Below are 72,089 nucleotides of genomic sequence, written 5' to 3'. Positions count from 1 at the left end.
TGAATTACAAATCACAGCTTTGGCATGAGACTTATGAGAAAGTATGAGTCACAAACTTGAGATACAGAGTTATATTATTATAAATATTTGTGGCTTTCACCAGGCAGATGTGGTCTAATAGGGTTGTGCTGTGAGCACTCTGGGAAGTGCAGGATCCAGCATTTAGTTTTTTGGGAGGTTTTTTTTTTTTTTTTTTGGACACTTTGATAATTAAGCTATTTTCAGATCGAGTTTGGTTGGGGTTCACAGTCCCGACCTATAAATGTTATTATTTTGAGCTTTTAAAAAAATAATTCAATAAAAGAAATGTGGCCAGTGTCCATTAACTGTAATGTGCTGTTTCTGTGTTGTGTATACATGTTGTGTGCACACTCTCTGAAGCCCACAGGGTTGTTCTCTGCTTTTGCTCTGAAAGACAAAATATCCTTCTTTTTTTTCTTTCTATTTCAGTCTCGGGTCATGGCACCATCTGCCTTCCTGAACACATTCAGACAGTGTGTTTTTAAAACAAAGTGCATGTGCACTTTCAAGCCATCTTTCCATCATCATCATCTTGTGGATCCTGTTTAATTCTCCCTTCACTTCCTACTTCAATGAACAGCCTGGAAGTGCCAGATATACACACTCTGTGAAATACTGTAATAACAATGATAAAATCTGAATATAAAAAGCTGTGTCACCGAGGCTGTGGGTGGAAAGCGGACAATTATCACAGTATTAATTTTAAGAAAATGAGGTGCAGAGGGAGGAGGAGGAGGAGGAACAGAGAGCAATTATTTGTGGTGAAGAGCCTCAGCTGCAAGGTGACACAAACATGACTGGAATATGAACAAGCTAACCCTCCTGCACTTACCCACATATGGATCCACAGGATCTGTTAGAGACAGTGACACTCTGTATCTGTCACACACCAGGACAAGTACAAATTGCAGGCCTGTCTTCGAACAACAGCACATTTCTTAAGTAACTCTAACTCTTTAGGTAAAGATATGTCTGCAATACAACGATTAGAGCCTGACGGATGGTGGAAGTTCTGGATTATGTACTTACCAAACCCTCCAGCAGTTAGACACTAAGTGCGAAAGATCAGCTTTGGCTAAAGAAATACTGGCATGCATTTTTGTTGCAGATATAATAGAACAAACCGATTTTCTTAAATTAATAAATATAAATACCTCATGGTATCCTGTGCTACTCTCTTTCTTTTGCTATTTAATCGATCTTCTATTTAATCTTCAACACAATGCATAAAATTATAAAATGCTTTGGTAGTGATGATTATTATTTTCTATGAGCCATTATGAGGCACTTTAAGTCATTGTCAGACAATCAGAATATGGGGAGGAAAACATCTTTTTTAATAATTTAAATAAAAAGGGTAAACAAGTCTGAATTGATTGCACATAAATGAAATATTTCAACCCTCTTTTGGTTTAATGCTGATGATTAGCGCTTACCTCAAGCACCTCAAATTATTAAAGTATTTCCTAAAAGCAATCAAAAATGAGTTCAAAATACAGAAACATGTTTAGTTATATATTCAACACATTTTTGGTGGTCCTTTTGAATGAAGTACTGCTTCAGTACAGTGTGGTGTGGAGGCAATCAGCTCGTGGCCCTGCTGTGTTATTGAAGCCGGAATTGCTTTGATAGCCTTCAGCTCGTCTGTATTTTCTTCCTTGTAACAATACTCTGTAGATTCTCTGTGGGATTCAGGTCATATGAGGTGGCTGGCCAGTCAAGCACAGTAATAACATGGTCAACAAATCATTTGGTAGTAATTTTGGCACTGTCCTCCTGGTAAAGGAAGTCAGCATCTCTATAAAGCTTTTCAGCAGATGGAAGCATGAAACGCTCTAAAATCTCCTGGTAGACGGATGCGTTGACTTTGGACTTAATAAAACATGCCGCCCCAAATCATCACAGACTGCAGAAACTTTACACTGGATAAACACCGTGGATTCCTCCAGACTCCAGGATTTTCAAATGAAATACAAAATATACTTTGATCTGAAAAGAGGACTTTGAACCACTAAGCAACAGCTTTGTTCTCGTTTTCCTTAGCTCAGGTAAGACACCTCTGACACTGTCTGTGGTTCCGGAGTGGTTCGATATTATGTGTGACAGGAATGTGACAGTTGTAGCCCCCAGAAACTTCTCGTGGTGAAGCTTTCAAAGTTCTTGAATTTACTTTTCTTGTCAATCCTCTCAAGGTTTTGGTCATTCCTGTTATATTTGCATCTTTTCATACCACACTTTTTTCTTCCAGCCAACTTTCCATTGATCTGCTTCGATACAGCTCTCTGCGCACAGCCAGCCTTTTAAGTAATGATTCTCTGTGGCTTACTCTCCATCTGGAGGGTGTTGATTGACAACTATCAAGCCAGCAGTCTTCCACATGATTGTGGCTGCATCTACTGAACTAGACTGAAAGATAAAATGTATTGCTATAAAGCAACAAAATGCAAAATCATTATATTGTGGGTAGTGAGTGGTTTTAGAAATAGCCTGTCACTCTACATATGAGTAGTAAATATTCATTAAAAATGGAAATATAAGTAAACTGAAAAAGATTTTACCTTCTTTTGATTCTCTAGCCCATTTTCTCTGTCTATATATAGAATTTCCTAAAGTAAAGCAATGTTGGGCAATAAAAGAAGCTAAGCTAGAAGTGGCCAAGGGTAAGCAGAAACACTCACGAGTCTGTCGAGGACTTAAGCAAAAATTCACAGGGGGCCCCACCACCCAAAGTTCAGCATCATTATATTATAAATAATAAATTGTATAACTTTACCCTTTTCTGAAGAACCAATAACAGCACAAGAAGGAGTAGCCTGCAGACCGGTTTGTACACTGCCTCCATCAACCACAGGTGCTTTCTGCAGGTAGACATGCTGTCTGCAGACTGTCCCCGCACTAACATGCTGAACCCCAATTTCAGCAAAAACACCCCGCCTACTTCGACAAAGTAAAACAGCGAATGTGACGAGCTGTTCCAACATGTTTCTTTGATTTACAACAGCTGTGTTTCCTTATATTAAGGGTAAGCTGTCTAAATGTGTAAATGTTAAACTCATTTGTGTTAGGACAGCTCAGGTTACGCATCATTCATTCTGCAGATAGTTGTGTTATTACATTTTCATAATGTAAACTAAAAGGCTTTTTTTATTTCTCATTTTGCAATAGTACAGCATTATTGTGATACTACAACATTGTGGAACAGGTATTTGTAACACTGTGAAACTGTTCACCCGCAAATGGCAGCTGTCATGAACTACTCTGTCAACCTTTATGCTGCACAGCTTTGGAAACAATGGACTGTGCTTGTCAAACTGTAAAAACTCTTTCTACATTGCCTCAAAAGCCATTTTCTGTTAATTTGTCGTGATAAACACCTGCTGTCAGGTGGGTCAAATGCAAACACGTTTCCCAGATTGCAGTTGTGCCTTAAATTTTAGCAACAAAACAAACAGTAATTCACCCGTTAGCCTCTGCGATGGTTTTTATATTCAGCTCAGTTGTGACTCACCTTCAGTCATGTTTTTCATATGTAGCCATATTTCATATCTGTGTTCTCAGCTCTGTTTGATTTATACTTTCTGGTTTTCCCGTCACAGCAGAGATGTGACTATAACTCATCACACGGGTGCGTGTAAACTTTAATCCTGAGGTCATCTTCTCAGATAATCGTGTCATTTCCTCTGTTTCTCCCTGACCAGGTTTCACTCAGGTTTAGCGATGACACAGTCACAGCTGGTGTGATGTTTTTGTTTTTTCTTTTCTTTTTTTCATCAAAGCATCTGAGCGATGGGCTCATCATTCACCACAGATGGAGTGAATCAACACAAACACATGATGGCTATCTGCAGTACATCATACGTAGACACACGAGGATAAAAAAGCACACCGCTGGGTCAGAGCGAACAAACAACATTCATTTTAATGAACTGAATTTTTTCATACAGCAGCAGGGAAAAGGCTTTTTGAGGCCTGTCATATGAATTTAGCGGTTAATAGAAAAAGGACTGTGCATACTGACAGGGTCAAAATGGCGGTGTGATTTTTAATAAGCCTGAGAATCATTTTTTAAAAGATGTTAAAGGTGGTAAGAGCCACTTCAGACAATTACATTTTATGTGTACCAAGACATGCCAGTGATGGTTATTTGCTTTCTGTGGATTAATTTTAAAAAATCTGTGATTTTAATTGGTTTCTGATTACATGCACAGGACACCTTTAAAGCCGTTACATATATGGTCAGTCAGTTATTTATATTAATATTACAGACAGATTTTATCTATGCGCATCTACTGAAATGATTCTGTCTCTCTGATGAAATTAATCCCAGTATTTACTCTTTTATAATCTCATATAGCGTGCTGTAAGCATACGTTTGACATTTCTGGTTATGTCAGGGACACTTAAATTAAATTAAATTAAATTTTATTTACAGCATCAATTCACAACAACATACTTTTCACTGTAAAGTAAAGACTCTACAATAATATTGAGAAAGTTCCAACAATTAGATGACCCCCTCTGATTGAACACTTAATGACAGTGGCAAGAAAGAACTGTTTTAATAGGAAGAAACTAGGCTTAGGGAAGGGTAACCATCTTCCACTAATATGTGGTGGGGTGAGGGCAGACATAGACAGCACAGAGCAAAGAGAGATTTGGACAAAACATTAATTAGTCACTGATTCAGCCTGGCCTTTTTGGAAGTGCACGTTTGGGTAAATTATATCAGTTATAGTCTTTTCTAAATAAATTAATCAAAATAAAGTTCCCATAAAGATATCTGTTAGAGTCTGGGTAATTACATCTGCCATAGGAACACACTAAAAGTCAACGATAAAAATTTCTACTTAATTTAATTTACTTGATTTTTATTTTTAAGGCAGCAGTTTGTTGAAGCTAAACACACAGACTTCTTATTGAATCAGATACAATCCACAAAAATAAAATAATACATTTGATTACGTTGGTGTGTGACCATGTCTACAAAGTAAGTAAGTTTTATAGACGTTCATAAATTTTTGCTGCCATCGAGTAAACATCTGATGGCATGGTCTGACACTTATATGAGGTTTTGAAAAAAATGTATAGGTGATGACAACCATGAAAGTCCTGGCCTCAAAAAATAAAACACAAGAAAATGTTGTGAAACAGATCATGTTGCATGAATCCAGTGGAAAAGTTCCTGCAGCCAGTGAAGGCAGCAGTATTGTATTGTCTCATTTGGACCTTACAGAGTTAAAAATGCGCGTGTGTGTGCATTTGGTCTTTGCATCTTTGTGTGAGGTGATTAGAAAGAGGAAGGTGACAGAAAGCAGAGGATTTATTGACGGTTCACTTTCACATAGAGTATCTGGCAGCCTTGTTTATGTCCCTCTGGCCTCAAGTAAAGATTGTTTTGACTCTGCGCTAATGACGACTCTAATTTACACCACAGAGAAATGTCACCAGCAAATTAATTTGTGAACACTGTGTGCTTGTTTGTGACTGACCAGGCATGACTGTGAGTGACCTGGCGTGAGGCGATGTGAGAATCAGCAGCAAATCTTACAAGACAAAGCAATATATGTGATATAACTCGTGGTTTTTGATTATATTTTGAATTTAATTCGGTTTATTTCATGCAGGCATAACAGATTAGAGCAGAAATATTAATCTTTCCTTCCTCTGCTCTCCCTCAAAAGTCGCTGACTTACAAAAGCAGCTTTTATAAGCTCAGATGAGATCAAGACAGACAAATTTGCCCAAACACACAAATAATCCAATCAACTGACAAACTTCTGGAGCCACAGAGGGCCAGAGTGTTTCCCAGTGTCCACGCTGTTACAAATGACATTCACTGACATTCTTAAGTCTTGACCTTAAATTTCATATAAAAGATGAATGTAGTCTTTGTTATAATAATTAGTGCTGTCAGCGTTAATCTCGTTTAAATGACGTTAATGCCATAACCGCATTAAATCTCCGTTAGCAAGCTAACGCGGATCGCCCCATGCGAAGGGCTGCATGGCGCTAACGCGTTAACGAGCTAACCGTGCTGACGCATTGGTGCCATGCAGCTCCACGCACGGGGCGATCCGCGTTAAATCACTATTGGAGATTTGCCACGTTAATGCGGTTATGGCGTTAACCGCATGGCGTCATTTTAACAAGATTAACAGTGACAGCACTAATAACAATTGATTTTTACATCAGATAATGACATTAAAAGTGCTCCAGGAATACCATAAAAACAGTCGAGACGTCCAATTCAGTTAAAAAAGCATCCTCAAATAAGAGGAGGTAAAGCCTAATAGACTGCAAATGGCTACAGCCGCTTGTACTGGCTAAAACGTTAGTAGAGGAAATATTCCACTAAATTTAACCCCTAAAAATATAAACAGTCCAGTTAAAACATCTTCAGCTCAAATAAAAGTAAGAACAGAGACTCCAGCTGTTTTCTGTTCACTGTAAAGTTCAGCATTTTAGCATGAGAGTCTGAAGGTACTAACTTGCTTTTGGATTGTGCCTCAAGTGGACATCTGAGGAAGTGCAGGTCCATGTTAGCTCAAAGGCTGCCACTTGGCCATAACCCTCAAAAGGCCTTTAAAAGGATATTTAAAAAAAAAAAAAAGACGTGGACAAAAAGAGCCACACTTCTCAAATGTTTGTTAGCCTTTATTGTGAGAGCACAGTGAGAAGAGAAGACAGGAAAGCTGGGAGAAACACCATGCAGTAAATACCATCAAGGCCCATTCAAACTTCGGTCTTTGCATTTGCATTTCATCCAGTGAGCTAAAATGGCACGCCATGGTGCATTTTAATACTAATTTTCAGGCGATTCAGTCTTTCCAATTATCACCATTTCTTCAGCACAATGTTGCTGCTTCCTATTGTCCAAAATGTTCAGTTTGTCCTTGGAAAGCTTTCACCTAGCAACAGTAGAAAAATGAGGAGGATAAAAGTGTTTGTCTGTTTCTTTAATCAGGAATGATGAAGATGAGAATACTGTCCACTCGCTTTACGCTTACACCGATTACCATCTGGTGTCCTCCGCAAATACACATGCTGCTGAGCAAGTGGGACTCCATCAAAGTGAATTTAAATGGTTTACAGTCACCGAAATTCGTCACTGGTACTTTTTATTTTTTTCAAAGTGAGCCCCCACTAAGTATTTAGCATTTGAAATACACTTTCTTTTTCTGCTCAGCAGTGAGTGCCCAGAAATGTGAAGTGTGATGATTAAGGCACCGGTCATTGCGTCAGTCCAGTATAAAAATAAGCCTTAACAATGTTAGTGATTATCTGGTCTTCAATATTCATTCCTCAGATTTATAACAGTTAAAAGGGCAGGGTTTTTTTTCAGGGGCCGTCTGTGCAAATGTTGGAAAACAGTACCTCTAATTATCTGGTGACACACTAGTGGCAATCAGCAATCAGCCGAGCAGTTTCAGCTTGCATATAGCTGGGAAGGTTTATGTCTCTGCTTTTTCTATATTCATTGTTTATCTGTTCAAGACCAATAAAATCGAACAGGTGAGGTTTTTTTTAAAGGCAAACAAAAATTAATGACCCCTAATAAGTATTTACTGTAAGTAATACAGCCCTGCAATTATAAAGTTATCTCGCTAAAGTCGAAACTGAGGCTCCACGCCTATTTTTCATAATCGCCCGCCCAAAAATGACGTGTTTTGCGAGCAGTTCAACAATAACTGATTTTTCATTGAACCGGATGCTTCTCCTCGTCCATCTGTCATTGTCCTCCACGATAATCCTAATTACTGTGCGGTCAGGAATAATTGCTTCCTCTCTGGCATCATTACTCTCCGTACTGTGGGTACTCTAACCACACACTTCTCTTTTTCATTTTAAGATAAACAGCACATTGATTTCTACTCCGATCTGAGTCCTTCTCGTGTAACAGGTGCGATTTCTGACATTGTGCCAAAAAACAACAATCAACACCTTTCACTGCTGCTTCTGTCAGTCTACCACTCCTCTCTGTTCTTCTCACCCCTCGGCTCCTGTCTCCTCCTCTCCCCGAACTCTTTGCTCCTTGTCAAAAAAAATACAATTTTCAGAGGAGATTCACGGCGATTGGGTTAAGAGATCATCACCCACTCGTGTGCGCAATTCAGGTCAGAGAGGCAAGTAAGCGCCGAGCATACTCGCTTCCCCAGATACATCCGGTTACCATGGCAACTGTACGTGAGCGACTGGAGTGCTCTGCGTTTGTGTGTTTAGCTCAGAGCTTCCCATTAAAGAGTAATTGAACGCAAAGACTTGACAATACAAGGCCGCGCGGACGGTAGTGTTTTCATGTTTCTGACTGAAGGGCAGGGAAACAAAAACAAGACTGTGATGAAACTTCTTTGTACAGGGAAATCTTTCATAACTACGGTGGCCCTTAAGAGTCAAACCAAGTAGGTCCATTAGAAACAACAACCGAAACTTTTTAGCAAATGATGGCGCTAAAAAGGAAGGGTGAACTTCTTACAAGACAAAACTAGCTCCCATGCTCATTATAAATGTGACAAATATATCAACGTTTGGGAGGAGTGTGGACGCATTTTGCAATTTGGTTCGGGAACAATAAGATACTTTGTGAAGTGTGTAAAAACTTTTTAGTCAACTTAGTCAAACTGATTCCCAAAGTATGGGCAAAAGTATTGCAGGTGGGCTGCAGAAATAACAGAAATTCAACTTGAAATTAATTACATGTACAGTTACATATTTATATAAATGCATTTAATAATTAAATCCATTATGCATTTAATTAAGTGAATTAAAACTGGTAATAGCAGCTGGTTAGTTTGTGATAATACTCATCACTCTGACCTACCTTTGCTGCTCTTGTCTTGAAGTTTGTGTCCCAGGAGCTGGTCGGGGTCACACTTTGGCCTTAACACTTTGCATATAACTGGGTAGCATTAGCATTTTATAGCCGATAGCCTGTGTTGTGTATGTTTTTTGAATAAACATTTGATTAGACTGAAGAGTTAAGTTTGCATGGGCCTCATAGGATTTGTTTGATTGTTGGGGTTTCTCTCTAATACAGGCAACTGTTGTTGTGATTTTGCACTATATAAATAAACATTTAATGAACTCAAATTGAATTATATTTAAAAAGATACAGCACAATAATGTAGGAAGCAAATTTTGATGTTCACCTAGACCAGTGACTCTCAAACAACAGTATTTAAGTATCTCCAGTGGAATTCACAATTTCACATAAACTAACATTAACTTAATAATAAGAATGTTGTGGCTGACATTTCAATGAAAGAAATGGATAAACTGTAGAAATGGAAAGGATAACTGATAAAACCACATTCATAAATGTCAAAATAGCTAGCTAAAGCATAGCTAGCACTAAGAAATAAATAATTTATTTCATAAATAAATAAAAAAAATGCCAAAATAAAATTAGGAATAAAATGTTTGTCAATTTGATAAATGTGTGTTTGAATGATTAACTAAGAGTACAAAAAGGTTAGTTAAACACAGTGGAGAAATGGGTGAAATTAATAGATAACTGGTGTTAAATGGAGGAGTAGCTAAAAGTAGATGATAAAGTGTTTCAGTGGTAATTTAACAGTGAATGCCAGGTGAAACAGTAACTAACCATAATTGAGAAATGGTAGACTAAAAGCTGTTCTGATCCAGTTTAAAAAGAACATTTAGAAATAAAAGATGTTTTTGAGGTAAGCGTTTGTGTCAGACCACACTGTGAGTGTACGTTACATCCTTTAACACAGGATGTCTCTAACCAGTGGGTGATGTGATGGTGGCTACATCCAGCATTATATACACTCTCTTACTATGTTCATTATTTTATTTTGTAGTGCTGATCAGTGCTAAACACAAATAAGTAGGCTGCAGCAAAGTCTATAGTATAATAGCTAGACAAATGTACATTTTTACCTGATAATGACACAAAATAAATTCACCCGTTGTTACAATTATCCCATGAGGGAACATGAATGTGTGTACTAAATATCAGTTCATTCAATACTACTGTGTCATGAGATGCAAACTGAGAGGGCCGCTAAGATCATTTGGCTTAATTTTCTGGGAAACACTGATTCCATCGTAATTCACCCAGTGGTGAGATAGAGCTGACAAATCCGAGTCCTTATTTTGATTTTCATGTCATTTTATTTATTAATAACAATAATAATAAACTTCTAGGATGAGAAGATTCATGAACGGTTAAAGTAATCAAACCGAGGCAATACGTGGATTCGGAATCGATACAGGATGACACATAAAGCTGTAGACTGGCCCAGCTCATAGGCGTTATATGCTGCCATGCTATATTTAAACCTTGGCTTCCCACATAACACTACAAGAGCTGAGACACATATGTAATGACAGCTTTACTTGACTACACTGTGATATCACCCCCCCCCCCCCCAAAAGTACATCTACAGGCCTGTGTGTTGCCACATTGTGTTTAGGGCCAGAGTTTAATGGGTAAGCCACGGGCCCAGCAGCACATACGCTGACCTACATCTCAGCAAGGGCCTTATAGGGAGAGCACGGGATGACTCATACATACAGAAAGGAGAGTGGGATTAAACACCCGGAGTGCATGGCACCAATGGTGATGTGATTAGGTCACGGCTGACCTGGTACACACGAAACTTTCATAAAGAGGAACAATGACATCAAGCCACATGTCTCCAAAAGCCAAATCAGTGTTGCTCAACACAAAGACATTCTTCTCTAAAGCCACAAGGAGGATGAATAAGACTTTGCGCTGTCACCACAATGGAAATCACAAGAGATGCTCAAGTCTCTAATGTAATTAACAAAGAGCTTGCACAATCTCCATGTAATTTAGTTACAGCTGACCTAGTGACAATGTAATGTAATTGTGAGTGGATAATCAGGAGTGATTGATTATCGATCTGTGTAAACACTGTTTTTTTTAAAATCAGGATTCAAATACTCTACGTGCGGGCAAAAGGACAGCCTTCAAAGTGAGCACAAAGGGCTCAGGGTGAGACTGCAGCCTGTGTCAAGACTTTCTAAGGTAAACACTGGTGAGGAAGTGAATCAGCAAAGTGTGAGAGAAAACTGACCAGACTGACCTTTGTGCAGTTACTGGCTCCTACCTGCTGACAACATCTTTATGATTGATGGCGTTCAAGGTTAAAGTGCAACTTTACACCAGCGTTCATCTTTGGTGTGTGTGTGCTGACTATAAATACCACTTTTACAGTGACAGCAAGGTCAAGAATTTCATGGTGGGGGTAATGTGATGTAACAGATGCTGAACATTTAAAATCCATACGTATTTCACACAGAAGTGATGAGAGGGCGATCAGCTCCATCCTAAAATAAGGGCTTGGGTTCACAGAGGCTGAAAAACTCTTGCACTTCCACCTGTGTTTAGCAGTATCACTGGCCTCATGCAAGTGATCATTCTCCAGCTAGCATCAATTAAAAACTTCCTCACGGTTCACCCTGGCACAAAGGACACTCACACACCTCTTCCTGATCAGTATATCCACAGATACTTTTAACATGTGGAACATTAGTGCCCCTCATGAGGTAATATATCTCCTAAGACTCCGAGTTCGAAGATACATTTGGATTTGGATCGTACATCCAGATGAAGGTAAAGCTCTGACTTATTATGAGCTGCCTTCAAGGAGTTTAGCATTAATGTTAAGGAGCAGTTTTACATTAATATGATTGCTGCAGAAATAAATTTGACTCCAGCTGCATGAATGAACATATTATGCATGAACATATTAAAATATTATGTGTACTGGGACATGTTAGGCTTAATGCATATTCTTGGGAGTTGTGTGTAAAGGGATCTCTTTGTTGCAAAACTGACATATTTCTTATTTATGGTTTCATAATGAATTTGCTCACCTGCGTGTGTACTTCATGAGCAGAGGTTTAATTATTGTTGTGCTGTTCAAATATTATGCTGATTTTGGTATGATTTTTCTCAGCTGTGCAGACCTGTTCGGCTCTTCCCACATCTCTGGAAACCTGCTAATTAGCACTAAGTTACATACAAAAACAACACTACACTTCTTGGATGAGCTGCTTGTTTATTTGTACTGCCATAGTGATTATTAAAGAGCTGCATTAAAATGCTCCAAAAGGCACCAACGGCATAAACACAGTCGAGAAATCCAGTTCAGTGACTTGATTTAGTGGATGTAGTGATGAGAGGTCTGGTTCTTTTCAAAGAGCCAGCCCAAATGGCTCTTCAGTTCTAGGCCTTCTACTGTAGCCTAATGGTTTGTATGTTGATAAGCAACTTTTAAATCAGTGTTTTCATAAACATTTACCACCACTGTGGAGAACTTACATGGAGTTTAAAGCCTGGATGATAGTTTGAAACCTTTTGTCCTCTACAATGGAAAATGGCACTGGCTACCATTCTACCCAGCTCGTCATCGACACTTATCTGTTGATAAGTGAGGTCATTATAGTTTGAGGTGGTATACCTGCAGTTTTTGGCAAGACAGTGGATGCTACAGCAGAAGTACTCAAAACAAGACACTTTTCCAGGGTTAGTGGGTGGCAGCTGGAGGAGAGAGGGTCAGCTTTCCTCCAGCTGCACGGACGGGTGAGCGGTTCTTAGACATCTTTGTAGGCTCACAATGTTGTTGTGTACCTTTGCCTGTGCACTATACTCGCTGTTTTCAGAGTGTCTCTCCCCTTCCTTCTTTCATACAATTGTATGATCCTTGTCTGTCTTTGCATATGATTGGCTGTATGGGGCGACCATCAAAATAAAGTCCGGCCTCTGCTAGCTGAGCAGGACCGTCTGAAGATTCAGCTCTTCTTGTTCGCTACAAAGAATCCGCTTTTAGAGTCGGCTTGTTCGCAAACGACACATAACTAACGTGAAGCCTTGCAGACAGCCTATAAAAGTCATTTGTTGGGTTGTTTTGAAGCCAACCTCAAGTGGCCATTTGAGGAACTGCATTTGGTCCAAGTGTGCTTTTTTTGCTGCTGATGACCACGATTGACATCCTTCCAGATTGTGGGTCAAAAAGCATTATGACTTTCAACACACAAGTGCAGTAAAACACTCCTTTAAGGTGCTTTTGTAATATGTTACACTTTAAAGCACCAGTGTGACTTTTTTATTTTAGTATATTACATTTGTTCTTGAGTGGAAAGATGTTTACAGTTTGTCCACATGCCATTTAACATGAAATTTGGGATAATAATCAGGGATGAACACTGACATTAGAGACTCCATTTTGCAGTGGGATACATTTCCATGATGATTTACATAAACAAATACTAAAACTACAATGTGACATAAAAGGAAATATCATTTGTTGGTAGTTTTCTGTGATATTTTGAATAAATAATGTAAACTAATGTTTAACTACTTCCTCTAAGCAGCTTTAGGAACCTAAACTACATGTTTCCATTGATCAGCTTCGCTGTAGTTCAGCTTCTCCAGTGGGAAGTAAAAATAGTTGGTAAAACTATGTAGTTACCCTCGCCACTGCCCAACATCCAAAGGCACCAATTTAATTATAATTTGATTTACTGACCCAACAATATACCCCAAGGATTTGGAATGAAGTCTATGTCTAACCATTAGCTTTACTGCCAACTGTCAAATGGCAAAATTCCCAGATCCAGCTCTCTGCCAGAATACTAAGTGTTACTGGCTCAGTGTGCGACTTTCTACCAAACTTAATGGATACCTGTTTATGTGCTTTTTTCATATCCTCTGGCATAGAGAAAGGGAACCAATCAAAAGGGGCAAGGTAAGGTAAGGTTCCTAATGTATGACTCCCTCCATCCTTCATTAATTCCATCTGTGAGGAAAGTGACTGATGTCAGCTGTAAATACTGGGCTCCCCCTGCTGGTTGTTACTATATTGCATCAGACAGAACCTGTATTGAGTGCTTTGGGTTGTCCCACCAGTAACATAGTGGATCCATGTGTAGGTGAAGTGGTTGACACATGAACACATGAAAGCTCACTGGTTTGAGACCATGAGGATACAGTCTAAATAAAGAAATACACAGTTTTGTTACAAAGATCCATTACTTAAAAAAAACTTGCCTCCGTTTTTAATGAAGTAATAATGTACAACATAAAAAATGTTTACAAAAAAATACGATAAAATTACGCCACAAAAAATCTTCTGTTTTCCTGTGACCCATTTTGTCTGTTATGTTAAGGCTTAAATATTTTGTCAAACTCAGTCTATGGAGTTTCCTGGACAGAAAAACATAAGAAGAAAAAAATTTCTTTGTTTTAACTTTGTCATAAGTTGAGATTTTGAAAATAATTTGCACAAAATTCTTGCAGGAGGCCTTCTTTATAAAGACACGAGATACAAAACATCCAAGTTAGAAGAAAATGAACAAAATGTAAGTTCATAGTTATGATCGCTACTGTGCATTTGTGTTTGGCAAGGCCACCTACATAGGTGTGTGTGTGTGCTGTGAGGAGGAGGGGGAGGGGGAGGCGGCAGCGGTGGAGGATGAGAGTGTGGACGGAGGGGGCTGAGGAGTGGCGGAGGAGGAAGAGGTGGAGGAAGCGGAGGCAGCGCTGGCAGCTGAGGATGAAGTCTCTATCTTGCTGCTGTGCGTGATGAAGCGCAGACGCAGCTTCATGGCGGGACGCAGAGTCATGATGATTTTCTCCACCTAGACAAAGCACAAAAAAGGTGGATGGATAAAGGATGAGAAGTGAATACACTGATCTAGACAGAGCTAAAAGCAGGAACTAAACAAAGGCAATTAGTGTGTGTCAGAGAGGTGCTTTGCAATTACCAGTTAAGCATCACATCAGTATTTATCACATTTGCTTCTTTAGAATTACTGCACCAAAAACACAGCATATTGTGTCCTGTGGTGGCTTGGAACAAATCTGCTCTTACAAAGTTGGGCACGCCTCTGGGATTGCACCTAAGATCAAACTAAAACTGCAAAAAAGTGATGAAAACCAGCCAAGTGATGAAGTCTCTTTGCTTTGCTGGGCTCAGGATCGCCTCTCTACTTTTTGAAGATGATGAATTTCTTTAAGCGGTAACCTCCAGGTCACGCTGGTGAGGTTTGCAGCTGAGTGTGAACACTTGAAAATGAAAATTAGTACCTCTGAGCCTGAGGCCGGGATTCTCAATTGGTCAAGAGTGGAGTGGCCACTCCTGATCAGGTGTAAGCTGTTGCTCCAAATGGAGGCGTTTAACCCTTGTATGGTGTTCGGGTCTGTGAGACCCGTTTTCAGTTTTTTTCAAAAGAAAAATTAGACAATTAATTATTTTTTTAACCTGAAATTCATTGGCTTTGGCTTATTTTCTGTGAAGAACATAAATCCGAACAAATTTTCAATGACCTCATACTGTACCTCCCCCCACGCATTTACATTACATACAAGGTGTTCGGGTCCACTGGACCCAGGTCTAATAAAAGTGTTGAAAGTGTAGGTCCTGTGTTCCCATACTCTGTCTTCCTCCTTTCTGGTGCTGCTGATAGTGTTTTCTTCCTCTCCTGCTCCCGCACAAAGTTGCAACATTGTTGAAAATTCAACTATCAACACCGTCTACTCTTAGATTCCCGCACATTTTACCCGCTCTCTTGCGGGATCCAAATTTTATTTTCTCATACCCTGTACCACCTGCAGATTAGGCGCATAATAATATAAATAAGACTTTGCCAGTGTGGTTCTTTATCACAACTGATCAAGATGGCAAACGATTATCTTGATCGTTTGACGAATTTCCCCCTTGTGGGTCTAATAAAGGTATATCAATCAATCAATCAATCAATCTGCTGCGAGGGCCTTCCAATTGATTTTGGAAGAGAGAGGAGCTTCGGATGATGATGTTGAGGAAGAGGTTTCAGAATATTTCACATTTCTGAAAATTCAGAGTCTGACAGTGACTTTGAAGAAGAGGATGAGGTTGAGCACCATTTAGTAACAAAACGAAGACGAGTACCCCATCAGCAGCCAGCTCCAGGACCAGTACAAGCCCACCAGACAGCAAGTGAAGAAATGTGGATGTCAATAAATGGTGAAATTGAATGGTCTTCTTGCCCAAGAAATGAGCCAGCCTGCAGAGCTGCTACTGTGATAAGCCAGGGCCAACATGGCTGACAGTTACTCATGTGCAGGACATCAAGTCTTCATTTGAGCTTTTCATCCCAGATTCCATCCAGAAAATTATTCTGGATTGCAGTAATCTAGACGGAAGGTGTGTTTTTCGAGAGAGTTGGAAGAAGATGGACCAAATTGATCTAAGAACCCCAAAGGCCTACTTTAGGGTTTTTATCCTTGTATCCGTTTTGATAACTGAGACGACAGACCAGCTCGACGGCAGAGAGACAAGCTAGCTGCCATCAGGACAGTGTGGGATAAGTGGGTGCATCGCCTCCCCGTTTTACAACCCTGGGCCTAATGTCACCATTTATGAGCAGCTGATCCCATTTAGTTGTGAAACATATTGCTTCACGTGTAAATATGTTGTGTCTTTCCACTCACTCCACTTGATTATAACTGATTTAATTTTTTTATAACATTTTACAAAAAAAAAACGAGAAGCACATTAATTCATAAATGTGATCTAACAAAGGTAAAGGGAAAAAATTAACCATGTTTGCTGGTCATATGGCTTGTAATTGGGATGAAGTAAACATCTGTGTAGTAATTTAACATAAAATTGTTTGATAGTGTTAATTTGGAAAGCCAAAACTTTAGCGGGTCCACCAGACCCATGAACACTGGCTGAGTAACAAAAATACGAACACCACACAAGGGTTAAGTATCTCTGGGATCTTGGTGTTTATAGAGAGAAGGTGCTGTGTTCGAATCCATGACAGCCTTTCTGCATGGAATCTGCAAGGTTTCTCTCGAGGTAGCCTGGCTTAAACGGTGTTTCTAAATTACCCACAGGTGAACGTGAGTTCAAATGGTTGTCTGTCTGTTAGTCTGGTGACAGACTGATGACCTGTCCAGAGTGTATCCTCTCTTTCACACTGACACAGGATAGGCTCCAGGTCCCTTGCAACCCCTGGATGGATGGGTCTTGTTCACGAGAGAGGGGAACAGACTCGTGCAGTGTTGACATCCATGCAGAGGCTACCTGCTGTTGTGAAGCTGTACATCTACGGTCCTACCCTCACCTATGTCTGTGAGAACTGACCAAAAGAATAAGATTGCAGATATAAGCACCAGAAATAAACTCCATCCAAACGGTGTCTGAGCTCAGCCTTGGAGATTGCGAGGGACTCAAAGTAGAGCCGCTACTCTTCCACATCAAGAGGAGGAAGACTGAGGTTCGGGCATCTGATCAGGTGAGAAATTTCTGGCATGTCCCACCAGAGGGAGGTTCCAAAGAAGGCCCAGGACATGATGGAGAGATTACATCTGACAGGTGGCTTGGAAACATTGCAAAAAGAGGGAGGTCTGGGCATCTGTGCTGAGATGGCTGCCCATGTGACTCAGATCCAAATAAACAACAAAAAAATGAATGAGTGGATAAATGGAGATAAAAAAAAAAACAGCAACTGTGTTTTGAGGAGCAGCACACACTCAGAATGTGTGTAAAAGTCACAAATTTCTTGTCAGTTGGTTTTCCCTGTTTTACATGATGATGGTTTCATCATCTTCTTACAGCAGATTTTAGGGTATATATTATTCAAAGGGTAGCACACTTTTTAACCTCTGTGCACATAATTACACAGTTCTACTGGCATATTATCATTTCTCCAAACAAAATTAATATTTAGAGACTTTCTGTTTGGATTCATTTGAATTTCTGCAGTAGTTCCGTCATCTGGAAGCTTCATCTGCAACATAATAGGTCAATTTTGTGCACAATCTAAGCTGCAGTAGTATCCGGTGGATAAAAAAAGCAGAAAACAGGGTAACCCTTGCCTGAGTAAGGCCTCTTATTCAAACCTGCAGGGAAATTTCCGTTAGCAAGCGTGATATTTACAGACAAACAACGCTGTATGCACGCCTCTGCAGTGCAATTAAGCACGGCAATGCTGATAACTGCACTGTATTTAGAGGGTAATATTTAGGGCTCATAAATAATATTATTATGGTTCTAGTGCAGTGGTGTGAAACATAAGGCCTCGGGGCCAGAATCCCCTGATGATGACGCTAATCCGGCTCACTGGACAACTTCAGAAAATGTGAAGGAGTGCAAAGATTTTTAACTTTCAACTGTATTTTCATAATTTTTACAGCGTTTCCTATTGATAAAGACTGTTTCCTCACACTGGCAATAACAGATAAACAATTAAATGACAGGAACTTTCCTGTTCCTGTATCCAATATTAGTGAGTTCACAATAAATCAAAGCTTCCGTTGCTCGCATGCAGTTGGTCCAAAATGCCACAGCTTGTATAACCAGTGCTCGCCCATCCTGGCCTCCTTCCACTGGCTCTTTCCTGGATGACCACTCGTGTACGTCTGAGCTGCTGACCGCATATGTTCGCTCAAGATTGCTGAGGTACATGGACCATTTTTTCAGTTATCATCTCTTAACTATGGAATGATCTCCCTGCCCATATTTTAGGATGATCTCTTCAATTTAAAAAAAACTCATCTGGCTTTTAACTCACAATGACAGTGGTGTGTTCTTACCTTCAATATATTATTATTTTTATTGTTGTTGTTTTTTTATTGTTTCACTGATTGTGTGTGGTGTTTTGTACAGCACTTTGTCAAATTTGCATGTATAAAAAATGCCCTATAAATAAAACTGGATTGGATTTTTGTTGTGACACTGGTATGCTCCAAGGAGACGTCAAAAGCTCACCTGCTCCTTCACACTGTCTCCAGTGTACATGTATTTAATGTGATACAGGAAATCGCAGATCGGGTCCATGTAGCTGAGATGGTGACAGTGTTTGTCAACTGCCTGCAGCATCTCATAGAAGGCAACACCAATCTGAAATAGCAACACAGAACAAAATGTACAAAAATCCACCAGGAGAAAGACAAAACTAAATTATATCTTTGATGTAAGATAAAGAGAACGTCTGAAGTGTACCTCCAACATGCAACGCGTCCTCTCTTGCTGGAAGCGCTGAAGGAACGGCCCCACCAGGTGATACACGTACAGCAGCTGGAACTCTGTCTTGACGATTGGCTTCAGAGTCTCTGACAGGAATCTACGCACAGACACATAAAGACATGAGGAGAGCAAAAAGAAACAGTCTTACAGGATAGAAACAAGGAGAGCGCCTCACTTGGGGATCAGAGACAGCTGTCCGATGGATGAGTGATGCCACACGGCGTGTGCTAATGCTAGCACGTAGCTGCAGTTCATTTCACTGTAGCTCTGGTGGCAGGCGGTGAAGTCAAGCAAGGCAAAGGGATAGCCTGTCCACTCTGTCTCCGATGTCAGTGCCGGAGAGCTGATCACAGAAACGATGCGGTCGTGGAGAACGATCCAGTATGGTTCCTGAAGAGGAGATCACAGGTCGTCACGGCGGAAAAATCTGAACATCAGTTTATCGTGAAAGCTGAAAGTCAGAGTATTTTTCTTACTGGAAGTGCAGTGATCACAAGTCCAATGGCATTCATCCAGGCAGTGATGTTCTCTCTGGGGACCAGAGGCTGACTAAAAGGTGAAAGGAGAAGATGATAGGTAATTTTAGGGATCATTAAAATATTCTGCATACACTACAGAACACTATTAATTCCAAAAGGATGGCATTTAAGCCTAATGAGACCCATAAACTTTACAATGATTGCACATGGCTTGCTTACTGCACCTTTTCAACACAACATTAAGCAAAGCGTTTCCCACATCTTTTCCTGGCACGGCCAAAGCCATCAGCTCCACACAGGTGACGTGCAGGGCGTGGGCCGCAGGGTTGGGGAACTCGTTGAACCTCCAGTCACAGTTGGGAAAAGGACCCGGTGACTTTCCCGCCATGGGTGAGGTAAAAGCTAAGGAGGATAAACAATCACCAGAGGAGAAAACAGCCTTCATGGAAGCACGGATGTTTTACTTGAACCACTTTTAATTAACCGCATATTGTTTTCGTGCAGCACACGAACCCCATCCAACCGATTTTATCTTGTTTTTAATAACTCTTTTCTACTTTAACAACCCCCGAGGCTGCAATAAAATGAGCTTAGATGGATTAATAAATACAATCCGTCTTTAAAGCTATTAAGGGAGACTAGAACTCACAGCGGTAAGGTAAATATACTTTCCAGCAGCCCAAAAGACCAATGACTTTACATGACCAGACATCGGTCTTTTGTTGTTAAGAGTGATAAATTAATGAAGGATATTGTCGACCAGGCGTCCAATCAGCTTGCAGTAGTAGGTGTCATCAGGGATCCACACGTTTTCTTCACGGGCGTTCATGCCAAACCTCAGATAGGTTTCGCTAAGACACCAGCCTGGAGTACGGTTGTCCTGCAAAATAAAACGTTATACTGATATCAACAATTGCGCATTAGCTATTCAGATACATGAATTAATGAATGTGTCTTCTCTGTTTACCTTCAGTGAAGACATGATGGCATGAACTAGTTTTCTCTTGAGGTTGGTTCTGTCTCTCAGGTGTCTCTCATAGTAGTGAAGGGTGTTGTACAGGTAGGTCACAGGGCGATCTGCAAAAAACGCAGCGGTAATACAAAATCCCCAAATAATGGCAAAGTTCACCTTCCCTTTTTTTTATCTCAAAAAGCTGATTCTGATAAGTGGATGACTGGAGAAGTTACTTAGATGAGTGATGAAACATTTCTCCCACTGAATGAGCTGCCTGGGATTTCCTGTTTCAGAATGCGTTAAGACATCCTAGTGAATCCAACTCCCCTCATCTTGGACCCACACAGTCCTCCTCTTAGCCCTACTCACCGTGGAACTTGTACAGCCCTCCCAGATGATCCAGCAGCGTCTCCAGAGACTTGGAGACAGGAAGGAGCTCCAGGAAGCGGTGGATGACAATGTCAAAAACAGGCAGGAAGCGCAGACACACATTCCCAAAGTAGATTGGCAGGTACTGAGGCTGGAGCTGCATGGGAGGGTTGACTTGGTCTGCGAGACCCTCAAAGTACAACTTCTCTGGGTATTTCTGGAAGAAAAACAATAATTTTAAAACAGATTTAATTTAATTTCTACATTTAACTTGACTTTTTGAGATGTCGTCACAGTTGTGGAACTAACTTTTAACGGAACATGTTCTGTCGAACGTATACCTTGTGGTAGTTCATGTGTTTGCTGTGCCAGTCGTTCTGCAGCCAGTGCTCGGGAGCATTCTCCTTGACAAAATCGTTGACTCGATTTCTGAAGTCATTGGGCTTCAGCAGCAGCAGCTGGATTATGAAGTAGCAAACCTGAGCCTCGTTTCCCTCGTGGCTACGCATCGCCTGGAGGCAGAGACATGGACCCTTATCGTATTGCAGCATGGGCAAAGGAAAAGTGTAGAATCTATGATGTCATTGTTACAGTATATAATCCTGTAGTTCTCTGTCTGTCCTCACCAGGCACAGAATAAGTCTATCCAGCGTGACTATGTTGTATTTCCAGACCATGTCATTGAGTATTTCAATGCACTTGTTAAGCTGCTGCCCGCCAGCTGACGTTGAGAACTCATAGACGAGGAAGTCGGCAAATGTGCGCACGTGAGCCACCAGTGCACGAGCTCCAATACGTTCCAAGACCCTGAGGGACCAAAAAAGAAATGGAAAACCCCCCACAAAAAACAGCAGTTAGCTCATCATCCCACAATAAGGCAGCTTTCTCCCTCGGGGTCAATTAGTCACAGATGCTGTGTAGGACCCACCCCCGCAACCCCTTCCTGATTAATTGATGTAAAATGTTAAATTTAAACTGCCTCAACAACAGTGATGAGATCATCATTAACACAGGGTTCATTAAAATACACTCAGCAGTGTCTTTAATAGTGAGTGTAACCTGGAAACATAAACAAGTAATATTCTCGCTGATCACAGCTTTGGATTATTTAATTAAGTATTTCTTTTTTCCCCCGCTGCGGTCTACTTTTTATATACATGTGGAAGCTTAACTCATGTATAACAAACCTAAAGCCTATTTGGTTTATATGGTCCATCTCCAGCAGCATCTTCCACAGCAGACAGAGGAACAGTGGAGGTGAGCCCTGCATGGAGAAGTGGGTGATGATGTCATTCTCATTGGCCATCGACTTCCACTTCCTGTACTCCTCCTCGACGTTCTTCTTCAGATTGAAGCGCGACTCCTGAGGAACGTTGTTCTGCTTGAAAAACGCCTGAAGCAAAAACAGAGGTCCAGGAGTCACTACAGCAAGATTCAGACGTTTTATTTGACAGAGAAAAACAACAATAAACCACAATTATTACTTGAATATTTTGCATAACATAATATCTGCACCTGTAGTGGTGCAGGGAAGCAGGATAGCGTGTGTGAGGCCCAGTTATGAGGCGTAAAACTCATGATTGTCTGCAGGATGTCCTTACACCAAGTGCCCTGGATGGAGTCAGACCCTGTGAAGAAATCTGCACATACAGAAAGCAGGTGACAAATAACACAAGACAGATTTCAGTCAAACACAATGATTAGAAGTGAAGCAAAAAGCGAAACAATGACTGGAATGAAGCGGGCAGCAAAAAAACCCCAACACTGCAAATGAGGCTTCAAAAACTGAGTGGGTACCGGTGACATGTGTGGCTCTGGCCAGAGTGAGGATCAGGGCGCGATTCAGCTCCTCGGATTCGGCTGACAGAACTGTCTTTGGGTCATTGAGGAAGCGGGTGAACTGCGGCTGCACCTCCGAGCTCCCCAAAGCTGTGATCAGGCGCAGAGCTGTGCTCTCAACACTTCAGGACAAAGAACCAGAAAGAGGAATAATGACTCTTTTTCACTCCATCATAATCCTGATGAACATTTTTTTGTGCTTAATTGTTTCTGCGTTGAGTTGGACAACATGAGAACATGTTGTGTGGGACTTTTCTGCCTTCCACAGTTAGTTTACCTGAGTAAATAATTAGAATTAAGCAAATAACTATTTCAAACAGAAGGACTTAAAAGAATGACTTTCAAGTTTCAGATAATTTTCACTTCATGGTAGGAATATCACACATTTCAAGTTCAAAGGCAATGAAGTGCATTAAAAGAGCACACAACACTCAAGCTGCATTTTAATATCTGTTTTGATTTAATCTTTCGACTCCAAAAAGCAACAAAATGTGTAATTTTGCTTTAAATTTCTAATATTAGCAGGTGCTAGTTATATGCGACACATGCTTCTACATTACCACAGATGTAGCTGGTTCTGGTTGGTCTGTGGCACAGCAGCCAAGCTGTGCAGGTGACTCAGCAGCTGGACTCTGTAGTGTGGCTGGATGTGATGCATCCTGTAACTGAACATCTCCAGTAATGTGTGAAGGATTCCCCACGCGTGAGACTTGAACACGTTGGGCAACAACTGACCTGGACAGACAGAGTGTTTCTCATTATTTAAAACGTTTCTGCTGCCCCAAAGAGAATAAATAATAATGTTGTTCAAACTGTGTCCCAGTAAACTGTAACACTTGCAAATTTTACTAGCTCAATATATCGATAGTACTGCAAAACCCCATAATGAAACAGTATGGGCAGGGATAGCTCTGTAGGTAGAGTGGTCGCCCCATGATCGGAAGGTCGGGGGTTCGAATCCACTAAACGGCTACCCTGAGGTACCCCCAAGCAAGGTACCGTCCCTACACACTGCTCCCCGGGCGCCTGCTTAGTGGCTGCCCACTGCTTCACTGAGTGAATGGGTCAAATGCAGAGAAAACAAGTAATTTCCCCACGGGGATCAATAAAGTATACATTATTATTATTATTATCATGTAAATAAACCTGCTTCCTCAGTAAATGTCATTAAAATGTTCATGATACTATAAATATAGAGATTAATAACACTATTCTGAAGCCTGACACATTCAGACGGCTTTATGTCAGCTATTTGCAGAGCTGGGAAGTAATGAAGTACAAATACTTCATACTTTACTTAAGTAGAATTTTCATGTATCTGTACTTTACCTGAGCATTTATTTTTCAGGCAACTTTTTACTTTTACAAATATCTGTATATTCTTCCCTTTACATTTTTTACAATGGTTCAACTTGGGAGTGCCGGTGTCCATATGCTATGTTTGCAGGACTTTAGAATCTAGCATCTAGCTAGCTCTACAGAAGTATGACATGACAATCCCAAACAACTATTAGTCATTAAGAAGCAAAATGATCTCCTCCTCAAATAAGATAATATTTCATACATCTATAATTCAACATGGTGCAAACTTTAAGTGAGTTTTAAAAATAGACTCACTGATGAATCCTTTGATGCCCAGGGACTCAATTTCCATGTAGACCAACAATCTGCTGTACGTCTCTACCAATGCAGGGGCAAGAGCAATGCTGGACTTGGCATGGGCCAATTTGATGACACGCGTGGCAATACTGTGGATCAGACTGGAGACCGGAGGGCAGGCGATCAGGGTTTTGAAGTAGAAGAAATTAATTAAAACATTCTCTGTGTTTTACTTATTTACCTCATCTTTGCATGCACAGTGAGCGAATCCAGCAGATTCATGGGCAGCGGAGTGACCGATCCCGAAGCCATACAGTTGGTGCCGGGAAGGTTGATCCTCATGGATCCATTTCCATAGATGGTCTCAACCAGGACGCCCATTGGCAGAGTGAAGCACTCCGAGTTGGTGCTGTAGGCGTTACACAGCAGGGCGATCTTATAGTCGGACATGCCCAGGGTCTTGTTACGCAGCGACTGCTGAAGAAATCTAAAGAAAGAAGGGGAAAGGTGGTGGACAGAGAGCCGCAGAGGATGTTTATAATTTAATGAATTCTGGTAGACATTAGCAATTAACCAGGTATGCCATGTTTATGGAAAATGATGACTTTTGAGGTATTTATTATCGCTAAATGCATATCTTTGTGAAAGACCTACTCATGGTGCAGCTTCAGAGAGTGCGGTATGGGTATCTGCAGTTTGGAGTTGTCGTTCTGAGCTTTGCGGTTCAAATGGATCCAGATGCAGGTCATAGCGAACGAATGGGTCGACTGGGGTTTGTTAATGTCAGGAACTGGAATGCACTGAAGAGAAACAGAAAGCAATGGTGACACTCATACCACAAGCAATATTAGTTTATTGCCAAAGTCAAATACTAGACTGATGAATATTTAAAAAGTAGATCTAATAAAAAAAGAAGACAAAAAGAAGATAAAAATGGGACAGTACAAGTTGCAATAACTTGTACCTCTTTTTCTGGGTAAAGCAGGTCAAAAAGCTTCATGACAGGCAGGAAGTCAGCTAAGGCGTTCTTCTGAATGCTTCCTGATATGAACTGAAGCAGGACCCACATAAGATGATCTCTCCCTTTAATGAGACCTCTACCTGCAAGCTGATGAGAACAAATAAGGGAAAAGAGAAAATAAATCATTAAAACACATATACACAGAATTTAATCTGCTTCATTTAATTTTTTCCTTGTTAGTAACATGTTGTTAAACATGCTCTGTATTTAATAAATGTTATGACACGTGCTACAACTAAATGTATAATTCTTTATTTGGGATCCACTGCATACATTTAAACACGTCTCAAAAGCTTGAAAAAGGCAACTGAGCTTCTTAAAGTTCGTGAAGATGTTTCACCTCTCATCCAAGAGGCTTCCCCAGTTCACTGTAAACACATGTATTACACTCATGCCCTAACTGACTGTAAACATACTGTAAATGTTTTTCTTTTTCTATCAGCGTGCCTGCAGTCAACTCCTCATACCTTTTGGTGTAGCGACAGCACCATGTGAGGGAAACTTGCAAACTGAAACAACACAAAGAAGATGAGCTGGGAGGAGAGGTGCTGCCACAGCAGCTGACTAGTTCCTCCGATATCGGCGTCAAAGTGTTCCTCAGTCTCAGAGCGCTCCATGGCGTACACCACCAGGTCCACCAGCTGCTCTTCCAGCACTGGGCAACGCTGCTTATGCTGGGAGGGGAGGAGGGGAAGTGTGTTACAGGATAAAGAAAACAGTGAGAAGAAGGGAGAAGAGGTTAAACAAAGAAAGGAGGAAAAATGCCAAAGGAGACAAAAAGAAGAGGGGTTAAGAAGAGAGGAAAGGAAGGTCGGAATGAAGGAAGAAAGACAGAAAGATAGACATAGGAGAGAATAAAAATAACATCTTTAATCAATTACTTCACATTCAAACATTTTTGTTGATAGTTATTCCAGATATTGTTAAAAAGATCACTGCATGCAGGACAGCATCTCCTTCTTGTGTTGTCACAATGGACTGTAGCCATATTCCAGTATTTACCCATATCCCTTAATATTCTGGTAATTCTCAGCTTGTGTTACTATACAGAAAAGAAGATGTGTTTTGGTCTTCTGTGAAATCTTTTATAGCTCTAATACATACAAAAGATTTAAAATAAGGGTTTTCATTCCATATATGAAACAGTCACAAGGTTCACAAGCTCAGAAGTAGCTGTTATATCAGAAGATTCAAAAACGGATAGAAGCTAAAGCTAACTAGTTTGACAAATAAACCCATAATTTTCCTTTTTAATATAATTATATTATAGTCTGAGCAAACATATAAAAAGAATATTGGCCAGGATATCCATACTAGAATTTTTAACACTTCAAAATCTGTACTGGCTCCAGTATATGCAGTATAACCCATGCTCTATCATGAAGAATTAAAAAAATGCATCTATATAAAAGACGGGTGGGGTAAAAAGAAAAAAAGGAAAAGAAATGGAGGATTAGTGGTAATGAGAGGGTTTTTTTTTTTAATTTATTTTTCCATCTAATAAGGGTTAATAATAACAATAATAATAATAACAATAATAATAATAATAATAATATTACAGGCTTCACTTACAATCCACACAGCCCCTGTTCTACTGTATGAGGTAGCTGATATTTCATGTCGCTGGGTCTGTTATTTAATTTAAAAAGAACTATGATTTCATAAAAAATGCTGCACACTTTCCTGACATATGGCCTTCACATTTGTTCCATCTTCTACATGTAAAAAGGCAAAATTAGAGCAGAAGGAGTGAGGATCTCTGCACTGCAGGCTTTGACATTCATGTCAGGCCTCTTAACAGAGCCCTTCTTACACTGAGACACGAGGGACTGAACAGCACAGCACGAACAAGTCAGGTACAGCACTAAAAGGCACAGCATAAAACAGCAAACCAGCCACTGCAACACATTCCCACATGCAGACTAACAGGTCTGGGAAGGGACAAAGGTGTGAGTGGGAGGAAGAAGAGTAGCTGTGAAAATGACCATCCGATTTTTCTTTGCTTTGGCCTTCGGCACAGCTTCTCTTCCACCGCAGCCAAACACACACATGCTCACAGAATGAGAGAGAAAAAAGGGCAACAAACAGATAGAAGAAAAAGGGTAAGAGAGAGATCCACAGGCATATCTGTTGTCTACAAATAAATCATATACACAGATCACCCAGTGATATATTTAAAAACCAGCAATATAACCAGCAGCTAATTTATACTGTAACTGATCAACAGCCTGACTAATGGGAACCTTTTTTTTTTCTTCTTTTTTTAAAAATTCTAACCCATCATGCACCAGCACAATGTAATGAAATTGCAATCTATCTGCCACTGGCAGACAGATTTGACTCTTCTTTGAATTGCACAGTGCCACAGTGTACGCATTTTCAGGAAGATAAACTCAGGTAGCATCTTATTTATTAACATAACGCCTGGGTACCCGGAATTAAAATGTTCCACTGCCCTGCTGACAATAACCACAAACTATGCAAATGCAATAAAGCACTGCGGTCCTCAAAGGCCACCCCCTTATTTAATTATTTTGACCTGTAACAAAAATCCAATCCATCTCAAACCTGAAAAGAACTTTTTGGTTTATGAGCCAGCTTTACGGTGGCTTAAAGAGGTCAAACGCATTGCAACTTAAGAAAACACGCCGCAGAAGCACACAAATCATAATGGAAACAGAAAAAACTAAACAAACAAACATAAAAGAAATCACACACACAAATGTATACAACACAACAGAAGTGTTTTTTGGGGAGACAAAAACCAAAACATGCAAACGACTGCACTGAGACCTACTTACAAGAAGCTGAGGAGAAAAAGTTGCAGGTAACGTGTGTTTTAATAACGTGGTTTGTATAATACTGTAGATACATGCTTGCTATTAGCCATTTACTGTTAGCTTGTCATTTCCACGGCTCTTCCGTCACATTATCGTGTCCCCCAAAGACACTTTCATTGTGTTTCTTTTTTTTTTGTGCAAAGTGTTGTGAGATTTTGTTCTATTTCAGTTGTTTTTTGTGTGCTTTTACAGTATTTTTCTCTATCACTTATCCAACTCAGGGTCATGGGGTGAGAGACCCTACACCCAGGACAGGTCACAAACCATTCACATGTATGGACACATTATATTCAGTAATTGACCTAACCACACTAAGTCTGTGGGAGGAACCCAGACATAACCCACACAAACACGGGGAGAACAAGCAAGGTCTACATAGAACAGCCCCGGCATGATGGGGGTTCAAACCCAGGACCTTCTTGCTTTGAGGCAACTGTGCTAGCCATCGCACTAACCTGTTTTTTTCCCTATTTTCACTGTGTTTTATTTAACCTAGCTTGTGTTTTGTGTGCTAAACCTGGTGTTTTCCAAAAGTTGCAGTTTATTTGACCTTTCAGAGTCACCTTACAGCTTTTACTGGAAAGGATTAAGGCGAATGTAAGCAATACAAATTAGAGCCACTTTATCATTTTTGACTAATGCAACTGAATGAGTGGAGTTTGCTATCACAGTGCACTAACATTATTTAAGAGCTACCAACTCAAAATGCAGACTGGACTATAATTAAACAAAACATAGCCAGCCTGCCTTTTATTTATGTAAAAAGTAATAATGTTGGAATGCCAAATTAACCTGTGAGGTGCCTAATATTTTGCTAGTCTACTTGTAGGTACAGCACAATGTTTCTGCGCTTGCTGTGGCACACACTACCCTTTCTGTCTGGGTCTGTAGTCTGCTGTAGTCACTGTCTGCCACATGGCTAGCTGTTGCTTGATTTGCAAGCTTGCTCTTGGCTAACAAATATAACAATAACAAATTGCATTAATCACCAAAGACAAGAGCACCGCTTAGTCAAAATAGTTCAGTGTTGCCCCCGGTCAGCACAACAGAAAGCAGCAGCAGGTCCGACACGGGAGGACCTTGCTAACAACAGGCAAGCACCAGACTACATCCATACATGCAGTGCAGCAGGACTTGAAATGTCAACAGCAGGGTTTAAAGTCAGAAATAATTAAGGTCGACTTGTTAGCTGGGACTAAATTTGCTCTTTTGTGGCTCAGAGGAGCTGCAGCTCTCTTAGTCTGGACTGTATCCGTATGATCAGTGTCAGTTAGCTCAGCTGACATTAGGATTGCTAACTAAAAATCTTAATCAACAGCGTCTGTTGGGCCACAGTGAGGCAAAATTGAGGAGTACTAATTAATAAGTAAATAGAATTATGCAGAAACATGCTAAGCACAAATCCAAGTACTAAGCATTACTGAGCAACTTGGAGCTTGAAAGCTTTCAGCTGACTGACAACCCCCGATGTAAGAGGCTTAGTGGTAATCATGGCTAATCACAGACCTATTTTTCATCTATTTATCATATGCATTAATTTAACTAAGCCTAAATAATTATAATCAAGGGGAAGTGCTTCTTTCTTTTTTTTTTTGCCAAGATCATATATACTGAATATTAACAGAAAATATCAAGGAGGATACAAAAAACAAACAAATCATTAATATATTTTATGGCTACTGTTCTTATTCTGTAACACTGAACGCAGAGATAAGGTGTGATGCAAAGCAAACAGGCATTATTAAAAAATGTACACAGCGACCTGTTAATTGAACAAGTCATGTGCAGTTAATGATTCAAAGTCTCCCTGGCTTCCCATTAAACTAACTGCTTTTTCTGGTAATCTTTAATATCTCCCTAACAGTGCACCTGTCAAATATTTATTTAACCACACCAGTCTACCATTTATGGAGCCCTGCTGTGTCCATCTCAAGCTCTGTCGTGTTTCTCTTTTGTTCCACTTCAAGTTTTCTTCATTTCTCCAGTTTCCCAGTTTTAGGTCGTCAGTGTGCCTAAAAAAAAGCTAAGCGTTCAATGAGCTGGTTAGTTGGGTCGGTCAGGCAACCAGGAAGAGGACATACCTGGGCAATGTTCAGAGTCTAGAGAGCGCATGGCAGAGAGACAGACAAATACAACACACAGCCAGAGGACAAAAGAGAGAGAAAAGGAAGAGAAACAAAGAAAGAGGATGAAACGGAGAGAGGAGGGGGGGGCGGGGGAAGGAGAGACAGAAAAGAAAGTGGTGACTAAGGTAGCTAGGTTGTTTACTGTCTGTTCAGCACAGTTAGTTTCAACTCAGCCAATTCAGATATATAAACCAGATTCTGGGTTATTTACTCCAAGTCAAAATATAAAGAAAAATCCATATACAGCGTTGATTATAGCTTTGTGTTAACGATCCAAGGAGCCCGGAAGAAAAGCGACTGGACTTCCTAAAGTTTCTTGAAGAAGCTTCGTCTTCAAGAAACTTAAAGAAGTCCAGTTGCTTTTCTTTTTAAGCTCCTTATATTGCCATGACCGGGATAACTGAGAACCTACACAGAAATATTTGTGATAATGCCAAACTGTCTGGATTCAATGACAGCTTGACACACTGTGTGGATGTTTGTGCTAAGTGAACTGGGCTGAGCTGAAACTGCATGAACCCAACAGGGCAAACTGACACCAGTGCATTATGGGCCAAGCTCACAGCGTTGCTTTACATTTGTTCTTATATAGGTGTGTTATAAGGACTACAAGGGAAACAAGGTAAAAGAGAGGTGTGAGGGGAGAAGGATATAAGGAGGGTGGCAAAGAAAAGTGAAGAACCCGTGCCGAATTACAACGCAAAGAAAAGATCATGGAGGATAAGGGAAACAGCAAGAGCAGGAGCAGATAAAAGATGGTAAGATGAAAATAACGGGGGTAGGAAATGTGGGGGCATTTGGAGGGCCTGGTATGGAGGCAAAGGGACAAATACAAAAGAAGATGAGGTTGTTTTACCTGCTTGTTGAGCCCCAACATGTTGCACACCATCTCTCTTGAATAAGGCTGTTCTAGTACATAGCGTAGCAACCCTGTCTGTGGCTCAAAAAGGTCCTATATGATAACACACAAATCATGATCAAACTTCTGTACGTCTAAAGGTGTGTGTGATGTGTAAGTCCAGCGCGTTTGTTACCTTGTCAAATGGCAGCATGCCTCTCAGAGGGAAGCGAAGAGTGCTGGGGTCTAATTTCCAGGAATTACAGATAGCACCGCTGTTATTCACCACTGGCAACAGACTGCATCGTCCTGTGAGGACACACGGACGCAACAAGTGATTGTACATACCAGACTGACTACATGAGATAAATAACTACAAACTGTCTTTTTAGTTTTCATTCACTTTCTAGTGACTGTCCTATTAATAATAATAACACTTCAAATGATAAGCAGCTTATTTAAATCTCCAGGAATCCATAAAAGGGGAAGCAACCAGTTCCTCTTACCACAGATAGAGTTGATCCGGGCTGTGGGTCTAAAACTGTCCACAAAGTCTGATATCAAACTGCCCAAAAGCTGAAAATGAGATGCACAGACATGATAAGGAATTCACAAATAAAAATTCAGACTATATAGTGTTACATATAATGTTACAGGTAGCTACACAAACACTCACCCAGTGTGAGAGCTGCCCCTCTGGATACAGTTTTCTAATTTCTGTGATAGCAAAGTATGCTGGAAGGAGACAGGCGTTTCTGTCCAGGATATATTCTACCACCTGCAACATGCGTAAATATAAGTAAACCTAAAAAGTATTCAAATAAACCATCAAAAATGACATATGATTCATTTTAAAGGCATAAAGATGGGTACCTCTCTGGCAGCCAAAAGCTGCTGGACTATAGCTGAGCTGACAGTGGTAGGAATAGTTTGAATTTTATCCAGCACAGCTTTCAACAGGTCCCGAACACCCTGACACAACAAGTATAAAAGAATTCATGAGCAAGTGTCTCACGTGGAAAGCTTAAAACGACTTTAAAATGTATGACACATTGTAGGATATTCTTCTAAAAGCCAGAGATCCCTGTTTAGAAGCAGTCAACAAAAATAAAACCACTGAAAATCAAAACAAAAAAGCTCAAGCAATCGAAGAATTGAAGAAACGAATTGGAAGAATCGATCCAGATGTGCCTTTGTGCTAGAAGTTTCGTGTCAGAGACCTTGTAGTCCACTCCCCCGATAATCTTGCGGATCAGCTTGAAAGTTAATGCCCATAACTGTGTCCTCTCCCACTCCAAACTGTCTGAGCTTATTAAGGCCACGCACACCATCCTAAAGACACAAAGATTAATGAGATAGACAAATAACAGATTATATGTTACAACTTCAAACATAATAAATACAGTTAAAAACAACTCATTATTGGGATGTCATAAAACAGATAAATTAAATATAATAAATTAATATATGGAAATATTATAAATCATTCTTTGAACCCATTTTACTCCTTTAGGCGTCAAATAATCTCACACTATATGTATGTGTGTACCTGGGTGGTAAAAGACTGGTCTCCACAGCCATTGCCAGACAGTCGTAGAGGAAGGAGATCCTCTTGGGGCTGTGCTGACTGTGTATAAAGCGCACAATCCATTGCACACACTGTTCATGAGACTCCTGCAGAAAGACATTGGAGCAACTGAGAAATCTCAGCCATGTAGGTGTGAGCAAGTGGGAGTGTGTGTGTGTGTGTGTAAAAACCTGTGGCAGGGTTCCCCAGTACTGTCTGAAGGCTCCAAGACAACTGATCAGCTTAGTCCTCTCATCCTCTGGAGTGTCCATAAACATCCTAAAAACACACTTCTTAATTTTAGCATTTAATTTTGCTCCATACATTTTAATATACACACACCGGCCACTCTGTTAGCCACATCTTTTCAATACAGTTATCTAATCAATCGATCACACGACATCACCTAACTGCCTTTAGGCATGTGGAAATGGTCAAGAAGACCTAGTTAAGTTCAAACTGAGCATCAGAATGGGGAAGAAAGGTGATTTAAGTGACTTTGAACATGGCATGGTTGTAGGTGCTAAACAGGTTGGTCTGATTATTTCAGAAACTGATGATCTGCTGGGAATTTTCCCACATATACATCTCTAGGGTTTTCAGAGAATGGTCCAGAAAAGAGAGAAAAGGCAGCAAGCAGCAGTTCTCTGGGGGAAAATGCTTTGTTGAGGTCATAGGACAATGGCCAGATTGCTTTGAGGTGCTGGGAGCAAAAAAGCAACTCCAATAAACACAACCCCCCTATTCATAAGACCCTCTCTGAACACAACATGTCAAACCCCGAGGCAGATGGACTACAGCGGCTGAGGAACATAATGGATGCCGGTAAAGTAAGCTAAGAACAGGCAACTGAAGCAAAGCAGGATAACACAGGATGCCTTAAAATTCAAATTACATCAAACTAGTTTCTCGAACATGACAATGAGTTCAATGTATTCAAATGATCTCCACAGTCACCAGATCTCAATCCAGCAGAACACTTTTGGGGTGTGGTGAAACAGGAGATTCCCCTCAATGGATGGAGCAGCCGACAAATCTGCAGCAACTGTGTGATGCTGTCATGTCAATGTGGACCGAAATCTCTGAGAACTGTTTCCAGCACCTAACAAAGTGGTCTGTGAGTGTATGTATGGTCTTACTGCTGAAACATCCAGCAGCACTACCAGTGTGCAGTAACTTAACATTACACCTTTTAAAGCTAATAACAATGCAATTGCAAATATCGGGCGTTATTAACATGAATTCAGAGCAGCCTTACCCAGCAAAGGCCTCTTCTATTATCTCAGTTTTCTAAGAAAAGAAGGAGAAAATAAAAATGCATTAACGTAAGTGAAGACTTGTGATATTAACGGTGCACCCATAGCTGTTCATTCTCATATGTTAGCGAGCTGGGGACATAAAGTAAAAACACCATCTGGTTATATTTAGGACTGCTCATTTGCAATCCAAAGTAAGTTCAGTAAATAGAAAATACTACTACAGTTATCTGACATGCTAACTAATGTTAGCTCGGCTGCCACTCAGTAAACAAAGGTGCAAGTTACCACAACATCTTCAAAGATGCTCTGAAGCTGTGTTTCCATCGAAAGCGCCATGTTTGCAACCAAAAGACAATTATTCAACGAACCATCCCAGAATTCAAACCCGTTACTCCTCTACGGGAGCACAGACGATAACCCCAACAAGCTAAATGCTAAAAGGAAGCAGAATGAAAGCCGCCGCATGAGAAGCGCGATGGCAAAAACACTCCGGGCATGCAACGGAAACACAAGCGGAACAGTTCCGCTCCATTGTTTCTTTGCTTAATTATTATTATTAGAAATTGTAATTCTCATACCTCAGTGATTTGCAAATAATAAAGTTACACATTAATAATATTTTTTTCCAAATATTTATCACAACGCTTGCATTTTTGAGTGTTTAAAATCTGTATTCAAAAGTCTGTCCCCAAGACAGGTCTGTGGCCACGAGATGTCACAATGGACGATGTTTGAGCACCTGCTGTTCTTCTCGATATTTGCTAATTGATTTTTTCCATGTTTTGTTTATAGCTTTCGTGAGGTTCGTGGTGGAATAATTGTGGTGTGATGAAGAAGAGTAAGAGTAAATGTTTACACTTTAAACAAAACAGCTTTCTCTTTGCAAATGGGTTACCCAGGTTTAGCTCAGTAGGGTCAATATTAATTTTTAATATCTAATCTCATTTGACAGTGTATTTAGAGAGAGGGAGGATATTAGCTGGGGGGAAACGGACTAAGGAAATAACATGGAGCACCTTATTACCCAGGCTGCTATCCGGATAAACACCACAGGAACATCTTAAGGAAACTGTAATTCCCACATAACAGCCTCCACACGCCACACCACCGCAAAACTAAACACAGTTCACGGATTTATTTGGAAATGGGTCACGTATAATGTATTTTTTCTTTCCACATATTGGAGTGGATCTAATTGTTTACTAAGTACTTGTACTTAAGCTTAGATTTTTGTAGCCTATTATCTCAATAGACGTCGACACGCCCACGCCCGCGCGCGGCTCACAGGTGAACTGTTCACAAACGAGTAAGGTCACATTCCTTCCCCCATAAGGAACAAGGAAACCTGTCAGGTCGCAGGGATTCCTTTAACTGAATCCACGGGGTTTCATTGGTTGGCAGTTTCATGTAACCCTTCCGACTTCAGCTACATTCTTTCACTTTAAACCTTGAGTGCGTGGTTTTAATTTCGTTTAATCGAGAGAACTGCGGGCAGGTGTACTATGAGGAGGAACTGGGGGGAACCTGCCGAGGGGATTGGAAGTATTTGCTTTCTTGTTTTTGTGAAAACATGACGACTCCGTACAAAGATGTTGGCTATATTCACATTATTCATTTTTTATATCCTGCACTCCACAGGTAGGTCTGCATTTAAATGCTAATATCTATTTTCTTTGTTGTTACTTTGTGGCTGCTGGGTTTCTTTGTTTCCATTTTGTCCAGTTAGTTTTATGGCGTTTATTCAGTTTAAGCGGACTGACTTTTAAACTACAACAATGCAGCCAACGATGAGATCATTAAAGAAATTAACACATTGTAATTTAGTTCTTCCACATTAAGTACAGAAAGCGGCTGTTAGAGCTACAAACACGTGTGGTTTTGTTAACACAAAAAGTGTAAACTCACTTTACAGACTCAGGTTTTTCATCCTGAGATCAAAGCATAAAACACATTATTTGATCTGTGTGCAAACAAAAAATGTACTCTGGATAATCTTCCCATAGAGAATCTTTAATCAAACACTTTTATTGTGTTTGCATACTTGAAATGATTTATAAGGAGCTAAGTGTACTGTGTGAGGTGGAACAAAGTCTGAAAGGCAGTGAATCATAGTGACAGCTCACACCTTACGGTCATATGTGGACAACTAGTTTAATAGTACCATTAAACACAGGGGAAGTTTAAAGGTCAGTCAGGACAACTAGAAGCTAGTATATATTCTGATGACAGGCACCTCACCTCTTGTCTCGTTCCCCTCAGTCTCCCAGTCTGTTCCCAGCCCCATCAATGTCACCTTCTCTTCTGTAAATCTGAGGAACGTGCTGCAGTGGTTTCCAGGAGAAGGCAATTACACAGATGAAACGCTCTACACAGTGCAATATGCCATGTGAGTAAATGTTTTAGAGTTTACATAAAAATTCATAGTTACTAAATAGTTCCCAAGACCTAGCCTGGATGCACTCCCAAAGGGATTTATTGGCAAAAAAAAAAAAGTTCCAGCAAAGCTAAAAGAAAGAAAATGCAACAAGATCTCAAAATTAGTCTGCTTTGTTTAAGTTAATTTTCTTTATTGACTGTGACTTCAAGCAAACTCTGCTCTTAGTGTCCCAACCTGTGCAAAAGTTCACCTCTGAGTGTGTGGGTCTTTGTCTTTGCCAGCTATGGAGACAGAATTCAAGGTAAGAAGGGGAAACGGGTGAACTGGAAGGCAGTGCAGCACTGTACAGAAATAGTCCGGACGTGGTGTGATCTGACCAGTGAGATGTGGGAGGAGAAACAGGGTTACTATGCCAAAGTTCGTGCTGTGGAGAGGGGAGCGTCTTCCAAATGGGCTTTCACACCCAGGAGATTCGAACCAAAGATAGACAGTAAGTTCAAGAAACAAAAGCATTACATCATATTTGACATGTTTACACTTTAAACAATAAAAGTTTGTCCAACTTTGTAGCTACTTTGGGGCCCCCACTGCTTTCTGTGGAAATTGAAAACAACAGTGCCATCATCACTATGAAGGGACCGATGAGGTATCCATCAAACAACCACACCCCAGCGCTTTCCATGGTGACACTCTACCCCGAGATGACTTACAACCTCTCTGTTCGCAACACCCGTCAGAACCACACGGTAGGTATAAATCAAGTAGAAATATATCAGACTACTATAGATTGACTCCCCATACTAAGAAAAGTTTTAGAATTCTAGGAAGAGGTGATACAATCTCTATCTGGTGTTGCCTCCCTGGGCTGCCCTGAATTGCTTTCATTTAAAAACGAGGATTGTTGGGCACAAATAAAAAGATTCATGCTAGACATTACATTGAAAACTTCCTTGTAGAGCACTGAGTCACCTACTACACCTTCATTTTTTTGTAGTTTTTCTAACTGCTTAGCTATGACGACAGACTAACCTACACCCACAAAGCAATTCTTTACAAAATTCTTTCCCACTCTCTAGCACTGCCTAATCTGTGCACTTGTTGGTTTTTAGCACCATTTCCCAGTTGTTGGCAGCGTGTACAAATACCGCCTGATGAAGTACAACATGGAATACTGCTTTTCTGCACAGTCGAAATTCCACTCGATGGTAATGCACTGCCAGTCCTCTGCATGGCTCTGCATAACCACACCTCAAGGTACAACTCCATTGCGTGACCATGTCTGTAAATGAGAATATTCGGCTCCCTGTTTAAAATGTAGAAAGAAATGTCAATAAACATGATATCAAAGCTGGAGAGCGATTAGTGTTTGTGCGGCAGGCGTATTGTACTTCCTTGTGTGAGCCAAATATGTCGGTCAAGGAAATGGTTCAGATTTTAGATTATTTTCTTTTCACATCACAAGCCCTGGATGAATAAATATTTTCACTGACTTCACCCTCTTTTTTTTTTTTTTTTTCTTTTTTTTTTTTTTTTCTTCTGTAGACCCCGTGATTGAGCAGCTGCAAAGTGTGATTGTGGGTATTGTTGTTCCAGCTTTGTGTATTGGTATGATCATTGCAGCTGGCTACCTTTTCCATCGCTACCTGTCTGGGAAAGACCAACACAGTCCAAATATACTGGTAATAGAAATGAATATAAACATACTGGCAATTCAATACCTAACCAGCACTTAACTTTAATTAATGTAGGTTCACTAGACTGGGCAATGCATGTTTTTTTTTTGTTGTTGTTTGTTTTGTTTTGTTTTGTTTGCTTTTTTTTAATACGAATTTAACAATTCACCTTAGGGAACCACTGACATAATTGCACTTGCAAACTGAAACTACTGCTTTGCATTTCACCTAAATGATATATCTTTGAGTAGTGTTTCAAAGGTAAATTATCAAACATTTCATACCTTTTTCCTTCCCCTCCAATTTCCAGAACCCACCTTCTTTTCACAAGTCTCCTATTGTGTTCCCTCCTGAGAGTTCCAACCCTATCCAAATCAGCCTCATCAGCCCTGAGCCACCAGGAAACTTATTCACAATGTCAGGCCTTGAACACCCCATCTACTCTCTACAAGTTGTGGATCCCCCACCCAGCTACTCGCCCCAGAGGCATGAGGCTCCCTTGGATGATTTGTCCGTTGACTACGGGGGTATCAGCATGGCTCCTCAAATCACTGTTGAAGGAGAGGAGGAAACAAGAGGAGGGAATCAAGATGATGGAGACCGGAGAGTTGAGAGCGTTAACTCTGGTGGAGCTTACGCTCCTCAGGCTAACACTTCTTGGACATGCAAACAAACCCCCATGCAGACACATGGCCAGTCATCTGCAGGTTTACAGTCTTTTCCAAGATCAGCTACATGTGGGCTCAATAAAAAGAAGGATGGACAGATTGGAAGTTTCCAAGTAAGCATTCGGTTAAATCTGCAAACAATGGAGGAAGTAAAAAGGGGAGAAGAGCTGCGTGGAGAGGTGATCTGGAGCACAGATAGGGAGGGAGTGGCAAACAGAGGTGTGGAGGAAGGAAACAACTGTGAAAATGTGCCTTTAATCTCTGCTTATGCCCCACAGAACATTCCAAACATGTCTGCCTCCCACTCCAACCAATCTGACATCACGCTAGATGACTTTAGTGTCAATCATGAAAGAGGACTGCATGTACCTCTACTTTCAGAGAGAGGTAGAAGACGGAGTGAAGAGGAGTATGTGACGAGAGCTAGGTTGAGGCTAGATAATGTTTCTGTCAGCCAAGCAAGTGATGAAGAGAAATAGAAAGAGTTAGAAAACGACAGGTAGAAACAGGGAGTGAGGTGGAGAAGGTTTTCATCAAATGGGACTTTGTTGGGATCCCCATGGATCAGTAGATGATATTCATCAGTAAAAAGCACTAACCCTGTTGTTGAAAGATAATCCAGGAAACATGGCCAGTATGCAGTTTCTCAGCTCTATTCAAATGCATACAGTGTGTGATAAAAGCAGAGTTTTGGGAGCACTTAGTACTCACTTAATAATGTTACCTTTATAGCTGAAAATCTACTGATATACACATGAAGAAATCATACTATGGTGAACTTTGAAGGAAATATGTATTTATCTTAATTACAAGATACACTGTATATTTTTAATGTAATTTCTTTTGTTTTTAATCTGTGTTTATCCTAATGTAGCTGTCTGATAGTGACAGAGGATAATACAACATATGATCATAACCTAACATAACGAAGAAACTACACTTCATTCTGGACTGGTGTCTGACATATCTCTCTAAGATAATCAGATGTATTGTTTGTTTGGTTTTTTGTTTGTTTTTTTTAATAGAAAGTACAGCAAAATCCTATATAGGAAACTCTACCCGTGTGTTTTCTTTCAAGGGTGTGATCGCAGTAGATGTTGCATGACCGTACGTGTCCGTGTTTACTTACAAAGGTTGAATTACAGTGGGTAGTTGTTTTTTTTTTTTTTTTGTTTTTTTTTTATCAGCTTGTCCATCATGAAGTTCCGGGTAAAGCATTCAACCTGCTTTTATTTAAATACTGTGGACTATACACCTTTTGCTGTTGTGTTTGTGAAACGAATCCCTCGTTTTCACTGCCAGTAACAGCAGTATCTGTTCTGTAACTGGAAATGATGATGTTAGGTGGAATGAGAAGTGTAACTGTACATGATCATGACAAGAGTATGGCACTTTACTCTTTATTGCTTTATTTAATGTACAGCATCTTTGATTAATAATGAGTTGTATGATCTGCAGTATGTGCCCACTTACTTTGTGCCTTTGTACTAAAAAACTGGTTCAATCTGTTAAATCTGATTATGCCATCATATCATCTTTTGTCGCTTCTCTGAACCTTGCAAATGTATTCCCATCTGCAGTATTAACAACATTATGGTTTTACCTTGTTCTTCTCCATTTCTGCTGTTTCTGTTCTGAGCTGAGTTGAGACGTCCATAAACATATTTTACACTTTGTCATTTAGAACTTGTCAGACTTGTTTGCTACAGTGAGTCCTGCATTCCAACACCAACGACACGCTTAAAATAGCAGTTAAAATATGTGATCATTACAAAGTACACAAAAGGCTTTCACTGGCACTTCTGAACATTTGTGCATAAATTATACTTTGTTTTGACTTTTTTGAAGGAAATCAGTGAAGGTCTGTGTTAACGCCGTTCCTCTTTCTGTGCCCGTGCTGTTCCTGCATGAAGTTGTAACTGCCCAAAATATGTTAATTTGTAACGTCTGACTCATACCATCTCTTTGTATCTCGATGGGACTTTCTGAGAATAAATTATTTCTTCCTGTAGAAACGTAACCTTTGTCTTACTAAAACAACACAGAGGGGAAACGGGTACATTTAGTTTCTGACACCCACTTCTGACGTCCATTCAGCGGCCTGATAACATCTAAAACAGGTTGTTTCAGGTTAATGCAGTTACAGAACTCAGGTTGGTGCAACCGTTTATTTAAAATCATGATATCCATGTTGTTTTATAGCTTTATACAGTTTGTTGTCCAGTTAAACTCTTGAATATTAAGAAGGCATTAGGACACTGTGTACAATGCAAATGTCATAAACCCATATTTTACTCACAATCGAACACAGCGACCATATCAAATATTTAAACTGAGGCATTTTACTGTTTCATGAAATCAATTAGCTTGTTTTAAATTAGATAGCAGCAACACATCACAACGTTTGGATGGGGGTATGAGGGGCAGCAAAAAGCTAGAAAGGTGAGTGGTACTAAAAAGAAATATTTGGAAGAGCATTTCGTAACTAATTATGTTAATTGACAACAAGTCAGTAACATGATAAAGCGTGAAAAGAGCATCTTACAGAGGCTGAGATTCTCAAAAGGTGAGCATGGGTTCGCCCAAAAAACTACATCTAGAAACAGTGGAATACTTTTAGGATGATGTTTCTCAGTGTGCAATTATGAAGACTTTATCTATAGTCCATAATACAGTACAATATTATCAAAAATTTTCTGAGAATCTGGAGAAGTCTCTGTGCACAAGGGAGAAGAACAAAAATCAATATTGGATGACTCTGATCTCTGGGCCCTGTTGTAGCACCACGTTTTTAAAAAAAAGGCATGATACTGTCAAAGACTCAGGAACACTTCCAGAAATCAAAGGATGCTGAGATCAGGCACGCTGTTCTTCTGTTCTAAGCTGTTGTTCTTAGCTTGTAATCCTCCTGTTAACAGTTTGTTTATACGCAGGAAACAGGTTTGTGCGAGCTTTTATTTCAGCCTGCATCTATGCAAATAGACAGAATTGGCACCAAAGTATCTGTTCTTAAATGCACATAATATAACACAATTTTAATGTATGGTTAGACAAATGTTTCTATCTGGCCCACTCAAAGTTTGTGTACGTATGGATGTCTGTTCCCTAAATCCTCCTTGATACGTTAAACAGTCTGCAAGAAACTTATTAAATGTCTATAGAGTGTTTGGGAACTATTTTTAAACACTCATATTCTTACAGATTATATTCATTATGTAGTAGCTGTTCTCAGAATAAACTGCCATTTACGTGTAACTTATATGTACATTGTTGTCAGTAAATTTTGCAAAAACAGTTTTCAGTGCAGTGGCACTTTGGGGTCACGGGAATATGTGAAGAACTGTTCCCCAAAAAGTAATGCTAATAGTAGCTGTAATTCATTACTTTGTCCTATGCAATGAATATGTAGCTTGCAAAGAAGGAGACATGTATGGATTTATTGTTCATTACTTATTATTCTTGGTGTTTATGAAAGCCATTTTTGCCATCTGATTATATATAATTATTATATCATATAAAATGTAGATAAAAAGATTGATTTCATAAATTAACATAGATGTCTCTGTTTTAATACATGAGCCAAGCGAACAAGCACTGCAGGCCTTGCAAAAACAGCCTGGGATAAGTTTTAGTGTCATTAAAGCGCTTTTGCAAAATTATATTTATAAAGTTTGAATAAAGTACAGCAATTAGTTTTTTTTTTATTTAGCACTGCCATTGTGCTATTACACAGCATGACTTTCATTGTTTTTAGGAATAAAATAAAATAGAAATAAAAACACAAAATCCGATATGTAATGTATTATTTTGATGTATAGTGTCATTATATAATTGTTTATTCAGTCACTCTGATTACCCAGGTATAATTTCATGACAGTATGCTTTTCTTTAGATCTTTGAATATCTGTTTACCTTCCCTTGTGTGTTCTGTCACTGGATACTTGCTTTGTTCAACAGACGTTGGCACCCAGCCTAAATTAAAGGGTAGTCATTTGATTACTAAGTTTGTTTGTTAAGTTCTTTGGAGTCCTCGTATTCAAGTCATCTTCCTCCACCCACTGTGACAGTTTTTACATGGTTTTAATTTTTGTTTTGTTTTTTACAATTCATTTTATCTTTTTGAGATTGCAGAGGTTTTAAGCTCTGTATACTTCACAAAAGACATAAATACAACCTGGCTTATTGTGTATCTCAGTGTTTAGGTTTTGCTGACACCTGTGTGTGCTTTATTTGCAGAAAGAAAAGAAATATTCGATTGATGGAAAATGACAAGAATACTGAGGAACAATAACTCAGCAATTTGGACCATTACCATTGACAAAGTAAGACTGAACTTATGCAATTACAAGTTTACCCTGAAGTCACATTTTTTTTTTATTTATGGTAATGTGGTTTAGATTTAGGATGCTTATAACTTTGAATTTTGTTCCAGGTGTCACAATATGTGATGAATGTTCAAAATATTTAGCATTGAAGAAGATCGAAGGATAATTGTTAAAAGAGTAAAGGATAAAGGAAGCAAGTGGCGATTGTACCTAGTGCCTTGTCTTTACACTTACCGCCCCTGATCATTCAAAACATTTATCACTCTTTGGACCGTTTGTCCTGATTTGAGAAGTTGGTGAAACACAATTAAGTTATTTCATTCCCTTGTGCACTTTGTTGTTGTTCCTGTATATAAGTGATAGAAACATCAGGAAGAAGGAACATGAGACGGTGAAGACAACTGGCAAGGCAAGGGAACTGGACGAGTAGCTTCAGTAGATCCCACAACATCCAATATCTCTGACATCCAAGATCTCTCTGTCCAGAAGAGCGCCTACTTTTCCTAGGAAAAGTAAAGATACTGCGCAGGACCCTCAAACTCCCAGGCCCGTGCTAAACCTATATAAAAAAAACAACAACAACATATGAATATCGCATTTTTTTGACACGACATCAAATAGTTTTGTTTTACTTTTGTTTCTATTCCTGACACATGCCTAGAGCCTCTCCGAAGTGAAAGTAGAGACAATAGCGACATCTGCTGGTTAAACTGTAGATGACAAAAGGTTGAAAACAAAACTGGGATATATGTAGAGAAGGACCCTTGTGAGACAGATAAATGATGTTTTATTTTATTAATACTGTAATTATTACTACATTATAATTATATAGATTATTTTAAACCACACAAGCGGGTGAAAGTCTTGCTTAAATATTATATAATGCATACAGACGCTATCATTCAAGATCCAAATTTCCAACTTTGCTTTGGGATATCAAATATCCTCATCTCAGCTGATACTTTTATCTACCTTTCATTTACCAGTCAGGTGTGTTCCCACATGTTAATAAAATCCGGTATGGTGAAATATTACCTTTGCTACCCGCCGTGATTTGAAAACCTTTATCGTGCTAATTCTTCTTCTCTGTCTAATTTATAGACTGTGAAAGTTCATTTTTTACACGTTTAATTACTTTAAGAATGGGCCGTGATTAAATATCTGATTCTGGATTGGAAGAATAAAGGCACGTATTTGAATATATTCAGGTTAAATACAAAGCAAGTCAAGGTTATTATAGTTCAAAAGTTGATACCCCCCCCCCCCCCCCCCCCCCCCCCAAAAAAAAAAAAAAACCCTACAGGTTTACTTTTCGTGAGTTTAGAAACCCAAATAAAATAAAATAAAAATATAGATGAAATGTCCTCGACTTTGGCTGTCTCCAAGAGTTTGTGTCCTTACTGGCATACTGATTTTCCTATATCTTGCCTCTGACATGTCCTCCATGCAATAGTAACTAAAAAGACTAAAGCTTACACTGAATAAAATAACTAAACTAAAACAAAACATTTTCAAACAATGAAAACTAAACTGAAACGGGGAAATCCAATATGGAAACTATCGGAAATTAAATTGAACTGAATTAACAACAAAATGTCAAAATAATAATAACAATAAAATACCAACTAATTAGAAAATACAAAACTATAATTACTCTGATACAAGTTGCTCTGGTACAATAATTGAAAGAAGTAAGAAAGAAAGAAAGAAAGAAAGAAAGAAAAGGTAAACGTGTTCAAATATTTCAAGTTATTTTTTAACCATTAGGTGGCGCGATGTGTTTGAACTGTAGCTCCCCTGTCTCGTCTCATCCAACATGGCGTCGTCCGGGCCGGCTTCACCTCCAGCTCTCTCATCCCTGGGCGGGTCCACGGTGGGTCGGGCTGCCAGCCGTTGGGCACTTCCGGCGGGCTCGGGTTTCCTCCGACTCGGCATTTAAATAGAGCTGCAGGACATCAGCTGCTGCTACTTTCAGCCCGTGCTGTTATAGAAGATAACCGGTAGTGCTAGCAAGACAGTCTGCTTTTATTTTTAACTCGAAAACGACAAAAAATAATCTTTGTCCCTGAGGATTGTTTGCTCTGGTTGTTGTGTTGTTTTTTCCTTTTTGTTTTTGAGCAGAAGAGCGGGAGCGGCGGAACAATAACGGGGCTTGCTCTCCTGACAGCCTGTCGGTGCATCATTTTTGGGATTCCTTTGCTAGCCCTCGGACGAAATTGAATAGCGGTAATGTGATGTTGAGTCAGAGCAGAATGATTTAGGCTTTTGTCGGCAGCGTTTGTTTACTGAGGTAGACTGGGGGTAAACATAAACAGGCTCTGCAGCAGAGGTGGCCTGGACTGGACTGGGAGGACCGATGGACTCGAGATGATGAGAGTGCATTTGAATGATCAGGTTTAAATTCTGATTAATTTACGGAGCGATTTGTTTTTAGGATTGTTTTTGTTTTGTTTGTTTTTACGTTGTACATATCACCACAGTGTAAAGCCTATAAATAATCAAAATTGACTTAATATATCATCAAAAACCATAAGTGTCACCACCCATTTAGTGCAGTAGGATAGCGACTAACGTTAACCATTGGACACTAATAGTCCTGTATTGTGTGTGTTAAAATACATTTACAGGACAAACAAAATATCTATATATTTATGCAGGTCTTATTAAAACATTTTCTTTAGTGTAAATTTGGTTTTGATAACTTAGATCTTTTTTCGTTATAGATCATTTAATAGTTTTGGAATATTTCACTTAAACTACATTGAGAACACATTTAGTAGCCTTTCAGGTCAGTGTCAAACAGAGTAAGCTGGCATAGATTTCTAGCTGATTAATAATTAGCATTTTTGATTATCATTACCTATCTGGAGCATAACTAAGTCTAACTATAAGTAACCAGCAGCGATGTTCAGCTGGCTTGGAACCGATGATAGGAGGAAGAAGGAGCCGGAAGTCTTTCAGACAGTCAGTGAAGGATTGAAGAAACTCTATAAAACCAAGCTCCTACCACTGGAGGAGAGCTACAAGTTTCATGAGTTCCACTCTCCGGCACTGGAGGATGCTGACTTTGACAACAAGCCCATGGTCTTACTGGTGGGACAGTATTCTACTGGCAAGACCAGCTTCATACGGTATGTTTGCTCACACACATGCAAAGAAACCCTTAGAAACAAGCACAAACAAATGAGGGAGAGGCTACCAAAAAAGAAGGAACGATAGAAAGAGGGAGAGCATGACACACCCAAGCTGACTTTTCCAGCAGTTTGACAGCAAGCGTGAGGAAGAGGTGGTCATAGTTATGCACACAAAGCAACCAAAAAAAAAAAAAACACAGAACAATGAGAAAAAATATTGTGAGGAGGCACACCTCCTCAAGCTTTATTGGATCCATAAAGGGTTTATTTGGCATGACTCCTACACAGGCAGACTTGTTGCATTTGCAGGCATTACTGCATCGTTCTGGAGCTCTCCCTGATGAAGTCAGACTGAAAGATGAGCATTACTTCATGAGTATTGGTCAAATAAATGTGTTCACTTGAGGCAAAGTTCAGGACATGTAGGTGTAAATTGTTTATTACTGATTTTAATTATTGTGTAAAAACAATAAGCAGCTATTTGTTGCTGATATAGTTTGTGAACTGATAGAGGTGGGCAGCGAGGCTTCCATGTAGGAACCCACTGTTAGGACTCATGCAGAGCTGTTTTGCCCTGGGGTGCAGGAAGTCTTGACTCGCTCCTAACTTCTGCTTTTTACAGCATGGAGAAAATAAGTATACAAACATGTGCTTTGAGTGTTTTTTTCCCCCTTTTATTAAACCTTTTGAACTCTCTAATTGACCACATTTTCATGTCTTAGTAGACATTTTGTGTTATTATATTATGTAACACACAGTGTCCTAATATGGTTTTGACATTGTTGTTGTTGCAACTACACATAGGGAGATTGATACACCGATTTATCAGCCACGTATTGGTATTGGCTCAGTTTTTAACCTTTTTCTCCCATCAGTTTTATGCTGGTTTAATGTTTAAAGAGATAAAAGTCTTTAAAAATCAGGAGTTATTTGATTCTCTGGAACCAAAGTGGGGAAACAAACACAAAAAACAAAACTGAGAAACAATTGGCCAAATTGTTGTTTAAACATCAGTATCGACCCAGAATTTCCTAGTCAGTGCAACGAGCACATATGTTGCTATTTGACTGGTATTACTGAACTGGATCATTGCTTTTGTGCTTCACCTCATAATGATGTGTTGCTGTTCTGTCAGAGCACATGACCTGGAGTATCAGTGAAATTAGTGTGTGACGGTGAGAAGTGTTAGCAGCTGGGTGTCGAGCCTCTTTTGAGCTGCAGTCCTACTGCTAACATCTCACCCCTTTGACATAAACGCACAATTGTGCACACGCACACACTTGTGGAGAGTAGTAGGCAATTAGTGGGTTAAGCCTATGAAAGCCAGAGAGTGGATGCTGTTAGTGACTTCCTTCTGTAAGATGGGACCATCTCTGCTCCAATCTCTGCCTTCTCTCTCTTCTTCCTCCTCTGTGTCTGATTCCTGCTCTCCTCTCTCCTTCCTCTGTCACTCACGACACCGTCCCGGTCAGCAGCCTGACCCCCACGCCACTGGCATTGTAGCAGTAGGATGCAGAATGTACAAACTGCTGAGTAACACTTGGATGGAGCTGCTGCTTCTCTTTCATTTCATGCCCCATGGTCTCCCTCTGGGTTTGATGTGCTTGCGTGGTCTGCCAAGCTACAAACTGCCAGCAGTGTTATTCTCTACTTTGCTAGACGTTTATTTTCAGACTTGTATAGCCAGTGGATTTAATCGAGGCGTTACAGTAAATATGTTTACTAAAATAATATTTGTCTTGGCATGAATTAGAAAAGTCGTAAAAGGATATCTGCCTGGCAGAGACAGGAAATGGATTAAAGACAGGAGAAGCTGATGGAGGGTAATACAGTCTGACTGCCTTTGAAGTTATTCAGAGTTAAGCAGTCTCAACTTTCCCTCCGTTTGGGGCTGAATTTATTGATTTTTCCTTCTAGGTCTCACATTTTCTGTTTGGGGACTTTTCAGAGAGCAAGCCAATGCCAGGATATACAATTTCCTTCAATATAGAAGATAATAAACTGTAAATCTGGGCCCTCCTCATGTGCCTAAATCTGTTCATTCACAGGTAAATTTCAATATACTTTGGTCTTTAAAACTCAAGAGATGCATCATTGAGGTGAAGGATTTTCTTAACTCCATCTCACAGTCAAATGAAAACTGATATGATAGGAGCAGATGTATATATCTGGAGTGCACGTACATGGATTATATGTATGATATGACACATATACTAGTGCATATGTATGTAGTTGTGCACATGCATTACACAACCTCTTTATAGACAGAAGAGCTCACTGTACAGACATGTGTGCACAGAGATGGCTCCACCAGGCACTACTGGCTCCTTCGACAAGCTCTGACAAGGTGGATGTATGTCTGTGGATATCAGGGCACCATCCTTACACCTTGTAGCAGTTAAAATGTGCACGCATCCCACACCCTTATAGCTATAAATCTCTTTGCCTAAATCTCCTTTTGTGGTCTCACATTGCATTTTTGGGAGTGTGAAACTCAACAGAAACACACCAGCTTTCATTTGAAACATGTGTGTTGTCACTGAATCCACAGCTGAGGATTTAACCTTTCACATCTGAAACATATCAAATGGAAGTCAGTTGCAATGCCAACTAGGCCAGTTTAGTTGTGCTGTGAGTTAGTTGTGATACTTTTTTGCAGCAGAACACATTCCCAAATTTGAATTCCCTGTTCCCAAGCCGTTTTCACTTCAGCAGTCTGTGATAATCATTGATTAAACAAGCCGGTGGCAAGGCTGTATATTAACTGTTTGACCTCTACAAAGAGGAAGCTCTTAACCAAATTCTTACCCACTGGCAAGAATTAGACCATGGGAATGTCAATACCACTATATTCAGTGGTTAAAAAGAGTGGCTGATTGTGCAGCAGAAGATTGATTCAATGTTAATTTCTGGTTTTGTCCACTTTCTTCTTTTCATTTCCAGTGAACCAGTTCTAAAAAATAATAGCACTGGAGTAGAGATTCAGATTGAAATTGAAAGCTTGGCTTAAATTTTTAATGGAATCGGTTGACACTTTTGAGAAATATACGCGCTCTAACTGCAGTACCACTAATCTAAACAGTGTGAGGATATGCTGTTCAAAAACATGGAAAAAAGGGAACTCTTTGAAAAGAGATCAGATCTCAATGGGGGAAAAATCATGCTGGATTTCTATAATGATATAGACTGGGTAATGTGTTTGAAAAACAATGTCACATTGTTTCATGAAAATTAAAATGATCATCTTATGGATGTCTGAATTCATAGACACCCCAATAAAGTGTAAAAATGATTTGTCAGTCTCATTCATTTTGCCAAAATTTCATTGCAGCAACTTAAAATGGCACTCAGTAGTTTGTTTGGCCCCCAAGTGCTTATATGTATGCCTGACAATGTATGCTCTTGATGAGTTGACGGCTGGTGTCCTGGAGGATCTCCTGCTAGATCTGGAGCAGGGGATCACTCAGCTCCTGGGCAGTTTGAGGTGGTACTTGGCAGCGCTGGGCTGAAACATAAGGTCCCACAGGTGTTCTATTGCATTTAGGTCATGTGAGCATGGGGGTCAGTAAGTGGTATCAATTCCTTCATCCTCCAGGAACTGCCTGCATACTCTTTGCACATGAGGCTGGACATTGTAGTGCACCACAAGGAATCCAGGGCCCACTGCATCAGTGTAGAGTCTCACAGAAGGCCCAAGGATTTCATCCTGATACCCAATGGCAGTCAGGGTGCTGTTGCCTAGGCTGTGGAGGTCTGTGTTTCCCTTTGTGGATATGCTTCACCAGACCATCTCTGACCTTCCACCAAACCAGTCATGCTCAATAATATTAAAGGCAGTATGACATTCTCCATGGCTTCTCCAGACTGTTTCATGTCTGTCATATGTGGTTAATGTGAAACTGCTCTCATCTCTGAAAAAGCACAGGGCACCAGTGGTCAACCTGCCAATTCTGGTGTTCTATGGCATCAGGCTCCATAGTGCTGGGCAGTGAGCACAGAGCCCTCATGAAGTCTGTTGCTGGCTGTTTTGTAAGAGGCATTTACATCAGTGTGCATCATGTTGTTTCCACAAAGGAGCAGATAAAATTCCTGCTGATGGGTTAAGGACTTTCTATGGTTCTGTCCAGCTCTCCTAGAGTAACTGCCTGTCTCCTGGAATCTCCTCAGTGCTCCTGAGACTGTGATGGGAGACACAGCAACCCTTCTGGCAATGACCCACATGTGCCATCCTGGAGGAGCTGGATTACTTGTGCAACCTCAGTAGGGTCCAGATATTGCCTTACTAGTAGTGAAAAAACAGTCAGAAAAGATCAAGAGGGAAAAGTGTTAGTGGCCTTCATCTGAAAACAATTCCTGTTTCGGAGGTTTTCTTATTGATTCCCTTCTTTAGTGGATCAAAGCAGCTGAAACAGATTAACAACCCTCTCTGCAAGCAGATCAAAACCCTAGAAGTTTAATTGACTTGACGCTCTGCTCTAATTAAAAGGTGTTCCTTTAATTTTTTTGATAATTCTTTGTTGTTTTTGGACTGTGTTTCTGTGGTTAAGCCATGATCGTATGGTAACAAGACTGACAGTCAGGCACACCACGTTTTGGTTTTTGGTCGCTTAAAACCAGCGAGGGAAAAAAACAGAAAACAGAAATCTGTGCTTGGAAGTAACAAAAGCATTAATATTTTTATACATTTTCAAGGCTTTTAATTCCACTTTATTGACAAAGTTCCTCCATCCTTACCTCACCTGATCAGAACACTCTTTTCCAAAAGTCCTTTATTGGTCCATGTGTTTACCAGTAAACTAAATTTTGCTTGTTTTGGATCTGGTCAGTGGCAGCCATCCAGTCTGTGATCATCTAAAATTCCCCTAATCTTGCTTCCAGCAGCGTCTAATTCAAGACAGACATGTTTTCTGGTTATTTCTCAATTGCGTCTTACCATCCAGACCAATTTCATTTCAGCAGAATTAAAATTTAAAAAAATCATATAAAATGCAGCAGAACTTTGAAATTAGAGGCTACAGATGCAATATGTATTAGAGGTTTTATCTAAAGATTGATGCTGGATCAAATATTCTAATACAAATGTATATATAACCTTTTTATAATACTTTATAATGCTGATCATAATCTTGTAATATCTTGTTGATCCTTTTTCACTATTGTTCTTTGTTAATCTTCGAGGAATTATTTCAGCATACTTAGAAAACCTTTTTACACAGTTGACTTATTCTTACACGGTGATTGAAAACATCTCCTCTCTCATCTTGTTTTGCTAACTGCTATTTCCTGTCATCTCACCCGCAGCTACCTGTTGGAGCAGGATTTTCCTGGCATGCGGATTGGCCCCGAACCCACCACAGATTCCTTCATCGCAGTGATGCACGGCGACACAGAAGGAGTCATCCCCGGCAATGCTTTGGTGGTTGACCCCAAGAAGCCCTTCAGAAAGCTGAATGCATTTGGAAATGCATTTCTCAACAGGTAGATGATTAGATGGGCGCACTCACACTTTCAGATGATGGTCTTTATTGGTGTGTACAGTGAGTAAGTATTCAAACACAGAGGGAAAGACTGAGGGAGCACAAGTGAGAATCCACACCACAGCTCTACATTCCTTTGTGATTGAATTTCCCCCCGCTCACTGGTCAGGGTTTTCTTTGTTAATGGCTGTGTGAGAGACAGCCAGCAGTCTCTGTAGAGCCATCCTTCTGCTTAAAAGTACACTGGCAGAAGCTCTTATGGTAGTGTCCCCAGTGTGAGGATCAAGCAATGTTGAAAGGAGACAGGAAAAAATGATGTCTGTCAGTGGGGATTTAGAGGGTTCGCATTGAGGACGACTGCTTACCTGTTCATATTTATTCAGCTGGATAAAACTAGGGAGAGCAGCAGAGACAGAGGAGAGAGGGTAACTGAGATAGGGCCATGCTGATGGATGATTTTAAACTTGTGTCCTGGAACTTTCTCTCTATCTCATGTCTGTTTTGTGTGTGTGTGTGTGCGTGTGTGTGTGTGTAGGTTTGTGTGTGCTCAGCTTCCTAACCCTGTACTGGAAAGCATCAGCGTGATCGACACGCCAGGGATTTTGTCTGGAGAAAAGCAGAGAATCAGTCGAGGTAAGAAACACATTTGTGATGCTCAAATTTCTATTCTCTTCTGTTTATGGTGTGTGTGTGCATGTGTGTGTGTTTATCCTCTGCATCCATTGAACTGCAGCCCCCCAGTCCCACTGAACTCTGAACTACAATGTCAGCATTTCCTTTGAACCCGTGTGTTTGTTTTAGCTTTTGCTATCAGGAGGATTATGCTTCATTCATTTCAAAGAACAGGAAGCTGTTACAAAAAGATGAGCTTTGAATTTGTTCTCCAACATGCGCACATAAGTGCACACTGCCTGAATTTTAACACTTTCTACTTTTTGGTTTTCTTAAGTCTCGCATGGAAATGAAAAAAAGAAAAACAAAATTATATGAGGTTCATTTGGATCAACTTTAATGTAGTGTAAACAAAAAGTTGTAGATGTAAGAGGACTCATGGGTAACCAAATGGTTGCACAGTATGCCATAAAATACATTTTAGGTTAAACTTTTTAAACATTTGATCGGATTTTGAGGATGCTTATGAATATTTATCATCTGTAGGTATTGAACAAGACATGCTAGACTGGGAATTTCAATCTTGAACTGTTTCCCAAGTAGGAAGGGCATGCGGCCAAAGAAGTGTAAAACTATTTAAGGTACCACTGTATGAGTCTTGCAGTGGTGAAAGTACAATGTGCTTTGATACCTTTTCTCTGGGGACAAGATTGACATAAACAAAACCCCAACCTTCTGACCTCTGTGTCAGATCTAAACAAAGACATTATTATTTCAATCTAATATGATATACAGTAAAGCAGGTGTGTGTAATTTTGAGTTTTTCCTGGTAAAGGATGACGAGTGTTAAAGACTTCAGTAAATGTTCATGGCTTTAAAACCATGGTCCTACATTTCATACTTGCAATACTGAGAGCTTCATAACTGTCCCACCAAAGATAGACAGAACAAAATTGTGACATGTCAGAAGTGTGTGATTACCATCTCAGAGTGTGTTCGCTTCTGCGACTTATGTCTGCTAACCTCGCAATGAAAAGATGCGCTGGTCAGTACAACACTGGCGTTTGTGTGTTTATGTGTGAGTGGAAAGAAAAACATAAACAGAAAACAAAAATATGTGAAAATGAATACGAGGTTTCAACAGCTGTCCTCCAGCTGTTATCAGGATTGCGCCACAAAGGACGAAGCATAGGAAGAGATAACGGAGGAATCACAGTGCACTATAGCCCTGGATTCAAGCGCTGCTGTAACAGTGTAGTCCATAAATGAGAGAAAATCCAAAATAAATACAAACTTTTGTGCTTAGTTCTTGTTTTTTAAAGTCATCAAACATATATACTGCACATTCATTCCACCGTGGAAAAAGGAACAGTTCAAAGAAAACATTAAACGCCCCAAATTACCACCTCGTTCACGCCCATAATGTTGCCCTTACAACAAAGAGCGAACTGGTAGTTGTCAGAGCTCCATTATGGTGTGTGCTAAAATGCAAAAAGCTGATGACGTGAAGAGAAACTTTGCATGGAAAGTTTTCAAGAATGTTCCCGAGCTGTCTCACAGCATGATGTGTGTCTGGCATGGCTGCCATTCCTAAAGCTAAATGGTGGCATCGCTATACCAACCGCTAACATTAACCATTCCAGTTCTTTTGTTAAAGTAAGTCTTAATTTATTCTGTCCTGCACTCACCCTCTTTGAGTTTCTTTCAAAGGCGAATGCTTTCTTTTCTTCCATCTTTTGTCTATTTTCCTGTTTCTCCCCCCGTTCGAGGAGAACAGGCACTGTTTTGGTTTGCTATCCCAAGTAAAGCCTGAACTAATTGACTTTTGGCATATCCAGTATTGTCTGTCACCATAGCAAATCACTGATTATATGAATACTTGAAAAATAAAAGTAGTAATGGTGTTTTAATATAATAATTTTAGACGTTCCCGCTCCAGAGAGTATTTATGGTGTTCTTGTGCACGACCAGTACCGTGACATTTGGAGTCCTGTTATAAGACGACGTATCAGGATGCTTATTCAGCTTTTGATTAAAAGCGAAAAAGTTCTGGTCACAGAGTTCAGGACATTACTTCATACCAGGGTTGGGTCTGCATGAATATTATTCATAACTTTAATGCTTGTCATGAGAGTTTTTGTTGTCTCCAGCTTTACTGTTGAGAAATGAAGTAAATCAGTGTTTCATAAACATTAACCAAATATGAAATTTATGTTTGGAAGTTGTTAAAAGGAACCGGACAAGCACCAGCTCTGTTTCACCTTTTTTTTTTTTTTCTTTTTGGCCCAAGTGTCCAAACAACGTGGTGTTAAACCAAATAAACAGCACAGTGAAGTGAAACACGGATACTCTGTGGCCAACACAAAAGAACAAATACAAGTTAAACTTAACCTCTGCTGAGTGAGCACAGCTGTGTTTTCTCTGGGGACTCTGTGTGCAATTGTTTTGTTTCTGTGTGTTCATTAACTTTTCATTTAGTTCCCCATCATCATCATCATCATCATGTTTCATTTACATGTTCTGTGTCACATTCTTTCTCTTAGTCACTTTTCTTTTACTCTGTTTCAGTGTTTTTAAGAGTGTTTGTGTTTGTGTGTGCTCAACTGTGTGTGCTCAACTGTGTGTGCGTGTCTGTCTCCAGAGGAGGAGTTGTCAGGCTATAGCAGCCTCCACAGATGTCTTTATGGAGGTATTGTAGATAATAAATCTTGGCAACAACCAGCTGCAGAAGGCTTCAAATGATACCTTGACTCTGAAGAATTTGTGGGCTTTTACATGTTCTTCACCAGTCTTGTCACGTGGCTTTGGGAAAAGTTCACCTTGTTTCATAAAATTATTATTAATATTATCTGTGCAGTTAGCTGACTTAAAAATTATAATGGCAATTATTTTGGCCACTCATAAACTGTATATAAAAGATAGACATAGCCAGCAGGTCTGAAAATAAGGAAAATGTCGAGTTGAATCTGCTTTCTCTGTAATGGTCAGCAGGGGGCGACTTCTCTGTTTACAAATAGAACACTTTTAAGTCTTTTGTTAATACAAAATTGTCAAAGGAGCTTAAAAAGAAAGCGACTGGACTTCTTTGACTAACTTTAAGTTAATTTAAAGAAGTCCAGTTTCTTTCTTCTCAAACTCCTTACACTACCATGACCTGGATGACTGAGAACCTACACAGACATATTTTATATGATGATTTTTATTTGTTTAAATTCTGGTCAGACAGTAAAAGTGGTGACGGGTTTCTCAAATCCACAGCTAATGTGTGAAGCTTCAAAACTGGGCTTTTTATGATTTGACACACACACGCACGCGCGCACACACACACACACACACACACACACACACACACACGCACGCACATGCAAACAAACAAAAGAATTAGTGCTGCTGCCCCATGACAATAACCAGGGCTCATGCCACACTGGCTACACCCATCCTTTATGTACAGTCTGTGTCCTTCTTATGAATTCCTGCAATTTTGATAATCTCCTGGGCACCTTTGGTCTCCACATTTTAATAGTCCAAGAGCATAACACTAGCATCACTGTCAGACCTCATGAGCATCTTACCTCCACTGTAGGCAGGTTATTTCACTCTGACTTTTTGCTTAGGAGCACCGTGCCCTTCACAGTTGGATAACGGAGCTTAAAATTGAAGTGTTGCCTTATTCCCATAACACGTGAGAAGTGCACTGGGTGAAGAATATTCCAGTAGAATTTAAAAATATCAAGGTATCCATATCTCTCTTAACACTTCTTGTTGTATTCTCAAGCGTCAGTGTGCCCTCTTTCTCCTCTTGACTCTATTCATACAGATGCAGTCCGAAACAAATGTTTTACATACTTGCTGCTGCTGCTGCTAAAGTTTTTCTCACATCCTACTGGGGAATGCATTTTAGCCAAGTGAGATTAATTTATTCCTTAAAATACCCATTTTTGTTAACAATTGAAGCATCATGTAAACATTAACACAAGAACTCAGATATTTGGACGTTTTGTTAAACACTCAAAGCCACCGTGGAGTGTAAACTGTTCCACTACTGTGCAGCAAGTATGTGAAATGGGGGCTTCTTATCACAGCTGTGTACAGATAATCAAATGCTGTTATGTTCAGAGCAAACAGCCTCTAAATGTAGTTTTAAATATGTAAAGGCATATTTTACGTGCATAGCTTTACAAAGAAAATCCATCTGATAATCCCTGAATTAACCTAAAACTCTTGCTTACTCGTAGGATTTCTCCTGGGTGTTATCGCTCATAATTAAATACTGCAGCACTGGACTGACTCTGCGTCTGTTGTGTGTCCTTCAGTGTTGTTTGAACACTAGAGCTTACTAATCCTTCGATCTACCCTTTGTTCTTTGTTTCCCTCTCATATCCTGTGGAATTCCTTCAGGTAAGCTAGCGTTTCGTCCTTGGCTGAGGTAGAAAGTCAAAGAAGTCAGTGGCGTACACCTGCTGTTGGACTCATTCATTAATTGATATTTACATGTTTTACAGAGGAAGCATTATTCATAGCTTTCTTGCAGAATGCCACGAGTACAATGCACTTATTTAGTGTAAACTACTCATTATTAATCTTATGACAGATGGAAATAACAGTCTGTAGTTTGAGGGCTCTCCCCCTATTGTTCAACTTTAAAAAGCCACTTTGTTTGAACATTGGCAGCACTGTTTTCATCAGGAAACAGACGTTCTTTTCTCTCAACATGCTGCAATATGGGCATAAGTTTTAGTGCCTCCTCTTTGACCTGCAGCCATTGGATTTGTCTTGGGACTATTTTCAGGCCATAATGATGTTCCCATCTTAACTTGCTCTGCTGACTTTTACCTCAAAAGTTGAATGCATGTTCTCAGTCTGTAACTTCAGTTGTGTTGACCACTAGTATAACCAATAACTAAAGTGGTTTTGATGTGAGTAAAGGATTGAGAGGTAAAAAGATGTGTGTACAATTATCTGCTTCACTCAGTGCCCCATCAAATTATCTGATATCCTTATTCCAACCCCCCCTTCTAGGCTATGACTTTGCAGCTGTCCTGGAGTGGTTTGCAGAGCGAGTGGACAGGATCATTTTACTGTTTGATGCTCACAAACTGGACATCTCTGATGAGTTCTCAGAGGTGATAAAGGCCCTAAAGAACCATGAGGACAAGATCAGGTACTGTGGGATTCTTAAATTCACACCAAATATTTTCCTTTTATCTTTTTTTTTTTAAATACCATATCATTGGTACCTGGGCATCCATGCAATATTAATGTGAGTAGCTTGTAGTAAGAATCATCATCACTCTCTTCTGTCTTTTTCTCCAGAGTTGTGCTTAACAAGGCTGACCAGATAGAGACTCAGCAGCTGATGAGAGTGTACGGTGCTCTGATGTGGTCACTGGGGAAAATAGTCAACACGCCTGAGGTACGCTAAACTGTACAAACAGAGGCACATAGAGGGTTTCTGTGATGGCGTTCATACGGTTTTAAGCCTATAATTGATCCCTTCACCTATGTCTAAATATTATAATCACAGAATTGTAATGTTTTTTTTTTTAAAGATTGCTTTGAAGAAATAATTTTAGAGTGAAATAATGAAATTAGGCACTTGATTGTTAATATTTGCAACCACATAGATATCTGAACATAAATGTGTAAAATCTGTGGCTGAGGTACAAGATTATAGACTTCCTTTTCTAGTCTGAGTTGAGTTGGAGCAGATCAATACGGAGACTAAAAGAGGGGTTGCGTTAGCCAAAATTAATTTTTAAAACCACTGGCAATTGTACATGTATTTTTTATTGATCTGGATTCTTAAAATAAAGACCATCAGATGCAACTGGAGGCTTTGAACCAGATATTTGTCATGTGATATCCACGTATGCTGGCTCCCACAGACAAAGTTTGCAGACTAGCCTGTGGGCTCACAGATTGCAGAATTGTTAACTGGTTGTAAGAGTATTTAAAGACTTTATATTTAATGTTTTTTATGTAATATCTGAGGAGCTATGATCCATAATGGTGGCCATTTGAAGGACTGTTAATGGCATATTATGTAAAGAATGGTCCAGTTTGCCTCTGACTTTATTTACTTAATAATTTATTTTTTGTTCTGTCTCCCTCACTGACAGGTGATTCGCGTCTATATCGGTTCATTTTGGTCCCACCCGCTGTTGATTCCTGACAACAGGAAGCTGTTCGAGGCCGAGGAACAGGACTTATTTAAGGACATCCAGTCCTTACCGAGAAATGCAGCACTTAGAAAACTTAATGATCTGATAAAAAGGGCAAGACTAGCCAAGGTGAGGAGCACCTGCGACACAGGATGCTCGAAACAGTTGACGTCAAATAATGTCGATGTTACGCAACATTTCCTACATTTAGTGCTGAGCTGTTACACCATGCTGACATGTTTAAGTTGTCAGTATCACCGATTTTTATCTGTGTGCTTCCTATTTATTGTGCTCAGCTGTGTTGTTCAGCTGTTAACCTTGACAGAAAGAGATGTTTCGCAGAACTAATAGAGTTAGACAAATGACAATGAATTGTTTCCCATTTCCTCTCTGGACAGGAAGTTAGGTAGGCGACAGTCTGCTGCCTGTTGTAGTTCGAGGAAACGCAGCGGAGGAAACGCACAAGTGCACACAGTCAAACACACACAGGTTTATCACACTGAGAGTCAAGCACTTTTCCTGTTAGACAGCTGATGGGTGTTGGTGTGTTTTGTGATGAGTTTCAAGGACATGAGGTAGACCCGGGAATGCGTGTATCGCCACAGTGACTGAACAAATGTGTGGATTTCCCTTTTTTTTTCTTTTTCTTTTTGCACGTTTAGTTTCTGCTGAATATTGTTTAAACACCTTTTCCAGGAAAAAACCTTTTTGTAATGAGAAGTGGACTCCAAATGTGAATTAGAATTTGTTAATTATTAAAAGAAATGCCCACAAAGGTAACAGTAAGGTGGATGACTAATCTGGTTTATGGAATATTAAGTGTCCTCAAGCTTAATGTTGTCACTGGCTTGTGTTACATTTTACACACTTGTCAGAAGCTCAAACGTAATTCAATCATTACAAGGAGAACCGGAGACAATAAAACACGTAATCAGATTACTTTAAAACAAAGATTATCTACTTTATATGAGCTCATAGATTTATTAGAGTGCACACATTTTTGCATCTGTTTTTCTTTGTGTCTCTTGTGGGGCTTGGAAGAACAAACAAAAAGAACAAGTCAATCTCATGACATTTAATAGGTGACTTTTTTCCCACTCATAAAAAGTTAACAATTAACTACCTCTGCTGCACTTGATCCCGTTTTTACCTACTCCAAGCTCAGTTTTGCTACAGTTTCTTTTTTTATATATAGCTCTTTACTTCTGCATACTTGGATGTTGCCAGTGTTGGGGAGTAACGGAACACATGTACCGCCGTTACGTATTTAAAATACAAAATATGAGTAACTGTATTCCGTTACAGTTACCGTTTAAAAAGGTGGTATTTAGAATACAGTTACTTTGTTGAAATAAATGGATTACACGGCGGTATTTTCCTGTTTCATATTGTCGCGGGTCAGGACCAATGTCAGGACTGTTTGGGTTTTGTTTGACAGCTATGTTCTGTTGTTCCAGGCGGCAGCGTTATGGTTGCCATGGTTACAGGGTGACGCGCTCTCTCTGCGACTGTTTGTTTCCTGGGTGAGAGAGCGCCTTTTTGTTGTTGTTCTTGTGCTAAGCTAATAGGCAGAATGCTACAGGCATAGCCCTAAAGAATGTAGCCTCATGGGCAGTGTAGTCCGTGCTGCAGGGAGAATGGACTGCCATACCCGTTATGTGTCTGTGAGCGCGAGGAGGGAGAAAAAGTAGAGTGGAAAAGTCCGAGGTGTCATCGAGCAGAAACGGGAGCTGGAAGCATGTAAATATAATAATAACCACTGCAGCCAAGAAGAGTGCCTGACGAGCGCAGTTGTAAGTAAGCTATTAAGACTCGACTGTACACCGTGTTCGTGTTTTCCTCCGAAACAATAAGTTTCGTTGGGGCAGCCTTTCGACACCTCTCTCTGTCTCAAACTTGACCCAGACAACCAAGTAAAGCTATTTTTCGGCTACGAGCCCGACACGGAACCCGACGTATTAGCCAGAGGTCCCTTTACTATGGTTCGGAGCCGCGGACCTTCAGTAATAGTAATAAATCACACAGCAATAGTACATTCATGTAGTTGTAAAAAGCATGATAATATATTAAGTAATCCAAAGTATTCAGAATACGTTACTCTCATTGAGTAACGTAACGGAATACGTTACAAAATACATTTTGGGGCATGTATTCTGTAATCTGTAGTGGAATACATTTTGAAAGTAACCTTCCCAACACTGGATGTTGCTTTATAGCATAATGTGGAATATTATAACAGACACGATTTTGAAGTGGAACCATTTGAATAACTTCAACAGAAGCTTATAAAGAATTTAGTCTCCTAGTACCTGCTCAAAGAGCATTTTCTCCCATTGATTAATAAACATCAATTAGCACCTATAACAAGAATAACAAATAAAAGCTTAATGAATTCAAACACAGTTGCTTTTACTTTCCATGTGAAGTCATCGATAACTCTCTTAATCTGCAGGTCCACGCTTATATCATCAGCTCACTTAAAAAAGAAATGCCTGCTGTGTTTGGGAAGGAGAACAAGAAGAAAGAGCTCATCGCCAGCCTTGGAGATATCTACAAACGCATCGAAAGAGAACATCAGATATCACCTGGAGATTTTCCTAATCTGAAAAAGATGCAGGTAAGCAGTGAAGCAAAGGATTAAGGTTTAGTAACTGAGGTTTTGACATGAGCGGCATGAATACAAGGGCTTCACTGATTTTAAGTTACACGAGTAGTTATTTTTAATCTAACAAGGGAGTGAAATAGAGACAGTAGTAACAGTCAGTCTAATTAAATTCCAAAGAGAAAAAGCGTTTTACCGTTTCCTGAGCTAACCACTGAAGTACAACACACTCAGCAGAGACTTTAACTGATGAGGGAAATGTTGATAATTGGTCTTTATTAACTTAATGTTGTTATTATTATTGTCATATAAGATTGATCTTAATCTTTACTGCACATAGAACTGTCAGCCTCTGGTGTTGTGGGCCATGTTGTACATTTCAATAAGCTTCTCATAACGTTGTATACCACTCTGTATTTTGTGTTTCTCTATTTTCTTTTTTTGTTCTGTGGAACAATACTCGATTTTCCTTTATGTACTTTAAGATATTTTGTGGCTACAAATGGGATGAAACAGAGTTCCATTGTAAGTAGAGTGCTAACTGAGTACTTTAACTCATGTACATCACTTGTGCAGCTATCAAGCAGTATGTCGGTAGACTGATCACCAGCTCCTCCTGTTCTTGTGTTGAAGTCAAGTATCCTTGGGCAAGATATTGCATCTATCAGAGTATTTTTGAATGTAATCAATCAGTTCGCCAATTCAATCTTTCTTTTGAACACATAAATAACAAGTGTCAGTGCACTAAAAACAAATAAACACAAAATCATTGAAATCCATCACATTCACATGGAAAAAAACCAAACACAAAATGTTGACCATTTTATGTTTGAAAAGGAGAAGGAGGAAGTAAATGCTTATTAAATTCTTCCCATTATGTTAGATAAAAGTGTAGAAAACAAAAAGGTATAGATTAATCTGTGTGAGTGAGGCTTGTAGTAGAAAGCACTTTGAGTGCTATAGTGATATAAGTACCAGGCTATTTACTTGAATTGTGTAATGCTTACCTAATTGTACTTGTAAATATTACTAAAGTGACACTTTTATTGCAGCATATTTTATTGTTACTTCAGTGACTTAAGTAATTTTATAGAATACTTCTGGGACATTTGATTGACTACATCAGCATTCTTTACAGATGTGTATTTTAAAATGATCTTTATCTGTGCTGAGGGTATAGTTCTGCATCTTTAGATTATAACCTAACTTGAGATAAACTTGTGTTTTTTACAGGACCAACTCCAAGCTCAGGATCTCAACAAATTCCAGCCTCTAAAACCTAAATTCTTGGAGGCGGTCGATGACATGTTAGCCAATGACATCGCCAGCTTAATGGTCCTGGTCCGACAAGAGGAAACCCAGCGGCCCAACGCAGTAGTGAAGGGCGGCGCGTTTGACGGCACGTTGGACGGCCCGTTCGGTCACGGGTACGGCGAAGGAGCCGGCGAAGGCATCGACGAAGCAGAGTGGGTCGTCGCTCGCGACAAACCTGCTTACGACGAGATTTTCTACACATTATCTCCTGTCAACGGGAAGGTGACCGGAGCCAACGCCAAGAAGGAGATGGTCAAGTCAAAACTGCCCAATACAGTGCTGGGCAAGATCTGGAAGCTGGCAGATATCGATAAGGACGGCATGCTCGACGATGAGGAGTTTGCTTTAGCCAATCATCTGATAAAGGTGAAACTTGAGGGACATGAACTACCATCAGAGCTGCCTGCACACCTGGTGCCTCCTTCCAAGAGGAAAATACCTGAATAAATGTAATTCAGATTACCCATAATGACCCACTCAGCCCTAGAACCCATAGGTAGCCCCCTCCCCCTTCCCCAGAGAAAACGTTCTTTAATAGAAAGGAGTCATCCTGTAGCAACAACAAGAACAAAAACAAAACAATTTAACACAATTAGAGCTCATTTCGAGTCTTCTTCCTGTTCTGTTGCTTTCATCGTCTGATCTGTAGACTTAATTTCCTAATTTAAGCGGCCAATGCATTCAAATGTATCTTCACGCGACTGAGACTGTTAGCATACTGGCTGCAAGCTTTGAGTAACAAAAAAAACAACAAAAAAAAAACAAGTGAGTTTACCTCTTCTTTAGGATTAAACCAGATAGGATTAGTTTTATAAAATGAAATAGCTTTTATTAGCGTTTCAAGAATGCAAACCATGGCTCTCATCTTTACAAAAGTAAAGCAGAATACTTGTTGGAGTAGGACAGGTGTTAGACATGTGCAAAAGAAGAAACACTGGAATATAAAGATATATATGTACGTTCAACTAAACTACTGGAAAAAGGAGAAATATTGCAACAATGTGAAGACAAAAATAAAAAAGTATTTTTCTGTTAAAACTTTACCTTTGGTCAGACCAATTTATTATTATTATTATTATTATTATTATGAGTAAACCCAAATTAAATTATGTGTTTTTAAATGTAAACCAGAAGATTTTACATTCCTTGTACACTGAGATAATGCACACATACAGACAACAGAATGAAAACGACATCCTAAAGAGGAACAGGCCTGCGTTTCGTATTAAATGTGACGTGCTGCTCGACCTTTTGCTTTGGACGAAGGAACCTGTATGATTCTCATTAACACGTGCTGATACTGAGATTATAATAACAGACCATATTATGGGTGTTGTTTGGAAACTAGCGTGCCAGCATGCTCTGAATAACCGCTTTGGTCGGACTTTGAATTTTGAATGGACACGCATCTATTGTTCTGTGTGGACACATCCTGGTTATTGTATGTATGTACAATGGTATCTGACCACATGTTATCAGTGTTATTATTTGTAGTATATACAGTATATATTCATAAGAGAAACATTATTAAAACTACTGAGGGTGGAGTATGTTAGTGGGTTGTCAACTGAAAACTGATCAGTTATTCTTCACCTTCCTAAATAATGTAGTATAACCAAAAGTAATAGTCTGAAAGCACCGTTTGTTTTTATTGTGATGACACTAATTGACACATTTAACATTGTTCTTTGTGTTTTTGCTGGAAACTTTCCATGTCACACATTGAAATTGTATACATGTAATAAATGTAATTCTTCTTTGCCATGTTTCCGATCCATCACTCTATTGACACACCAGTACCTGTGTGTGAGTGTGTCTCTATAAATATAGCATGTTAGGACCATGTTCATGTTTGTTAACAGAGGTTTTATTGGGTGTATCATTAGATAACCCAACTCAAATAAGTAAAACTGGATTCCCACATGGCAACAAAAATCTTAAGCATGTCTTCATTGAAATGTTTCCAGCTCATGGCCGTCTTCTGACCCTCGTGCTTTACTGTGAATCAAATGCACATAAGAAGACTTACTGCATTCCATTAACTCGAGTTGGGAAATCGCACAGGCGTTATCCCGTTACGGCTCAAGTTTCGGAGGTGTGCAAGATTGGACTGTGGGAAAAAAAAGACTTGGATGTGGATTCTCGTCAAATTCACAAGTTGTTTTCGGACCCTGTGTAAACACATTAAGTGGAAACACTAGCGTTACGGTATTTTGGCTGTTTTTATGCTGGTGATGCAGTACTTAAGTCTGTCCTTCACTGCTTTTCTGTCAATGTAAACAGGCCGACAGTGTAATAAAACTCATGTGTAACAACTATCAAAGTGTTGACTCTGTTTTCAAAAAGGAAATCATGTGCAGTATATATTTTGCACCCGCCCACCCAAGAAACAGGAAAAGATTTGGAAAAATGGCTATAAATTATTTTAGTGCAATTATAGCTGCAACACTGGAAGCCAGAAGACTCTGACATCATTTCTCTGATTTGCAAGTCCTCAGATTAATTCTAATAAACTGAACTGTAACCAAACGTGTAGATTTTTAGAGGAATTTTCATTTCAGAGGAAAAGAAGATCCTCTTTCAGGTCTAAGGTTCTGTGTATCAGAACATAAAGAAATAAAAAATCATCTGGTTTTATCAGGTATGGAAATTATTTAAATACAACTCAGAGGAACAACAACAACGCATTAGACTGTCGAAATGCAGAAGGAGGGTGTGAAAAACAATGATTCATTAGCTCGTAGAACCACCTTTAACAGCGACAACTTAAAGTCATCGTTTTCTATATGACTTTATCAGTCTCTCACATTGCTGTCAGGGAATTTTAGACCTTTTTATACAGTTTGCAGGCATTTGTTTATGCACAGGTTTCTTATAGTTGATGACTGGATCATTGCAACATCTTGATTCGTTTCTCCTTCGGCCGTTCTGTTGTAAATTTGATGCCGTGCTTGGGATCACTGTTCTGCAGTTAAGATCCAGTTTGGACCAGTAACATGTGATCTGTTAACTGGCCAACAGATGACATACTTTGGTCTACAGAGGAGTTCATGGCTGACTCGGTAAATGCAAGGCACCCAAATCCTGTTGCTGCAAAAAAGGCCCCAAATCATCACACTTCCACCACCGTGGTTGACAGGTGGTGTGAGGTGTTTGCGCTGACATGCTGTGTTTGGTTATCTCCAAACGTGGCGCTGTTCATTATAGCAAAACAACGTCACTTTGGTCTGGAAGTCGTGTGGTTTGTTCAGACGCAGCTTTCGCCGTGCTGCCACGATGTTTTTAGAGACAAGAAGCTTTCTCCTGCTAACTCTTCCAAATAAGTCCTACTTATTCGGTGTGTTTCTAATTGTACTGTCATGAACTTTAACATGTAACATGCTAACCAAGGCCTGTAGAGTCTGGGAAGAAGCTCTTGGGTTTTTTGCAGTTTCTTTGAGTCTTGCACAATCAGTCTTGGGGTGAATTGGGTGGGACATCCACTGCTAGGACTATTAGCATCTGTCTTGAATATTCTCGACTTGTAAATAATCTTCCTCACTGTTGAATGATAGATTTGAAATTCTTTGGAAATGGCCTTATAACCCTTCCCAGATTGATGAACACTTGCTCTTGTAAGATCATTGCTGATGTCTATCCTCCTTGGCATTGACTTAACACACGCCTGAATGCTTCAGTTCATCAAACTGTCAAAACTTCTGCTTTAATCGACGTGCTCACACTTGCTGATGATGCATTTTTGAGCAGCACCTGGGTGCTCTTATCCTTTTCTAAAGCATTAAGAGGGTCAGTATTTGTTGAAGAAATAATATGGCCTGATAAGTATGAAATGCATTCAAGGAATTCTATGAATGTACAAAAAGCATGTTTTTTAAGCCCCCAGCCAATGAAAAATAGGGTGGAAGAAACTATACAGTATGGAAACTGTCTTTCTTTTCTCCAGGGGCTTGTTCTTATCTCGGATCCAGTTCAGGGAGGTTTTCCCTTCTATGTAACACCAAACACATGCTTAGCTGGTGATAATGTCTTATCTGACTAAATTCTTAAAAAAGTTTGTGCGGCACATGAGGGCACATTTCCAGATTGCTTTGCAAGTGTATCTGACTTGGACCACAGCGTGAGACGAGCTCCAAGTGACAGGAAACCAAGCATGGGACAACAGACATTACTCTATTATCTAGAGACTTAAATATGTATGTATGTATGTGGTTTATGTTTGACAGGAAGCCAAAACATCCCTCTGTATTATGACTTAAATTTCTCCTAAAAGATACCACACCCACACACACACACAAAAACCCACACACACATGCACGCGCGCGCACACACGCACGCACATATACATATACCACATAAAGTGAAGATGCAGCTCTCTTTTCTCGCACACAGGAAGTTCTGTTTTTGTCCCCCATTTCCTGTCTGTTGCACCTTGACCTCCATCACTCTCTCCCTCTCTTTCTCATGCGCTCACACACACACGCACACACACACGTGGATCCTTCACTGTAATATGTTTTCATATTAACATTATGTGTGTAGCTTAGTCTTGTAAGCATTAACTTTTTACATTTTATCACCTTTAAGAACCCAGAGGGATGTTTCATGTTTAATAATGCAAATCAAACAGCTTATGCTCTTTTTAGTGAATATTTTTAGTGTGTGAGAAGCACCCCTAGATCATGAAAAACACATAACATATGATAGGCAAAAATTTGTGATCAGAAACATAAATAACTCTGTGTAGCCTATTTCAAGTCCACTATTTTTCTCTTTCCTGCAAATTGTGGACTACTACGACTGGCTGATGGATGTAAACCAGAAATAGACATAAACAGGCAGGAAGAAGAAATCCAGTATTCCAAGAATGGCAAAAACATGCTGAAATGTGTTTGCCTCTGTTTTTGGTTCATTGTTTGTCTTTTTAGCAGGAAAGAACAGCGTATTCTGAGCTGATTCCCGTGTTCTACTAAACATGGCGCATCTGTCAGCGGTGATGTATGAACATGTGCCTGTGTTTGAGTACAGTGGATGCGTGTGATTGATGCCTATGTTTGTCTGGTGGAGAAACACGCATGAGGAAGCCGTACATCAGGATTCATTTCATCCACTTGAGCGAACTGGAAGACCGTTGGGTGGGGGTGATGCTCTTTATCTCATATGTTACAGAGGACGGTGACGTGAGAATTGCAGCCTTAATGTGATCTCTACTAACCAACATCTAATGGTCTTTAAAATAATTTGACTCATGAAGACAAGAATAAAAAGTTATTAATCAATACTGAGGACTAAATGTATCATGTACAGTATGCACATACAGTCTGAATACAACCAAAGTATATCAAATAAATATAAAGATGATACAATATTAAATAATGCAAAAGGATAACATAAACACAAAGACATAACATAACATAAAGACTACACCAGGTGCCACTCCTGTCAGCTAAGAACAGGAAACTGAGGCTACAGTCCGTATAGGCTCACCAAAACAGGGACAACATAAGTCAGGAAAATATACACTGCAGTGTATCAATGGTTCAGGCCATTGGTAGCGGTGTAATGGTGTTATGTAATGATATTTTCATGGCTCAATTTGGGCTCCTTAGTAACAGCTGAGCGTTGTTAACACAACGGCCTAACTGCACTACAGGGTCTTCTGATGGCTGCTTCCAGCAGGATAACACACCATGTCACAAAGATCACATCATCTCAAACTGGTTTCTTGAACATGACACCTTTGGGATGAGGTGGAATGGGAGATTTACATCATGGATGTGCAGCAAATCTGCAGCAACTGTCTGATGCTATCATGTCAGTATGTGAGTAATTAAGACAGCTCTGAATGCAAAAGGAGGTCCAAACTAATGCTGGTAAGGTGTACCTAATAAAATGGCCAGTGAGTCTAAGTTACTTGCATGTTTCCTGTGTTCTCCATGTTCATCTCTGAATGATCTTATTTTAAAACGCTACCTACGACTCTTGAGGTCAGAGGCCAAGCGCTCCTCGTTTCTGAAGGTTCGTATATCCTCTCACTCCTGATCTGAGCTTGCCTGGAAACAGGCACGTCCTGCCTGTATGACACATACTCATGGTAGCTGCTTCTTTTCATCTGCCAAGCATGAGATTCACCATGAGGACGCAACTTGTGGAAAGTTCATCATCTCTTTGACCAGCCAATAGGAGTCACTATAGTGCTGTGACAGGGACATGATGTGTCACTGTTTCCACTGGCAAACAATGCTAATTTACAAACTAAAGTGTCTCAGGAAGCGTCGGTGAGACTCTGTTGGAGGGAAGCGCTCTCTAACACATCGGTCATTGTTTCCCATATGGTCAGATGGAGGCCTTGGAAGAGACTCGTACCAAAACAGAAATCTTTCTTCACCTTTCCCTGTAAGTGAACCAAAACAACAAATCACCAGATCCCTTCACTGTAGGGTTCAGGGCTTCGGGTTTTTCCTTCAATTCTTTGATAGGTCACCTTTCTATAAAAAGGACCGCACCAGGGATGTCCCACTGTACCTCTCCAACCCTTTTTAGTTGGCACATCTACTTGTGAGTCATGCAGTGTGAGTGGGGCAGAGGGTGTAGCAGTCACCAGGTTGGCAGAGTGGTGACACCCGGCTGCTAATTGCCTTCAGTGTCCATGGACACAAAGTGTGAGAAGCAAAGGACGACAGCAAAACAGAACACAACCGTTCAACTTCATTTTTGTTATTGCTGAGAGTATCTTATTTAAATTAATTTAATTAATACAGGAAATCTTGTCTTTAAACTGTGTGTCTGTCAGGTCCCAGCCAAATTCAGTGAATCTTAGTGAATTTAAAGTAGTGATCACAGAGTTAGACATGTGTACTGCCTCTAACATAAAGATAAGGATGCACCAAGTTCTCTGAATGGCTTTAAGCGAAGTATCAAAAATACAGACAATGCTCAACACTTTAAATGATTTGATGTCATGTTTGTCCGTCACATGACTGTTGATGTGTGAGTGTTAGGCCATGTCCACACTGATACATTTTTTTTTGAAAGCGCATCTTTTCCCCTCCGTTTTGGCCTTGTGTCCACACTGAGTCAAGGAAAATGCAGCGTTTTGAAAGCGCTCTCCAAAGCAGATACATTAGAAAACGCCGTTTTCGTGTCGCAGTGTGGACAGCAAAAACGGAGCCTTTTCGAAAACGATGACACATTTTAGTCATGTGATGCAGTCATGTGACCAATTAAACTAAGATAGCGGAGGGCATTATACAGCAGTTGTTTTGTTTGCTCTCAATTTTGACAGTCCTATTAAAAATTAATATCAGTCTGTACATGCTCTAGATAGCTTTTCTTCAAATTCTTTAATTCTCACTCGCTTTTGCAACTTTGTACTTTTGTGTTACTCGCAGCAACAACTCCACCTCATTGTTAGTCCATTTAAAAAACTCGGTGCATTTTGCCGCCACGTTTCAAAGAGCCGGAAAGTAAACAAACGACAGACAGAAATGAGGCAGGCCGAATTGTCTTGCGTTTCACGCATGCGCAGCACTGGAACGTAAGCGTTTTCGGCCGTTTCAATGTGGACGCACAACTCTGTGAAAACGACTGAAAACACTAGTGTGGACGCGGAGCGTTTTCAGACAAAAACGCCGTTTTCAAATTTATCCGGGGTAGTGTAGACGTAGCCTTAGTGTTATATGCATGCATGTATGCATATATGACTGCATGTGTGTGAGTATGTGTAGAGTATAATCCCAAATCCTGGTGACCATTCCTTGAACTTCCCCCTGGCTTAAAACTGAAGCCAAGGACGGGGTGGGCATCCTGTGAAAACAACCACACGCATGCCTTTTTTTTCCCAAAAAATCTCTTCACGAACAAGTCTGACCTTTGACCTCAGAATCTTTTGGCCCTTGTGTTCCGGTGGACAAACAGCGGTTCAATGCCTGGCTCCTCTGGTCTGTATGTTGAAGTGTCCTTGGGCACAGGTATCAGTTAGTTATCAGTTTCACATTCTTTTAACTTTCCCAGGATTTCCAGCCCCAAACAATTCACTTCCAGGAAGTTTCTCTGTGAGAATCTTAGATAGAAATGCCATGTTGCGACTAGAGTCTTCTTGATCTGATGTGAAGCAAGACAAACCATTTTTAGCTTTGACCTTAATAATCATACTGCCTCTGGCGGTCAAATATGAGCTAAATATGATGGCAAGTATGTAATAAATTCATTGATGTGGCTAAATCTGTCTCTCTGTGTGGAGATCTTGTTTCAGATGCATGTCCACGTGTGAGGCGTACACACAAACTGTCTGTGGAAACAAAGGTTTGGTCAGAGTTACATAAGAGATGTCAGAATGAGGAATCCTCTGATATGATATCAGGGAACGTTATGTTTTTCAGAGACAGCAGGCACCAGACTGACTCAACTGCTGACAGCAGGTCTTATTTATTCAGGCGTGGACAGCAGCTAATCATCAGTATTGCAGTCACTTCTCACGTTCAGACAAGATTTAATGCATTGCGCCACAATAATGTTTCAGTATTCCCACAAACTCAAACATATCATCTAAAGCAGATATACACAGCTCCCTACAGATGTTTCTGATTCAGCTACTTTTACAGGCAGTTATTCTAATCATAACTTACTGTGTGAGAAGTCGTATTGGCCGACTGTTTTTACATGTTAAGTAATGCGATAAAAGTAAAATTCTTGCTATCTTTAGACCCACGGAGGTGTCTCCTGGCACTGCTTAGGCCTAAATTTACCTCAGAGTCACACCAGCCTTCCCTGCCGCTCCACTGTAGTTCTGATTTATCCTTTAATTGTCTCACGTGGGTTTGATGTCTGAGTGTAAAGCAGTGTGGGATTTCTTTTTCTTCCTGTAGGCACACTCGTTGTCGTGGAGCACCACTGCGCTGAGGGAACGCCGTATCCTTTGATGAATGAGCATCCGTTATCTGAAGCGGTCAAAGATCACCGTGACGAGAGGAGAGGATGTGCAGAGAGGAGAGGGTGTATGCTGATTGTTAAATGTTTTCTTCCTTAACAGAGAGACAGGATGTGCACTGGGCAATCATACAGTAGTTTGTAATAAAATTACAGCATTTATTTTGAATAATTGAACTTTTAGCGGACCAGTCGCATTAAGTACTGACAGAAGCTCCATCGTACCTGTTAGATCTGCTTCTTCCAAATACAATAAAAATACAAATGCAGAAACAAAAATGTACAGTACTGTGCACACGTCTTGAGCCGGCCCTCATTAAATTCATCTAAGATTTTCTCTTCTTGATTGGGCTCATGTGTGTCATTCTTTCTATTTGTAAACACGATAGCTCACAAAAAATCTTGAATTAATTCTTATAAAACTTTTGTAGAGGTGTAGAATGAGGTCATGTTAACAATCCATTAAATTTGGATTACATCCATTGAGGTCATTAAAACCAGCTTAATGAATGGTTTAAAATATCCTTGATATATTACTTTGCACCTCTGACCTCTTCTTCAGGGTCAAATAAGTTCTCATTTTCATTAAATTTTCATTATTTTATTTTTCAAACTTTTATTTGTATTACATTATTGTATTGCATTACAGTAACAGGTTATAACTGTTTATAGACATAACAATTTGAATAAATGTACAACTTTTCTGAATACATTTATTTTCTTTTTAAAAAAGCACTTTTTTATTTTTAATTGTCATTGTTTGTTTTACTAAACAACTAAATGAATTCTACAAATGTACTAGATCCACATAGAAAAAAATATATTGTACCAAAAATAATAACATTACATCAAATTATGACAAGTATATTAAAATGAGTTTCAATAATGTAAATAACAG

The 72,089-nt window shown here is 39.8% G+C and overlaps 3 protein-coding genes across 4 annotated transcripts; 2 read left to right on the top strand and 1 right to left on the bottom strand.

The window, feature by feature from the left end:
* Positions 1-12,078: 12,078 nt before the first annotated feature.
* med23 (mediator complex subunit 23) lies at positions 12,079-34,390 on the bottom strand. Of its 2 annotated transcripts, XM_063495145.1 has the most exons (31): positions 34,209-34,390; positions 33,923-33,954; positions 32,856-32,943; positions 32,647-32,771; positions 32,318-32,429; positions 31,971-32,069; positions 31,774-31,875; positions 31,604-31,673; positions 31,294-31,406; positions 31,116-31,211; positions 30,215-30,232; positions 25,761-25,967; positions 25,237-25,380; positions 24,927-25,072; positions 24,514-24,759; positions 24,291-24,433; positions 23,234-23,408; positions 22,632-22,795; positions 22,350-22,474; positions 22,022-22,227; positions 21,461-21,641; positions 21,176-21,346; positions 20,835-21,051; positions 20,478-20,587; positions 20,264-20,390; positions 19,735-19,900; positions 19,508-19,580; positions 19,207-19,421; positions 19,008-19,128; positions 18,774-18,905; positions 12,079-14,652 (listed from the first exon to the last, which is right to left on the bottom strand). In XM_063495145.1, exons 1-31 carry the CDS (start codon positions 34,257-34,259, stop codon positions 14,425-14,427), a joined length of 4,203 nt encoding a protein of 1,400 aa, XP_063351215.1. In that variant the 5' UTR covers positions 34,260-34,390; the 3' UTR covers positions 12,079-14,424. The 2 variants fall into 2 exon arrangements, with proteins under 2 accessions (XP_063351215.1, XP_063351216.1); XM_063495146.1 differs by lacking the exon at positions 30,215-30,232 and having other exon boundaries at positions 12,080-14,652.
* A 1,122-nt stretch (positions 34,391-35,512) lies between these two features.
* On the top strand, positions 35,513-39,258 carry il20ra (interleukin 20 receptor, alpha). Its single transcript, XM_063495951.1, has 7 exons — positions 35,513-35,561; positions 36,183-36,309; positions 36,582-36,790; positions 36,871-37,046; positions 37,410-37,554; positions 37,843-37,979; positions 38,284-39,258. The coding sequence occupies exons 1-7, from the start codon at positions 35,513-35,515 to the stop codon at positions 39,118-39,120; spliced, it is 1,680 nt and encodes a 559-aa protein (XP_063352021.1). The 3' UTR covers positions 39,121-39,258.
* Positions 39,259-44,816: 5,558 nt separating this feature from the next.
* ehd3 (EH-domain containing 3) lies at positions 44,817-64,576 on the top strand. The gene is made up of 8 exons (XM_063495003.1): positions 44,817-46,097; positions 51,402-51,578; positions 52,113-52,210; positions 57,209-57,350; positions 57,503-57,602; positions 58,309-58,479; positions 60,803-60,967; positions 62,186-64,576. Exons 1-8 carry the CDS (start codon positions 45,871-45,873, stop codon positions 62,711-62,713), a joined length of 1,608 nt encoding a protein of 535 aa, XP_063351073.1. The 5' UTR covers positions 44,817-45,870; the 3' UTR covers positions 62,714-64,576.
* Positions 64,577-72,089: the final 7,513 nt, after the last annotated feature.

The sequence above is a fragment of the Pelmatolapia mariae genome, linkage group LG15 (genome assembly GCF_036321145.2).
Source record: "Pelmatolapia mariae isolate MD_Pm_ZW linkage group LG15, Pm_UMD_F_2, whole genome shotgun sequence".
NCBI lineage: Eukaryota > Metazoa > Chordata > Actinopteri > Cichliformes > Cichlidae > Pelmatolapia > Pelmatolapia mariae.
The sequence above is the reverse complement of the archived record's forward strand: the minus strand, read 5'-3'. Positions and strand labels throughout refer to the sequence as shown.

Excerpts from the sequence above, each read along its gene's own strand:
- med23 (XM_063495145.1), bottom strand. The coding sequence starts at position 34,259 with ATGGCGCTTTCGATGGAAACACAGCTTCAGAGCATCTTTGAAGATGTT. Across the intron at positions 21,347-21,460 it reads ATAGACTTATTCTGTGCCTG|GCGATGCGTAGCCACGAGGG; the intron begins GTGAGGACAGAC and ends CTCTGCCTCCAG. Across the intron at positions 20,588-20,834 it reads AGGGCTGTACAAGTTCCACG|ATCGCCCTGTGACCTACCTG; the intron begins GTGAGTAGGGCT and ends CGTTTTTTGCAG.
- il20ra (XM_063495951.1), top strand. The coding sequence starts at position 35,513 with ATGTTGGCTATATTCACATTATTCATTTTTTATATCCTGCACTCCACA. Across the intron at positions 35,562-36,182 it reads TTATATCCTGCACTCCACAG|TCTCCCAGTCTGTTCCCAGC; the intron begins GTAGGTCTGCAT and ends CGTTCCCCTCAG. Across the intron at positions 36,310-36,581 it reads TACACAGTGCAATATGCCAT|CTATGGAGACAGAATTCAAG; the intron begins GTGAGTAAATGT and ends TGTCTTTGCCAG.
- ehd3 (XM_063495003.1), top strand. The coding sequence starts at position 45,871 with ATGTTCAGCTGGCTTGGAACCGATGATAGGAGGAAGAAGGAGCCGGAA. Across the intron at positions 51,579-52,112 it reads GGAAATGCATTTCTCAACAG|GTTTGTGTGTGCTCAGCTTC; the intron begins GTAGATGATTAG and ends GTGTGTGTGTAG. Across the intron at positions 57,603-58,308 it reads AAATAGTCAACACGCCTGAG|GTGATTCGCGTCTATATCGG; the intron begins GTACGCTAAACT and ends CCTCACTGACAG.